Consider the following 66061-nt stretch of genomic DNA (forward strand, 5'->3'; position numbering starts at 1 on the left):
AAGGCTTCGTGGCTGTTGGAGCCACTGCTCAATGCAGGAGGGTGCCTCCGAGGGCGGGAGCCCCAGAGGCCAAGGTGCCCCCCCAGCCGGGTTAGGGGAGGTGTTGAGGTGGTCCTAGCTGTGGGAGGGAGCAGGGGAAGAGCCCGGGCATTAGAGCCGCAGGGCCCCTGATGAAGACGCCGTTGGGGAGAAGCTGGCAAGGACCCGGTGTCCTCGGAGCTCTTGCAGCCCTGGAATTAGGGCAGAATGGGAATTTCTTCTGCGGAGGAGAGGAGAGGCCCGGGCCAGCTTCCCTGCCGCAGTGGTGCCCCAGGTCTCCCCAGCTGGCCCCTTGCCATCTGGAGGAGCGATGTCCCTGTCGCCAGATCTGGAGCAAGTGGGGGGAGGGAGCCTTCTTCCTGCCTCTCCATCTCTGCTCAGACCAGGCTGTTCTGCAGTCGGGGAGTGGGGGGAGTGTCGATGTGGGGAGCCAGCCGGGGTCAAAGGTGAGACCTTTCCCCCCAGGAACCTTCACCCCTCCAGCTGGAGGTCGGGGGGTGTTGGCGGCACATTCTGCTGCTCTTGATCCAAAGTCTAGGGCTCTGGGCAGAGTCTGCCCGGGTCCAGGGCAAAGTGGGTGAAGTATTCCCTAGTTCTGTCTTCTCCTGGAATGGCTTCTGCGAACCATAGCCCCCTGGGGCTCCCTGACCCCAGCGGGCTGTGAGACTGGTGAGCTGTGGGCGCTCACTGGCTCAGAGCTGTCGGGCTCGGGCTGCAGCGCTGGCCCAGGACACCGGCCCCCAAGGAGACGCGTGGTGCTCTCCTCGGATACAGAGGGGCTGTGGGGCACTCCCCGTTCCCAGGGCCTTGGCCTTCTGAGCTGTAGTTTCAACATCTGTAAAACGGGGGCTGTCGGTGCTCATGCAAGCCCGAGTGGTCCTGGTGGTCAGGTGGGAGAAGGATGTGAGAGCCCCGTCAAGGTCAAATGCCCTTCTAGTGCGTTCTTGGCCTGAGGGGTTGGGGAGGTCAGTTCCAATCCAGTCTCTGCCCGGTGGCGGGGTGCCTCCTACACTCACCCCCCCCACCCCCCGGAGTGTCTCCCTGGCTGGGGCGGATGTGGATGTGGTAAATTTCCAGCATCAGAGTGACTCAACCCAAGATTAGCGGCTTTCGTCTGAAATTAGAGGCGGAGAAGTCGGGGAAGGCTGGGCCCCTGCTCGCACGTGTGCATGTGCCTGTGTGTGCGTGTATGTGTGTGTGTGTGTCGGGAAGCTGGGAGATGCGGGTACTAATCCTGGCTACCCATTATCTGGCTTCATGACCTTGAACAGGTTACTTCCTCTCTAAGAATCCGAATGTTTTCCTCTGCCAAAGAAGAGCTGGGCAAGTGACCTAAAGTGTATGTAAGTGTGTGTGCACATGTGTGTGTACACGTGACACTCGACAAAGGTAAAGGCAGTGCTGGGGGCTGTGATTCCAGCACGAGGGTCAGCAGGAAGAGGGAATGGAGTCCACCATCAACAGGGGCTTTGTAGGGGCCACTTGGGAAAGCCTTTGACCTTGAACCCACCTTGAACCCAGCTTTGGGATGGGGAGGAACTCCTGCTTCCAGCTGCTCAGTGGAGGTGGTAGGGGGAGCCCCAGAGTGGGGGACCTTGACACAGCCACTGTGGGTTGCCGCTCTCTCCCTGGCAACACGTCCATCCTGAGGGCACAGGCGATGAGTTGTGGGGAGGCTGTTGGGCTTTGGGGGATGGGTGGGTGCACACTGATCCCCGAGGAGGAGCTAAACGGCAGTGACTGTGGGAACAGAAGGGCCCGCGGGGGACACGTTTCCCAGCTCCATCAGAAGCTGTCATTTTTGCCCCACAGTGGCCAAGGTTCTGCGGGAGAAATGACCACACCCTACCTGCCCAGCCTTTGCTGAAGACACGGTGGCCCCGGGATGGCACACAGCGGGTTGGGGAAGGGCAGGGGCTTCGCAGCTGGGGTCACACCCAGCTTTGCCACTGACTCACTGCCTGCTGGTAGGCTTGGGGCTCCGCAGAGCCTTGGTTTAATCTGGCACGTGACGGAGACCAGCACGCGTGCTTTGTATCATTCCAACCTTCTGGAAACGCCTGTGAGACTTTAGCACAGGGTGAGGGGCTGGAGCAGCCTTCTCCCTTCACCAGATTTCCACAGCGGGCAGTTCCCAAAGCCTGCATTGGCAACTCAAGGACGCCAGGCGGACGGGTGGGGCGGTTCTGAGAACGAGCCTGCGCAGTGCCGTGCGGAGCACAGGTAAGTGGTGTCTTTGTGGTCAGACTTGCCAGAACTTTTGCTCAGCCCAGCCGCCTGCGGAAGCTCCAGGAGTGGGTGACCTGGGCCCTGTCTCCCCACGGGCAGAGCACAGGACTTGTTTTTGGGGGTAGTTGCTTTTGCCCCCCTCTTTTTCCCTTGGCTGCTCGGAAGCTCTGTCTTCCGCCCACGCCGAGTAACCCAGTCAGTGGTTTGGGTGCTGTGGGAAGCAGACAGGTTGGGATGGCATCTCCTGGAGGTCAAAAGCCCCCGCCAGAACCAAGGGCGGTGCCCAGCTCCTGGGGGCTGTGGGCAGGTGCCGGGTGTGGCTCACTGCTGCCTTTCCTGGCGGCCACCAGCCACTCACCCCTAGGGGACAACACTAAACCCAGCTCCTGGGGGATCCCTTCGAAGTCTGCTTGTGACTGTTTTGCCCCGGGCGATGGATGAAGCAAGGAGGGTGGGTGTCAGCATGTCATGAGAAAGTAGAAGTAACCTTGAACTGGTCACTGCTGACCTTGCACGTGAACGAGTGTCCACTGTGGTGGCATCCAGCTGTTGGAAGAAAGACGGAGGCAGTGGGGCCAAGGTCACTAGGGCCTGGATTTTGTTTCGTTGGCCTTAGGCGTGGGTGAGCCCATGGGAGCTAAGGCCCAGCTGTGCTGTGGCCATGCCGAGGGCCGCAGGCCAGCTGTGGCCACGACCTAGAGAGGCAGGGAGTGGCCAGGGCCACTGTCACCGGGAGGGGGGCTGTGTCCTGCCTCTGGAGTGGGGGTGCCAGTGCTACCACTTCTTTCTTTGACCCCTGACCCTCCCATGCATAGCTCCGCCCCTCCATCTGTCCTTCAATTGCCCCACGTGGGTAGGAGGGAGGAGAAATCGCCTGCATCTCCATTCCCTTCATTATAGTCTCTAGGTAGCAAATCATCGGGCTGCAGGGAACTGAATTTGCTCCTGAGCAACCTTTCACAGCAGGAAATAGAGAGGCAGATACCGAGCCCGGGTCCGTGAATGGTAGGTGGGTAGCCACATGAGGTGCAGGCTCAGATGGAGACAGAGTCGGGTGGAAACTGGGTTACTGTGGGTTGAACGCTATGAAGTGTGGGAGCCTTTGGCTCTCTGATGGGGGGCCGCTAATGCCAACAGACGGCGAGGATGCCCTCCCTGGTTCTGTCTCGGTCCCACAGAGACATCTCTCTGTTAATCAGGCCACTGAGCTAGGCACCCCCACTCCTGGCTGAAGTGGGGGCCGGGAGGCACTGGATCAAGAATCCCCAGTTCTGGCTCTGGTCCTAGTTCTGCCATTCACAACATAGCTGTGTGACTCAGGGCAGGTGGCTTGCCCTCTCTGGGCCTCTACACTCACCGGCAGGGGGTAGCAGAGACTCTGAGGGTGTCTGAGGTCTTGCTATCCTGCTCTGCTGCAGGTGGACTTTAAGTCAGTGTTGGCCATCAGGCTTGTCCCGAAGGCCCCAGCTGAAAAGATGCGAGTGCTTGGGGTGCCCGTAGACCCCAGGGGCACGGGAGAGTCTGGGTGCTCGCGGGTGGCGCCCAGGGCACGCGATGACAGAAGCAGCTGAAGCCCAAGCCTGGTCTCCAAGGACAGCATTTATTAGGCGCCATTCTCAGTGTGAAGACAGATAGGCAGGGGAGCTGAGGGCAGGCCGTGGCAGCCATAGCCTTGGGGGTCCCGGGGCTGCCCGGGTGTGGGTGTGGGGCGGGTCACCCACACATATTGCATATTCTGTGGCAGTGTGCCCAGGCATAAGGCATCGGGAAAGCAGAAAGGCTGCCTGCAATGGGACAGGGTGAGAAGGGGAGCAAGGTCGGCCTTCCAGGGCCCCGGGGAAGACCCAGCCGCAGACGGGCTGCCAGCCACACCCAGCCTGGGCCGTGCGTCCGCCTTCTCCCCACTCCCTCTCTCTCTCTGCAACTTTGGTCGTGGCTCCCTCGGGACTGACGGGACAGGACCCCTCGAGGGCAGGGTCACACACAGGACAGAGGCAGTCACACTGCCCACACCCCAACATAAACACAGAGGGGACCCCCAGAAGCTCCTGGGCACGTGGACATTCAGCTACTCCACAGTGAGACAAGACTCACACGCAGGCCGGACTGCTTCCCTCCATGGGGTCCCCCGGATGTGGCGGGGGCCGGGTTTGGGGCTGATCACCTGCGCGCCCCTCCCCCATCCTCCCTGACCGACAGGGAACAGTACTCGAAGCCATTCTTGTGGGAGGAGACGCCGTGTATCCCCCCAGGATGTTGTCCTGGTCACTACACCTGTTCCAGCTGCAGGTCCTGGACAGTGAGCACCCATCTGTGGGCTCCCTGGGGCTTCTGGGCTGCAGGGGCTGGGCAGAGGGCACCCAGGTTCAGCGTCAGCTTACCTCTACTCCCTTGGGATGTGGGTACCAGTGACAGCTGCGGGCCAGGGTGCTGTCTCTGTAGGCTGTGGCTGCCAGTGCTCTTGGCTGACCTGCCCAAGTCCCAGACTCAGTGGGCCCCAGCTCCTGGCCTCTGTGAGACCCAGCCCTGCTAACCTTGGTCCCAAGGCCCTCCCCCGCCTCCTCTAAGGGCAGCACAGGCTTGGCCTCAGCAGTGGCCCAGGTCTGGGAGAAACCCCAGCTGTTCTCACGATGCCAGGTACACAGGGTGGGAATTCTGCTTCCCGGAACAGGCCGAGCTGGAGGGAAAAACCGTTCTGGCTGGGAACAGGCAGGCTGGACCCCTGTTCCCCGTTGTCTTTTACTCTGCCCGCATTGCCTTGGGCAGGTCATTTTGCCTTCCTGGGCCTCAGTGTCCTTATCTGCAAAATGGGGTAATAACTCCCCCTCCCCGGAGACTCAGTTGGGTGGCTGTGAGCTCAAATGAGCAGGCAGTATGGGGGTTTCGGAGGCTCAAAGCCACTCCACAGATGTGGTGGTCATTATCAATAGATCGCAAGTTTTCCATTCCAGATTCCAAGGGCAGTGTCTGGAAGGCTGGGGTTCCCCTGCCCCCCAGGAGCATGTGGCTTGGGGCACCTGCCAATGCCTTCCCCCACTCCCCTCGTGCCCGTGCCCGGCTGCGGTCTGCCTGTCGCGCCTGCCTTCTGGTTGCCCTCTGGGGACCGGCTTCAGGGGCCACTGGGTTCCCACTGTCTCCATCACCGCAAAGCCATGCAAGCCCCACAGAAGGGAGCGGGAGGCTGGGGGCCACAGCTGGGGGCACGGGGGAGTGGGGCTCTGTTGGGGGGGGACCTGGACAAAGACACCCTGGCTTTTGGAGCCAAGGAGAGGTGGGAGACCTGGCAGGACAGAGGTATAAATAGAGATGCAAACAAACAGGGGGGCGAGGCCCCTGGGGAGCGGGGGAGGGGGATGTCTGGGTCCCAGGGGGGCCTCTGAGGACCCAGGAGCTTCTTAGATTTCCAAAGGGAGGGGCGGCTCCCAGCTTCTGCTTTTCCTCCCGACCCCCCACCCCCCTAACCACGTTTCACATTTCTCGGAATTTGCAGGGCTCCGATGGGGGCTCCTGGAGCCCTGAGCGCCCCGGCTTTCTGCTGGCTGGTGCGAGCAGGCACAGTCGGAGCTGAGGGCAGGGGGACAGTGGTGAGGGGGTCCTGGGGGCGCCCCACGGGGCCGAAGGCGGTTTGAGTGTGTGTGTGTGTGTGTCCCGCGGCGCCTGGCCCCCTCCTCCCGCCTGCGCTCCCCGGGGCGCTGCGGGCGCGCCCCCCGGCCCCCGCGCGCGTTCACACCGAGCTCCTGCGCTTCATGAGGCCGCGGAAGGTGGACAGGCTGTGCAGGCCGGTGGACACGGAGCTGATGGCCGAGCGCTGCGTGCCGCTGCACAGGCAGCGGTGCGAGGGCGTGTCGCTGCAGCGGCCGCCAGCTCCCGGCGACGAGTGGCTCTGCTCCACGCACGTGTCGGACGTGGAGAGGTCCCGCGGGATGATCATGGGGATGGAGTACTGCAGCTTCTCGCGGCTCTTGTACCACAGGCAGGAGCACATGGACTGGAAGTGCAGCACCTCGGCGTACACGTTGCGGAAGCCGCCGCCGCCCGCCGCCGCCGCCGCCGCCGCCACGGGGGATGAGGCGGTGTCAGTGGTGTGCGCGCTGCCGCTGCCGCCCCCGCTGCCCCCGCGGCCGCCCCCGCTGCCCCCACGGCCGCCGCCGCCGCCCAGACAGCCAGCGAGCCCGCCCACCTGCCCGTTGCGCGTGAGCAGCGCACGGTGCTCGGCGTCGCGCTTCTCGTCCTCGGCGTTCATGGTCATGAAACGCAGCACCACGAGGTTGAGGAAGGCGCCGATGACCGTGAGGCCCGTGAGGATGTAGACGAAGCTGAAGGCCACGTACTGCGGCTGCGTCTGCAGCGCTTGGTCCTTCTGCAGCGCCACGTAGTCGCCGAAGCCGATGGTGGTGAGCGTGATGAAGCAGTAGTAGTAGGCCTGGAAGAAGGTCCAGCGCTCGTAGTAGGAGAAGGCGGCGGCGCCGATGCACAGCGTGCTCATGCACGAGAAGAAGCCGATGAGTACCATGTTGGCCATGGACACGTCGGCGCGCCGCATGCCCAGCCCCTTCTTGGCGCGGTGCAGCAGGTGCCGCACGAAGGTGTTGATGCGCTCGCCCAGGCTCTGGAACATGACGAGCGTGAGCGGGATGCCCAGCAGCGCGTAGAACATGCAGAACACCTTGCCGCCGTCCGTGCTGGGGGCCGCGTGGCCGTAACCTGCGGGGAGCGGGCGCGAGAGAGAAGGGCTCGCGGCGGGGCTGCGACTGCAACACCGCCACCACCGCGACTGCAACACCCGCCCCACCTCCCGCACTGCGCAGGAGCCGCGCTGCTCCGACCAGTGCTGACCCGTGCTTCTGGCACCCTGGGGACGAACTCCTGAAGGTAGGAAGGAGGGTGTAGGGAGGGCTGAGGGCCGGGTTCGGGGCCACACTGTTTGCACTTGGAGCGAACCCTGCGTTTGAACTGGAGACTGAGGCTTCCTGCTGCGGGGAGCTTGGTCCGAGGCAGCAGGGAGCCGGGCAAGAGCCCCAGTCAGCCTGCAGACCCGGTTCCGTGTAGGCTCTGGGCCTCGGTTCCCTTGACTGTAAGGAGAGATGTTTGGACTGAAGGGATTCTGATCTCCTGTGACTCGGGGTGCAGGGAGGGAAACTGAGGCCCGGATACCATTCAGGACTTCTGGGGGTGACTGGAACTGGGGCTTTGCAGACTGCTTGGACTGCTCCTCAGCGGAATGAATGGATGTCCCCAGTCTGGGGTCCCCAGCTCCTGCTGTGGGTTTGGCCTCCAAGCAGGGTCTGTCCTCACGGAGGCGTGGGGTGACGCCTGGCGCAGCAGGAGCCCCTCTGGGTTCATTGCTGTCCCCAGATGTCTCTGCACCCCGCCCTCGCTGAGCCAGGAGCCAGCACAGGCCAACCTCCAGTGACCTTACATCAGGAGTTCTGCCGGCCACCTGGAGGGCAGAGGACCCGAGATGGGAACTGGGAAGCCCCTCGTGGGAGTGCTGCCCCCATCCCTGGTGGCCATGTGACCTTGGGCAAAGTAGTCCCTCGCTCTGGGCATGTTTCTTCATGTGTAAATGAGCTCTACCAGCCCTGGCTCTGCTTTCTTCACCGATCTGTTGAGATATTTATTACTTTTATTAACAGAATTAAGATAATAAAATAATGCTGGCAGCCTTTCCAATTTTTTCCTCCTTTCTAAGCCTTATCAAATCTTAACCAAATGCTGCTTCTTCCACGCAGTCTCCCTGGATTCCTTATTTGAGTGGCACTAAGGATGTTCAGCTTTGAGCACCGGGGCCAGTTTATCTCCACCCCCAACACTAGCTTGGGGGTTGCACTGCAGGGTTGTGTCACATTCCATTCCAGCTTCCCCTCCATGTTGCCAGCCTCTCCCGGGGGGACCCAAAGTATGCTTGATAACTAAATCGCAAGGCAGGCTACTGTGTGCTTTGGTGTCTGATCCGAGTTCAGACCCTGGCTTGCCACAATGGAAGCGTGCACGTGCGTGCACGTGTGTGTGTGTGTGTGTGACCTGTGTGGTGCCTGCATGGGTGTGTAGACCCTCTCTGAGCCAGTTTCCACAGCTGTCAGATGAGGCTGCTAGATGGCACCTGCTTCACGGCATTCGTGGGGAGGAATGAGTGAGGTAATGTGCGTGAAGCACTTAGCGTAGGGCCTGCTACATATCAAGTGCTCAATAATGGCTCGCTGTGATTAATAATGGATGGAGTGCCAGGCTACTGTCACGTTTCCAAGAGAGCACCCGGGCTTGGGGGCAGCTCGGTTCCAGTAAAGTTGGCATCTCTGCTGGCCCCGGGGCCATTTGGATCTTGGAGCTTGGGGGACTCTGGGGACAGCTGTTCAGGGCCTGGGAGGCCGTGGGCTGCCCCGAGCCTGGGCTCCCTTGCCCGTTGCCAAGGCATCAAGCCAATGGCCACACCACCCTTTACCAGGGGCCTAACAGCTGAGCTGTTGAGCCCCCGTGCCCGAGCTGTCCGTGCCCCAGCAGGGTGAGAACAGATTGTGCCCGCCAGCTTGGCCCCACCAGCCAGGCCACAACTCACCTCGACAGCTGGGCAGGCCCTGAGCCAGAGCCACTTCTCACCCCGTCCTTCCCTGTCCCCCAGGCTGGCACCATAACGCATGGGTTGGGAGAGGTGTCGCACTGTGGATGGGGCTTGGCAGGGCTTGGTGGGGCAGGTCCCGGCCCCAGCGGTGCCGCGTGCTGACTGTGTGACCTTGGGCAGATCCCTTCCCCTCTCTGGGTCTTTGCCTTGTCTACACTCTGGGGACTGAGCTGTGTTAATCTCCACCCTGGCTGCCCGCCACGGCTGCCCTCCGGGGGAAGAAGACAGACTGGATGGAGAGCACGAGGAACCTGTGGCGTGGGCTGTCCTTGGGGAAGCCAGCCTGGGGGTCCAGGCTGTGGGGTGGGGGGTGCCTGACCTCCGTGGGGTCAGGCAATCAAGTCCACCATCAGGGGATGGGACCGCTCTCTACCACCATCACTACCTTGCCCGGGGTTCCTCACAGGCTGAGACTTCTCCGAGCCCCACCACCTGGTTGGAAAGCCCAGGGCCTGTCTGCCTGGCAGCCCCATGCCCGCCGTGTGCTGCCCACAAAGATCCCAGCTTCTGGGAGCCATGCACAGTGTCTGTGGCACCCCCACCCCTTGATCTGGTGGCAGCTCACCTTCCTGACTCTGCCCCGCTGGAACACCCTGTAGCCACCCTGGGTCCCACCGCACGCCCAGACGCACCCACCACTTTCTCCGCACTGTGCGTTCCTTGCTGCCCTCGTCCTGCCTCTCCTGCCCCGGTCTGGGCACCCTCAGGTCCCAGCCTCAGCCGCAGTGACAGCTCCTTCCCCTGCCCGCCTCCTGCTGAATTTTCCAAGCAAGTGACATGTCCAGGCCTTACCAGAGGCCCTTAGCAGGGCCACCGGCCTCTTCGCGGCAGCTCCAGGGGAGACACCCCTCCTGAGGTCAGCTGTCCCCCACGACTTGTCCGCTCTTCCCCCACGGGCAGAGGCTTAAGGATGATAAGCCTTTGGCCTTCAGAGACGCGTTGACGTCATCCCAAGGCCATTGTTATGACTATCTCCACTTCATAGTTGGTGCCACGCAGCCTGGGGCGGGGGGAGGGGTGTGTGAGGTGGCCAGGGCCATCAGGCCTGAGTCAGAGCCCATGTGTCCGCTCAGAAGGGGCCAGCCCAGGCCTGGGGCCCTAGCCTCGGGCACTGTGGCAGAAGCAGAAACAGGAAGGCTGTGCCCGGGGAAGCACCTGCTCCTCGGAGAAGCACCCCCGCTCCCTCCCCCCACCCCCTTAGCCTGTATTGTCACTGGGCAAAAAACGGCACAGAGCTGGGAGGACCTGCTGACGTGGGCACCCAGCTTGGAGGGGTGCCCGTCCGGGTGGAGCTGGTCCCAGGAGGCCCAGCAGCTTCTGGGAAGTGATTGGCAATCTGGCAAGAGCTGCCTGCCCGGCCCATGCCTCACCGTGCTGGCGTTTGGAGCAAGAGGACCAGAAGACGGCCGTCTAACCTGTGCCCAGCCCTGTGGGGGCGCCCCACAGGCTGTGCTGGGGGCGGGTTCTCTGGGGAGCCCCTCCCACCGCATCTGCGGATGAATCCGCCAGGGTGCCGGCTCCTAGTGCGATGCTGGCCCCGCCCCTCGGAGCACCCAGCCACCAGGCTACCCTGCCCTCCTCTTCCCCACCTCTGCTCTCTGAATCCGCCACACACTTCCTGGTTCGTGGCCCCAGAAAGGTCCTCAGTGGTCACGTGGTCCCGACAGATGAGGAAACCAGAGGAGGAAGCAACCTGCTGGAGGCCCCAGAGCCGGCGAGTGGCAGAACCAGGGCGGTCGTCCCGGATCCTTGTTTCCAGACCCAGCGTGCTGTCCGGGGCCCAGTGGCTCAGGTGCACCCGGAGCTGCACCTGTTCATTCAGCCAGGGCTGGCGGCTGCTCCTCAGGAGCTACCCAGCCAAGAGACGAACCTGGCTGGAGACACAGAATTCACCTGAGCCGGCCAGGTGGAGGGACATCAATATTAATCATTTCGAATACTTAATTCATAATTATTATGAATATTTCAGGGCAGCAAGAAAATGGAGAGATGGGATGGGGGCCCCTGGACCTTGGTTCTTTTTTCCTCCTGGCCTCGCCAAGGAGCCCTGACACTGCCTGCCAGGGAGACGCAAGGCAGGGAGGCGGAGTGGGCTCCAACCTTCCTGCTTACCTGCTCAAGGCACAACTTAACCATTCTGAGGCTTTGGTAATGGCCTTGGCTGGCCTGGGCTGGACGGTCTTTTCCCCACTGGCCTCCTGTGCCCACTAGCCTTCCTGCCTTGCCCTCCTACCCCTGGCCTAGCTGGCCACAAGGCCAGGCTGCTGGCCACAGGCCTGGGCAGAGGAAAGAGCCTTGTGGGAGGCAGGCGCAGGTGCCCTGGGGAGCTGACCTGATCCTGGCCGTGAGTGGCTGTGCATCTTAGCCAGTCCCTTCCCCTTCCAGGGCTCAGTGGTTTGCCAGACAGGAGGGTCCTACCTCTTCTCACTGCTACCCAGGCCTCCCCCGCCCCTGCACCAGCAGAGTCAGCATGTTCAAAGGTTTTCATTATGAAACACGATGGGTGGATGGGTACAGTGTGGACACTACATACAGCAGGCACTGAACTGATCGTTGCTGAAGCCAGATTCATTGATATCCTTATGAGAATTAAGACCACATCTGCTGATCGGAACTCCTGATTAGCGCAGGACAGCTGATTCGACCAGGGAATGAAGTTACTGTTGTATGTCTGCTACACTGGAAACAGGAAGGGGAACTCTGCAGGTTAGGGGCGTAGGTAAAGACGGCAAGCTCTTAAACGGCTTTTACCCTTGGCAGAGTTCCTTGATCCTCTGTGCCTCAGCTTCCCCATCTGTTGAATGGGAACAATGATACACTCCCCTCATCAAGTCGATGTGGGATTTGAGGAGTTGGTAGACTTAAAAGGCTTTGAGGGGCTGGCGCTGGAGTGCAGTGGGTTAAGCAGCCGACGCAACGCCAGCACTCCACTTCTGATCCAGCTCCCTGCTCCTGGCCTGGGAAAAGTAGCAGAAGATGGCCCAGGTGCTTGGGCCTCTGCACCCACGTGGGACTCGGGATGAAGCTCCTGGCTCCTCGCTTCTGCCTGGTCTAGCTTGCAGTCATTGTAGCCATTTGGGGAATGAACCAGCAGATGGAAGATCTTTCTCTCTCTCCCTCTCCCTCTCTTTATAACTCTGCCTTTCAAAGAAATAAAGTAAATCTTTTTTTTAAAGGATAAGCTTCTGTGTTTAAAAAAAGGCTTCGGGCATTGGGATCAATAAATATTCATTATTAACGTGACTGTTTTGGGGAGCATCCAGTTGAGATATTCTTTGAAGTCCTTTCAGCAGCAACTGTGCCATCAGTGTCTCCCAAACCCAGTGGCCGGGAGTTCCCGCGAGCGAGCTGCGTGGGCCGCGGGTTGCTGGGTTAAACTCCGTGGGAGAACTGCTCCCTTCAGCAGGACCGGCCGTTGGCTTGGGGTGTAGGGTTTCTCCGAGCCGGCCGCGTGCAAGGCCGCTCAAGGCTGGGAGACTGCTGCTTCCCCTGGTTTGTCTATCAGTCCCTTTTCTCAAGAGTGCATGGCCGGGCAGGTGCCCAGGGAGCGCAGCACCCTCCAGGCCCCTCGGGTCTCTCTCTCAGGTGTCAGGTTTGATTCCCCCCTCCCCTCCTGCAAACCAAAACCCCCAGCTGCTGGCCCTGCCGCCTGCCTGCCCGGTCTCCCCAGCAGACCAGTTATCTAGTGTAAATACGGCCTGGCCCGGCTGATGTTTCTCCTGGGGGAAGATGGATGAGGCGACCATAGCCTCGGGGTGCTGCCTGGATCTGGGGTACAGCTAGCGAGCCAGCCAGAGCCAGCCAGAGCCAGCCAGAGCCAGAGTGCGGGCTCCAGGGAGAAGGTGCAAGACACAGGCCTGAGGCGTACACAGGAGCCGTGGCCTCAGGAAGTGAGGCCCAAGACTCCAGGGAGCCCACGGGAGTGGAGAAGGCCGAGAGGCAGAGGGCCCCCAGAGTGGGGTGCTGCCAGCCTGGTGGAGGTGGGACAGCACAGGTCCTCCCCTTCTGTCCTGGGAGGGCCACTCAGACCCCACCTGCTCCAAGAACCTTCTGGAACCATCTCTCCCTTAAGCTTGCTCTCTCACACATCTCTCCAGGCCTCCTGCTGGGCCCTGAGCTCCTGCAGGGCCGGGACGACCCCTCCGTGTCCTGCACTGGGCCTGGGGGGAGGTGACTGTGATGGAGATGAGGGAAACGTCCCCTTAGACGTCACCACGGGCAGGGGGGCCTTTGGTGACCGACGGCTCCTGCCCTCCTGGGGGCCCCATGGCTGCTTCAAAATGAGGTCAGCTCCAAGGCCCCAGAAGGAATCCCCCTGCCCCGGGCCTGGCCAAGCCCAGAGCTGGGCCTGGGAAACCATGGGCTGGTGGAGCCGGGTGGGGGTGGGGCTGGTGTGCAGAACCGAGTCTGGAGTTTGTCCCTTGCAGGCCAGAGCTCTGGGAAGGACAGCTCTGAAGCAGGGGGCCCATCCCCCTCCACCGTGCCCCTTTCCAAGCGTCTCTTCCTGCCTCTCCCTCCCCCTATCCCACCAGCCGGCCCTCACCCTAGCCTCCCTGCCCTCTGGGCTGCCCACTCACACCCTCCCCCACCCCTCCGGAGCAGCCTCCCACCCACAGGTGCCCCTGGTGTAGGACAGCCCCCGACACCCCCATCCCCCACCCTCCCCAGGCCCACGTGGGATGGGAGCTGGAGGGAGGGTGCTGGTGTCATGGAAAATCCCTGCGGCAGCCAAGGTCAGTGTTTGCAGACGGGGCCTGGCCTGGAGCCAGGCCTGCCTCCCTGGCCAGCTCCTTCCAGCCCGTCTCAGAGGCCAGCTTTGTGCAGGGGCCCTTGGGGTACCCTGGGGCTGCTCTGGGTGCCTGGGAGCTGGGGCCTTCTGGAATCTGGGGGACTGTAGCATTCACATTCCCATCACTCACTGTACGCATGGGTAGACCAAGGCCCAGAGAGGGGCAGGGACGAGGCCCGGGTCAGGGTACGTCAGTGACGGAGCCAGGGCTGGAATCCGGGGCCTCCTGTCCTCTCATTGCCCCGGCTGTGGATGGGAGCAGCCTGAACTCTGGTCAGATAGGCCAAGGGATAGTGGCGGCTGGGTTAGCGGCTTCCATTCAGTCAAGGGCTAGCCTGAGGCTGGGCTGGGCTTGAACTTGAAGTAGACCCCAGTGATCCACCCAAGGGCCCTGACCTCAAAATCTTTTCTTCTTGGAAGTAAACCAGATGGACCTTATGAGCAGAAGCTTCCTGAGGTTCGGAAACTTCAATGGCCCACCCAAAGAAGAGGTTGTTTTCACCCAGATTATTGAAACGCACGGCAAAGGTGGTAAGTGCGTTAGGGCGAGGGTTGAGAAAGAGGGCTGCGGTATCAGGGAAGACTTCATGGAGGAGGTGACATCTGCCCTGGGCGCCGAAGAATGCACAGGAGTTCAGGGAGCTGCTGCAGCAGGGCCACTACGCGAGGAAGATGCTGGGAGGCCAGGGGCGTCGGAACCAGGCCCGAGCAGGGCTGGCGGGCGTTCTTACACACGGGGCCCGGCAGACGGGCCGGGAGCACCTCAGAACCTCTGAGACGCGTCTACCCCCTGACCCTGCAGTGCCACTTCTAGGAATCTCTGCTGGGAAAATAACCAGGGATCGGAATAAAGATTTATGGACAAGGATGTTTATAGCAGCATTTTCATTGTGAAAAATTGTAAGCGGTCCAAATGGTCGCCAGCAGGGCTCGGCTAAACATATTAAGGTATATTTATGTGGTGGAGTGCCGGGCGGCCATTAGAGCCCTGTTCTAAGGAGCCCCTCAATTGCATGGAAAGCCAACCACGCGGTGTTAAATAAAGGAGCCGGCGCTGCACTCTGTGTTCCGTGGGGTCCCACGCCAGATAGGTGCCTATTACAGACGTGTACACACACACACACACACACACACACGGACGGAGAAGCCAGAGGGAACGGGCTGCAAAGCGTCCCGAGTTAATTCCTGAACAGCGGGCTCACGAGGGCGTTTAGTTTTCTCTTCATGCAATCCACGCGCTCAACAAAAGAACCTACTGCTAAGAACCTTTCTACTAAGTAGAAAATGATGACTATTACAGACCTCAGAGCCACAAAAACCCCTCGGTGTTCTTGGAGCAGGGAGCTGGCTGAACTGACGCGGGAGGCTGTTGCAATGGACAAGGCTACAGTTTGAGGAGCTTTGAAGGGTGAGTTTAGGAAGTTGGAAGGCAGTGGGGAGCCATCGGCAGCTCAGAGCAGGGCGGGGAGGCAAGCTCAGAGAGGCGCCAAGGTGTGCTGGCGGCCCTGGGCGGCGGGGTGGCGCTGGGCGGTGGAAGGCAGGTTGGGGCGGGGGGGGGGGGTCCGGGTGTCAACTGCTCAGGCCTGAACCAGGAGGAAGCCGAGCATACAAGAGCTCCAGAGGGAGGGTGGGTGGGTGCGCGATGTATGAAATGCACTCGCCTTTGTGGGTGACGCTGTAGGCTACCTGGGGGGAGGGCTTTTGTCTCTTCTCTAATACGTCCCCCGGGGCTAGAAGCGCGCTGGGCACACAACAGGTGCTCAGGAAACCTCTGCTGAATGAGTGAATTAAGACGAGGGAGGCATGAACGGAGCCTGAGGTTTGCATGGAGTGGAGGCAGGGAGGTGGCCACCGGCAGGATGGAAGGTGAGACCTGAGTGGGGCAGTGTCTCGCCCAGGGCAGAACCCCGCCCCGGGGAGGGCGCCGACGTGAATCGGGTGCTGTGCCCCAAGCCTGCGGCTCTCAGCATCCTTAGGGCGTCTGTGGGGGGGGGGTGAGGGCCAGCAGATTGACTTTGGTGGAGTTTTAATTAAGTGAATCCCCCAGGGACAGCCTGGCCTTGAGAAGGAATTCTACCACTCGACTGGAGGTGCACTTGGCCCTTCCGGCAGGCACCTGGGGTGCCAGTCCTCCCCACACACGTCTTAGAGGGCTGTGACGGTAACTCCGGCCTCGGGCTGGTCCCGCTCGCACATGCACACCCCCTGGCTCCTCCCGTGCTGGCCGTGGAGGAAAAGCAGGGCCGTGCTGGCGTCTCCCTGCCAGACTCCCCAGAATGGGACCGACCGCTCTCTGCTGGGCGCTCGGTTGGGTCTCTGTGGCCGGCCCAGGTGTGGCCCGCAGCCTGGCTGCTCAGAATCCCACCTTGCAGGCAATGTTACCAGGACGGGGTGGGGCCCAGGGGGCTGCAGGTGCATAGGAGTGCCTGACCTGGAGTCCAGAGGCCTGGCTCCCGTTCTAGCCACAGAACCAGGGTCAACAAAAATGTATGAAGGGCCAGGGAGTGAATATTTCAGACTTCCCAGGTCCTACAGCTCTGCCACCGAACCAAGAAAGCAGCCACAGACTCCTCGCAAATGAACAAACATGGCTGTGTTCCAATAAAGCTTTATTGACAGAAACAGCTGGGGGGCCGGATGGAGCCCATGGGCTGGCTTGGGGAGCCTGCTCCAGGGCCTTTCTTAAGCCATGTCTGTTTCTTGAGACTCGGCTTTCTTGTCCATCAGGTGGGACATTAGAAGTTCCCTAGATCTGTCCTCTCTGAAAAGTTGTTTTCCTAATAACTCGCCAGCTCCCCCTCCTGTTGCCTGCTCCATGCCCAGGCCTGGGTGAGTTGGGAGCAGGGCCATGTCCTCACCTCCCTGTGGAATTGGAATCCACAGCTCCTGGGAGGGCCCATTTCCATGTTTCTGGACACCGCTCATGCTCTTTCTTTCTTTTTTTTTTTTTCCCCACCCAACAAGCTTCTGCTTCTCCATCAAAGCCCATCTCCAAAGTCACCTCTTCTCTGAAGCCTTCCTGGATTTCACCACCTAGACAAAGCCAGTGTTCCTGGGGCCCTTCGTTCATTTCTCATCAACTTTTAGACCCTCATCTATGCAAGCAGCAGTGGTGTGAGTCCTTCCTGTGTACTTTGCCCTGAGTTCTAGAATAATAATAATAATCCTGGGTATTTTACAGGCTCAGGTCTTCATCATTTAGACAAGGACTCCCATGCGTTCTATTGTTGGAGCGTGCACAGCAATCCTATAGAGGAAGGGTCGCTATCATCCCGATTGTACAGATGTGGAAACTGAGGCTCATAAAGTGTTTTATCTCAGGCCGCAGATGCTAGAATCAAACCTGAAACCCAAAGGCAGTTCTCTTTCCACCGTACCCGGCTGCCCCAGGACGCTCACACAGGGGTGGCCGTCAGGGGACCACTGTGTGACCACAGGCGAGAGCGCCCCCTCTGGGAAAGAAGGCAGCAGGAGGAGGTTGTTGGGGGCCATGCATCAGCACCCTAGGTGCCGGGCCTTCAGGGACTAGAGCAGGATTCTCGGTGGGGAGCCCGGAGACGGGGCCACAGGGACTGCTGGCTGCCCAAGACAACACACTGGGCCTCCCGCTGCTCACGAGGCCTTAGTCCCGGCCCGCACCGAGCAGATTCGGCGCACAGGGTGAGGACCCCCGGGCTGGCCTGGTCAGCCCAGCCCTGAGTAGTAATAAGCTCCCAGCTGAAGCACTGGGGCGCTCAGAGCCGATGCCAGACAGGCAGAATCCCGGCTCTGCCCTCTCTCCCTGGAGGCGGCCCTCCCTGCACCCAGGGCTACGTGGAGTCGGGGAGGAGGAAGCCGCCTGTCCCCGGCTGAGTCTCCCGGAGCCTCCGGGAACCTTGTTCGTCCTTGGGATCTCCCTACTGACTGCTGAGTGCCGAGGAGCCCCCAACACCCCTCCTCCACGCAGTCCTGGGGGCCCGGCTTCCTTTTGCGGCCTTGGCTGCTGCTTTCTCATTTCGGCCCCGTTTGTCCACTCCATCTCCCTGTGCACACCGAGGCTCCTGAGGACACGGGTGGCGGCTCAGGGCCTGGCGTGAGGTAGCTAACCGCGAGGCTGCCGCCGCCGCCACTGGCAGCGAGGGCACAGAGTGTTTGCATGCCAGATGCCATCCTAAAGCCTCTGCACCTGCGATTTTATTTAACCGCCACAAACATTTCAGGAGATGAGTCTCATCTCCATTTTAGAGATGGAAAAACTGAGGCATAGCAAGTTCCCGTGACTCATCCAGGCCACACAGTTGGTAATGGCTGAGTCAGGGTTCAAGTTCAAGCCTATTACCTCATAAAGCCTAGTCAATGTTAGAGGAGTGGATGCTGAATTCCGGCGGGCAGGTGCACGGGGAGGCTGAGCCGAGAGGTTGGGGGACTTGGCCCGGGCCACCCTGGCCTGCAGCAGAGCCAGGCCTTCTGAACTCATTTCCTGTTCTCTTTCTTCCTCAACTCGGTGGCCGCCAGGTTCTCTGGACTGGGGACAGGGACTCAGGTCCCTGACCCTTCTGCGTGGGACCTTCGTGAGTTGTTCCTCTGCAGGTTGTTGTGGGCAGTGGGTAGGCTGGTGCTCACCCCTGCCAGAGGTCCCCCTTCTCCCAGCCGGGCCTAACTGTGCACTGGATCTCCGTGGGGACCCTCCACTTGCCGGAGCCAGAGGCAGGAGATGGCAGCCTCAGTCTGGCCGCAGGTCCCGGTGGAGCTCCTGGAGAGACACCTGCCCCAGCGGAGGGGACCCGCTGCCTGGGGAGGCTGAGTCAGAGACGGGGGCCCCTGGAGACTGTCGCACTTGGCAGTTCTCAAGAATATCAGCTGGAAAATCAGGAGGCGAAGAGGGCTTCGTTCCCTCTTAGCTTGTCTTCATTAATTAATTAACTGAGTCAACATTGCTTAAGCATCTACTCCTCCATGCCAGCTCCGGGGCCAAGCGCTGGGAGCGGATGCAGAGCTGCGGTGGCTGGGCCTTGTCTGCTGGGGACAGAGAGCCACCGGCAGGCAGGTGGACAAGAGCCTCGGTCATGCCAGGGGCCGTCCACTGGAGGGGGGACTGCGGGACCCCCCGAAGCAGGACAGGGAGTTGGAAAGCAGCAAGCACGCCAACCTCCCTGCTGTGAACTGGACATTTGCTGCCCCTGGCAGCCTCCAAAGGGGCCCCTGGACATGGGGACGTGGAGTTCAGGGTTGGTGTGAGCACCCAGCTGGTGTGCAGAGCCACTGGACCCTGCGGCTCACTACGGATGGGATCAAGATCCATGCCCAAGGCCACGCTCTCTTTTCCCCTCCCTCCTTCCTTGCTTTGGCACGTGTTTATTTTGCCCTTTGCTAGTTTAAAAAATCTGCTTCATTTTAGAACGCTTTCATACGTCCAGAATTATTGCAGGGAGCTCCCTTGTTTGAACTCGGCACCTCTTCCACAAGGATGCCGTGCCAGCTGCGGTGCTGTCTCCCTGTCCCCCCAACTGCCTTCTCCCACAGAGCCTGCCTCCTGCTCTGGGCCCATGAGCGTGCCCAGCTGCAGCCACTACCTGAGACTACCACAGGCCCCGCAGGGCAGGATCTGACCTTGAATGGCCATGCCCTGCATGCTGTTGGGACTCAAACTACATGAGGATGGAGGGGTTGTCCCAGCCAAAGACCCTCTCTCTCGAGCCGACCATTGCTTCCAGCCAGGGGTTGGCAGGTGGCCCTGCAGGTTCTCAGCTGGGACTCCTGAGCCAGGGAGTATCGGGGGGCTGGGACACAGGGCACAGGGCCCGGGAGGCCATCAGGCTGGGGTGCCCACCCCCTCTCTACCTCTTTGAAACCATCCCCCCTCAAGGCTGGGCCTGGGCCGAGACACTGTGGTTTTCTCTGCTAGGAATTGGGCCGATGAGCTGAGGGCAGGATCAGCTCTGGGGAGCTGAGTAACAAGGTTGCAAAGACTTGGGTCCTGGCTGGGACCCAGGGGAGTCAAAGCCACGTTCACGTCCATGTTCCAAGGAAGAGATGCAGAGGGTGATGGGAGCAACACAGAGATAAGACTAACGGGGAGGGGAGGCCCGGGCTTCTGACCGCTGGCTGCGTGGGGCTGTTCCCTTTCTGAGGTCCAGTCCGAAGGGGCACCATGCCTTGGATAAGCCCCGTGCCTTGCACCCCATGGGAAGCTGGCCCCTGCTTGGTTGCACAGCACTCTGCAGAGTTAAGGAGATTCCTGCTGCATCCTCGCGGCAGCCCCATGCAGTGCCCGGGACGGGCGGGGGCCTTGGGAGCTGGGGTTGATGACACCTGCCAAGGCCGGGCTACACCTGGGTCCCAGGCCTGCTGCTTCTCCCACCTCCATACTGCCCCTCTGGTCCCCTCTCTTACGAGGTAGCGGGGTGACCGTGTGGTCAGAATAGTGGCAAAGTATCTCCTATAGGCCTGGTACATGGAGGCCCTCAGGAAGCAGGAGCTCTTATATTGTCATATTCTCTCTCTCTCTCTCTCTCTCTCTCTCTCTCTCTCTCTCTCTTTCTCTCTCTCTCTCTCCCTCCCCCCCACCCCTCAACACACACACACACAGTGCAAAAGCAGCTTTGAAATCCATGCATAGTATTTTTCATGATACACATTTTCCATAAACGTTTTGAAGACCTCTTGTAGGCGTGGATTTCAACATTTTTTTTTGTTTTTGGTAACAAAATAAACTCAGTTTTTAATTCCATTTTCCATGAACTTTTTGCCGCACTCTCCTATTTTAAGCACGGCTCTGAGCTGCTGCTCACCACCCAGGACCCTCCGCTATAGTCTGCGGACTTCCTGGCCCAGCACTCGGGCTGCTCATCCACAATCCGACACCCGCTCCCTGGCCTGCTCTCTCCTCGCTCCCCCACTCCGGGCCCCCCGTGTGCCGAGGCTCCTCTGCACCTGCACTGTGCACCCCTGTGAGCACCTCCTCTGGGGCGGTGGCTGTCTGCAGTTCCCTCCCTCGTCTCTTCTGCCTGCCAAGGGCGGCTCGTTTGCTTCCCCGGGAAAGTTTCCCCAGCCCCGGCTGGGAGGCTGTCCCTTCTTCTGGGCCTGGCATCTCCTCTTCCCACTGGCCACTCTGCCCACTGCCCGCCCAGCAGACACCGAAGCCGGCCTCGAGGGGTGGCGCGGCCCGGTGGTGCTGGCTCATCACCTGCTCCCTGCACTCCTTCCCGGTCACAGCTAGTGGCCCAGCCAGCTCCGGGCTGCAGGGAATTCGGAGGCAGCTGCCAGGAGGTGTGACAGGAGGCTTTTCTTAGGCACAGCAGCCTCCCCAGGGCACGGGGGCTCAGATGGTGGTGCTTGGCCCAGTGCCCAGGAGAAAAAGGACTCGAGGGAACAGGGACCTCATCCTGGGGACAGCTGTCGGGACCTCCCCTCCCTCTGAACCAGCCTGGGGACGTGGGGTCCTCCCCCCAACACCCACACAGGTGCGCAGGCTCATGCACGCACACACACTCGGACCAGCACCTGGCCTGTCCCCCACAGCGGCCTTTTGGCAGGACCCCATCACACAAGGCTGACAATACCAGGTCAGATGGGCTGCAGGTGGACAGACCAGGGAAGCTAGGGGGTCGCTGCCTCAGTGAAGGAGGTGGTCCCCCGTTGTTCCCACACGTCCCGGCCCTTAGGGATTTAAAGAAGCCACAGCCCCTGCATCCTCTCTCCCTCCGGCAGGATGGACACAGACTCCTGCTAGAAGCTGAGATTCCGTACTCTCCATGGAAACCCACTTCGCTGGACCCACACTCTGCTGGAAACAACCTTGTGCAGGGGGAAGCGACTCACACCTCTGCCTTCTCCCAGCCTGTCCTTGGGGAGGGCAGCACACAGCTGCTCCCACCCTCAGGGACACTGCCCTTCCCCTGAGCAGGGAGGCCGGCGCCTCGCCCCAGCCTGACCTCTGACCTCTGCCAGCCGCCCGCCATCCCAGCCTTCCATCCGCATCGCTGTGACACTGGCCAGGCCGGGGTCTAGTCAGAGTGACTTGTTGGCTCCCGTGGCCTACACAGGGCGCCTCGTTATGCATTGGTGTCCAGAACTTGCTTTTTATGGTGCCAAGAGCTGCAGGCTGGGCGGCGTCCCCAGGACCCAGGCGGTCTCCCGGGGCCCAGCTCTCTCCAGCTGCTGCCTGGAGTGCTGTTGTACCCCCTCTCCCCATCCCCACGCGGCTCTGGGCAAGCTGGCTTTCTCTGCACTTGACTTTATTCAAATGATTGAATGCCCCTGTCACCCTCCTCCTCCCCAGTTCCAAACAATACTGGCTAACATTTATACAGCGCTTACTACGTGCCAGGCACTGCTCCGAGCAAGCTAATATATATACCACGTTTAATCCTCAAACAGCCCTATTCAGGGCTGACTATTATTATCCCCATTTGAAGATGCAGGAACCGAGCCACAGAGAGGTCAAGTACTTGCTCAAGGTCACACAGCCAAGTACGTGCAGGGCTGGGCTCTTCCCTGCTCCGTCCCCAGCTGTCTCTGGGCAAGCAGGGAGCAGCGCGGGAGCTGACCACACAGCTCTCCATATGTGTGTGTGCTGCTTTCCTTTCTTGGTCACCCTGAGTGTCCTGACAGCAGGAGGGGCAGGTCACCATGGCTCACCCCAGTGAGAAATGAGGGGGCCCAGCTCGGAGCAGGTGAGGTGACACAGGGAAGGTCACGTGGTCATGCATGCGAGGCCAGGCAGAGAAGTGGGGATTTCCTGGAGGTCTTCCTGGCCCACCTGCTAGCTCCAGGCTGGACCCCGGCTTCCAGTGCAGCAGGGCCCCCCACCTTCAGCCGTCCAGTGAGGGGGCTGGTGAACTTGGGCTCTCAATGGGGGACCCTGGGGCAGGGGCCTCGCTTGCTCCACTCCGTTCCCGGTCCACGTTGGCACGGGCACCTGGACAGGGCAGCCAGCCAGCCACGTGCCAGTGTTACTTTAAAAATAAACCAGGGAAGAAGGAGGCATAAAAATATCCCCGGGGATGTGTGAGGAGCTAATTACTACCGGCCCCTATCCGGGCCTCGGCGGTGTCTGGGTGTTGGGTCTCCTTTGCTCCACGCTGCCTGTTGGGAGCTGAGTACCAGATCTTGCCTCTGGGGGCAGAGAGGCCTTCGGAACCCCAGGGGCCAGGGATGGAGGTAGCTGTGGGCGCGCTGGGCCCCAGGATGGGCAGGCCGGACAGGAAGGGAGCACCCAGGCTGGGCAGCCCAGGGGTCAGCCCCGGCAGTGAGCTCAGGTCTCCGGGCTCCTGCTGTGGTCGCTCTCTTGACCCTGCCTCGTCTCTGCACCCTGCTTGTGACTTCCCACTGGGATCATCCTGGCTCCCGAAGGGTCTTTGAGATCCTGAGCCCCTCCCTTTCCTCCCAAGTGTGCGAGGTGGCGGCGGCAGCCAGGTGGCTGCTTTTGCCACTTACAACTTCCTGTCCATCACGTCTTCTCCACGTCCCTCTCTTGAGAAGAAAGAAGTTGGAGGCGCTTCTCAACCCGTCAGGGGTCCTCCTGGCCACCACTCCCGGCTGCCTCCGGGGCCTCCCTGGTACTGAGCTGGGCAGCTGGGGGGGGCGGGGCCACACCCTCGCCAGCACGTGCCCCAGGGCTCTTGGCAACTCTTGCACCCCCCACCTTAGGCAGGAGGTGTGGGAATATCCTGGGGTGACCGGGAGGGAGGGACATGGGCCCAGCCAAGGACAGAGCTGAGGACGGAGGAGCAGGGATCAAAGAGAAAAAGCAGAGCTTTCCAGAGCTTTCCCAGAGGAAGGAGGCAGAGGCCAAGAGTGCTAGGAGCTGACAGAGATGAGATCAAAGGACAAGGGTGGACGGGAGGTGGGGGGCGGGCAACAGAGCGCAGGAGCTGGTGGCCCAGGGTCGGGGAGCTGCTGTAGGAAGGGCAGGGGCTTGGGACTCTGGCTCCTGGCGGGGTGCCCTGGCCGTGGGCCTTGTGTGTGTGGAGTCGGTATAGGGAACACTACCCCCCGGGCTTTGCAGGTGGCCGTGGAAAGACCTAGAAACAGGGGGCCAGTGCTGTGGCGTAGTGGGTAAAGCCGCCACCTGCAGTGCTGGCATCCCATATGGGCACTGGTTCGAGTCCCAGCTGCTCTACTTCCAATCCAGCTTTCTGCTGTGGCCTGGGAAAGCAGTGGAGGATGGCCCGAGTCCTTGGGCCCCTGCACCCGCGTGAGAGACCTGGAAGAAGCTCCTGGCTCCTGGCTTCAGATGGGCACAGCTCTGGCCATTGCAGCCAACTGGGGAGTGAACCAGTGGATGGAAGTCCTCTCTCTCTCTCTCTCTCTCTCTCTCTCTCTCTCTGCCTTTCCTTCTCTCTCTGTGTAACTCTTTCAAATAAATAAATAAATCTTTTTTTTTTTTTTAAGAGACCTAGAGAGAGAAGGAGCTGTGGTATTGCTGTCCCATCCCCTGCTTCCCCTGGAATCTGATCCTTCTGCCCCACCCCCACCCCCTGCAGGCCCAACAAGTACAAAAGATGCCCCCAACCCCCCTCCTGGCATGAGCTGCTGACTGGGGCGGTGCTCAGGGTAACACCTCCAATGGCCACCGTGTTGCCAGATGCAGAGGTGGTTTCCCTGTGGTCGGTGGACTTGACCCCCTGGCCGCTGCGGGTACACTGACTACAGCTGCTCCTGGCCCCGGCTTCCTTCCCAGCTCCTTCCTTGCTGGGCACCCCTGTGTCAGGGTAGGGTCCTCCACACCAGCGCCCTCTTGTCCAGCACATGACTCGGCATCATTTCTATCCGGTGACTCCTGAGCTTAAACCCCGGCCTTGACTTCTGCCCCCCGCCACAGGCTTGTCTGTCTAGCCGCCTTCAGGGGTGCGTAACGAGCACCTCGCATTTCACCTGGATGTCTACTGCACAAGTCTTGGATCCCTTCACCAAACCCACTCCTGGGCAGGTTCCCCTTTCCACGCACTGAGTCTTCACTGTCCACGCACTGCTCAGCGCAAAGCCCCGGGACCTCCTTGACTATTCTGTTCCCCTGATTTCTGCAGGTCTCTCCCTCCTCTCCCCGGCACACACATCCACCACCTGCAAGCCCGCCCACTCCACCTCTCCAACACAGCCTCACTCCACTGGCCCCCTCCACCTCCCTGGCCCCCACCTGGCCCAATTCCCTGCCATTCTCTCTGTGAGTTACTAACTTGGCCTGGCTGGTCTCCCCGCTTTCCCGCTTCTGCTATAACCATCTGGCCTCCACAGAGCAGCCAGAGCGATCGGGTACAAATTTAAGGCATAGCAAGTCACAGTCCTGTGAAAACCCTCCAGTGATACCATGGTCTGAATGTGTCCCCCCAAGATTCCCAATCATTAGTGCAATGGTGTTTGGAGGTCGAGGCTTCGGGGGCATGGAGAGCGCTCACGGTGGGGGGATGAGTGCCCTTTTCCAAGGGGCTCCAGGGAGCTGCTTCGCCCCTTCCGCTGTCTGGAGACACAGCCAGAGGCACCACCCCTGCTCCAGGAAGTGGGCCTCCCGGGAGACACCTTGATCTTGAACTTGTCCGTTTTGCTGCAGAAGCCTGAGCAGACTAACGCGAGTGACAGAACCAGCAAGGGCCCTGCAGGCACCAGCCCTCCCATGTCCCAGACTCTCGCCACCTCTGCCCCCGCTCCTCACGCGGGCCGGAAACTCTGCACTTGCGGCTCCCCTGCCTGGAAGTCTCCCATCTCCCGCCCCCCCTCCGTCTCTGCACTGCAGGCCCCGTCCTGGCCCTGCGGCCCTGGCTGCCGCCTCTCCTCCCCACCACTCCCCGCCGCTTCCCCTCGCTGCCCTGTCTTTCAGGCATTCATTCCATTGAGATGGCACTGCTTATTTGTGATCACAGAATTTAATTTACTGCCCGTCTACTTCCTCTGAAGTGTAGCCCCCAGGGAGAGCAGTGGCTGCCTTTCTTCCCTGCTAAGTCCCTGGGGCCCAGCCCAGTGCTTGACACACAGAGACGCTTAGAACCACCGAGCCGGTGGAGGGAGGAGTGTGAGAGCGAGTCGGGGGCTCCGAGGCCTGGCCTTGTCAGTGAGCTGCTCTGTGGCTCACCCCCAGCCCCTGCGGCTCATCTCTCGTGGAGGAGAAAAGGGTCTCCCTGCCTCAGTGGCTCTCACAGGACCCGAAGGACCCCAGGGATCACCATGAAGCTGTTCACTGCCCCCTGAGCCCTAGTCCTGTAGCAGGGGTCGATGGCAGCCCCTGAACACGCTCTGATGCAGCCACAGACAGATCAGAGGCACTAGAGGCAACAGGCACCTGCTCCGTGTCCCATAGACACGCTCAGACACCACACCCCGCTAACCTCCCTGGGGGAGGGCGAGCGGGGCCCAGGCTGGTCCGTGAGCAGGGTGTCAGCTGCTGGGGCCCTGGCAGAATGGCTCAGGTCCAAGATGGCTCCCTCTGCAGCTTCGCCCCCCCCCCCCCCCACGTTGGAAGACGCCAGCTGGGGTCAGCCTGCTCTGGGCACTGCTGTGGGAGCTGCCGCGGGAGCAGGCTGCGTTTCCGGCTGGGCGGCTCCTGCATTCCGGCCGTCCCAGGGGCTGGGGCATTGGACTCGCTCTGCTGATAAGCCAGACCTCGGCCACAGGCAGAAATGCTGTCTTTCCAGAAAGGGGTGACTGGGAGGTCCTGGACGAGCTCTATTCTTGGGAATGGTCACAGAGGAAGTCCTTCCAGGGCTCGGCCAGCGTGGGGTGAAGCGGGGACAGGAGCAGAATTGCGGACAGTGTGTGTCTCGGAGGGGAAGGCCAGGGGAGGTCGGGCAGGCAAGTTCTGAACTCTACGGGGCTTTGGCACCCCCAGCGCGATCCCTCACAGATAAGGCCAGGGGTGCCCGGGCCCAGGGCCTGCTGTCAGGTGGGAGCAGAGGACCAGTGGAGTGGCCCGGACACCCCATGTGTCTTAGCTCAGCTGCACTAAGCCAGATCATCCGTCAGCCACAGCAAGGACCCTGGGGACCTGCGGCCACAGGCCGGGGACAACAGGAAGATGAGCACTCAGGACTGGGGGCACCAAGCTGGACACAGCAGCCCCGAGGACTAGGCCACTACTGGGCCTGGGTCTAAGTTTCCTCTCTCTCTCTCTCTCTCTCTCTCTCTCTCTCTCTGGCTTTGCCTGGAGGTGAACCAAGGACAAGAAGGGCTCCCGCGCCAGAGACCCGGGGCCCCCGGAAGGCTTACTCTGACCCCCTCCATGGAAAATCCGTGACCCAGAGCCAGGCTGGAGTGAGGCTGTGCTGGCTCAGCCTGGCCAAGGTCCTCGGGTTGGTTCCTGGTTGAAGGGGTCTCCTCCTCCTCTGAGCCCCTCCTGAGGACGTGCGGGAGAGCAGGCTGAGAGCTGGACCCACGTTGGGGGGGCAGCCTGAGCCCATTCAGCCCCCTTCTCCGGGGGCTGCCTTCTCTCTGCCTCTGCTTTCTCCGCCACCTGGCTCACCCCAAGAGCACTGGCTTGGGGGTTAGCAAAAGCGTTTTCCCCAGCCTCCCTTTCCGTGTTTCTGAGACGCCAAAGAAACCCAGAAAGAACATGCTAGCAGCTGGCGAGTGGCCCAGGCTCCCCAGTGCAGACTGCTGATCCTAACAGGCTCTCTTCTCCTCTGTGGGGCCCAAACCTGGCTGCAGAGCCCCACCACCTGAGGAGTCTCTAAGCCGCAAAGCCTCCTGGGCTTGCCCCAGCCCTCATGAATGAACTCCTGGAGGCGGGGCCCTAACACCCACTGCTCTCCCACTCCACACAACTGCTGCTGCTCTGACGGCCAGCACAGCAGGGCCACCACTGGGGAGCAGGTGAGTCGCCCAAGTCACCCCCAAAAGGCCCCTCTTAGGAACTGTCCTGCTGTTCCCATTTCTTTTTCTTTTTCTTTTTTTCTTTCTTTCTTTCTTTTTTTTTTTTTTTTTTTTTTTTTTGACAGGCAGAGTGGACAGTGAGAGAGAGAGAGAGAGAGAGAGAGAGAGAAAGGTCTTCCTTTGCCGTTGGTTCACCCTCCAATGGCCGCTGCGGCCGGCGCACTGCACTGATCTGAAGCCAGGAGCCAGGTGCTTCTCCTGGTCTCCCATGCGGGTGCAGGACCCAAGGACCTGGGCCATCCTCCACTGCCTTCCCGGGCCACAGCAGAGAGCTGGACAGTTCCCATTTCTAGCTCAGGTTCCCACCCTGTGCAGTGGGATGGTGCTGGCAAATGCGTGGAACCAAGGCCAATCCCAAGACAACCACCGTCCCCTCCTTATGGCCAACACTGCCCTTTCTGCCGTGCCCCTATCATCCGCACTGTGGGGAAGACCCAGCTTCAGCCATGTTCAAGGGTGAGGGCAGTTGGGTTGCTGGGAGAGGAGCTGGGTTCAAGGCTGGAAGGTATGGATTTGACTCTAGCCCCCACCCTTGCTCTGGGTTGCAGGAAGTGACCTCATTGTCCAAGTTCACTTCCTTCTTTGGCGCAGTAGGAATAATGACAACACCTACACCTTGGGGTCAATGTGAGGGTCAGAAGAGATACCAGATGACTTTGGGCACAGTCCCTGATCCCCTGGGGCCTCAGGGTGCTCGTCTGTAGAATGGAATTATTATAGCACCTCACCTCTCGCCCAGAGTACAAGGGCTGAATGAGGAAATGCATACCAAGAGCTCAGTCCAGAGTCACCTCCCAGTGGATGGCAGCCTTGGTTTAAGACCGTGGGAGCTGAGGGAGGCCCTGGAAGGAGTGGCAGCTTCACACCGGGTCTCAGATCTGCAAGGAACAACCGTGGCAGAGCCACTTGTCCCACTGATCCACCTGCACTCTGTGGGCCCAGGTCCCAGGGAGCTCACTTGCCTGGGCAGGGCTAGGCCTGTTCTGGAGGGGAGGGTCGGCCCTGAGAAGCCCCCCGAGATGGCCCTGAGATGGTTATTTCTGAGTCAGAACCGGGGTCAGGAGAGAATGTTCCTGAAGAGGGTCACCGCGTTCCCACTGAGCTCTGGAGCCTCGAGTGGAGATCAGGCAAACGGGCCACTCGTGATCCTGAATGTGCACCGGGGTGGGTGTGGGGGTGAGAGCAGAAGCGGGAGGCTGCCCCCGCAGGAAACATCACATCCCTGCCCCCACCCTGTGTTGGTTGAGGACAAGTCACCTCCCACAGCTCTGCACCTCCCCAGGGGCTCCTGTGCACCCCCAGAAGGCTTTGCTGCTACATCGAACTCCGGCAGGGACCTTTGGCCCCAAGACGGAAATGGGCAGGGGAGGGAGTGGAACCACTCTCTGGGGACCAGCTGTGGGCTCCGGGTGACCAGGGTAAGGGTGAACTGAGGCAACCAGGGCTCAGGTGGCCACTGCCCTTGGCGTCAGCTCAGGTCACGAGGCACCCATGGTTCAACTGGGGTCACCAGGCACCCACTGGCTCAACCGGGGCTGGGGACACCCCCTGGTCAGGATCCGGAGAGGCTGGGTCTGTCACTTCCCTCCTCCCGTGCTCATCAACTCAAGGCCACCCTGAATAGTCCAGACCCCTCTAGGGTCTGCTCCCGGCCACCTCTTCTCCAGCACACTCACGCCCCTCAGCCTGCCGTGCTGACCCTTGCCCCGGAAGCTCTTTTGGCCAACTACCGCCTCCTGAAGTCCTCACTCACCCCTGCAGCCTGCCTCAAGTGCTACCTGCCCAGCGCCCTTGGACTTGGCATGGATACCACTCAGCCAACGCTTCTCAGGAGCACCAGACCCACGGCTGCTTGGGAAGGGCCCGGGCTCCATTTCCCGTTCTCCTGGTGCCTCGGGCAGTGCCTGGCCCACGGGCGATCCAGACAGCTCTGTGATTTTTGGTAAACTGAACTGAAACGAAGGCGCAGCAGGTAAAGCCCCCACCTGCAGTGCCGGTATCCCATATGGGCGCCAGTTCAAGTCCCAGCTGCTCCACTTCCCATCCAGCTCTCTGTTATGGCCTGGGAAAGCAGTAGAAGATTGCCCAAGTCCTTGAGCCCCTGCACCCACATGGGAGACCCAGAAGAAGCTCCTGGCTCCTGGCTCCAGGTTGGCTCAGCTCTGGCTATTGTTGCCAATTGGGGAGTGAACCAGCAGATGGAAGACCTCTCTCTCTTGCTCTCTCTGCCTCTCTTCTCTGTGAAACTCTGACCTTCAAATAAATAAATAAATCTTTTAAAAAAATGGCTAAACCCAGTTCTCTTTGGAAGATGTCCCAGAGGAGGGGGTGGGGGGACCCCAGGACACTCCTGAGTTCCACACTGAGTACTGCTGCCTCCTTAAAGATCAAGAAATCAAAGCACCCTAAAGCTGAGAAGAATCTAAAAAGCCGTTCACTGCACCGCCGCCGGCTACCCGGTCAGAGCAGGGGTCTTTTCGATGTGTCCACCTGGCTAGGCCAGACCCCCAGGTAGTCAATGAAACACTAATCTAGGGATCGTGATTAAAGTCCACGATCAGTTGGCTGTCAGTAAGGGAGCACAGCCTGGGAGAATCTGCGACATTCGACTGGGATCGTCCTAGGGAACCTGGCTGAGCTTGGTTCAATCAGTGGAGCCACCTTCAGAGCCGAGCTGGAGAAATTCTGTCTGCAGGCAGCGGCTCTGCCAGGCCGCGGAGGGAGCTCCAGGCTGCCCTGCCTGACGGCCAGCCCTGTGGATTCCAGATTTGCCGCCCCAGCCTGTGCCATCCTATCAGCCAGTTCCCTGTGATGTATTTCCTGATACAGGTCTCCTCCTGGTTTTGCTTCTCTAGTTGAACCCAGATTGCTACAGGTGGCTTCTGCAGCATGCCTGTCCAGTGTCTGCTTGTATGCCTCCTGTGACGGGGAGCTCACCACCTTCTGAGCCAGCACGGTACATCTTTGGTCGGTGTCAACTAGAACAATTCTGCCTTCTATTGGACTGAATCTTTCCGTGGATCCTATTGGCTCAACCGTGCGGGCTGAGAACAAGGCTGTCCTCTCACCTCCCAGTAGCCCAGTGGACCTCTGCTATGGCGTTCGGGCTCTCTGTGCTCGCCAAGTGTCCCGCCTTTGACACGCGGCTTCTCACCCTGACTGTCTTCCTCTTAACATTTGCAAACACACACGGCCTGACGGGTCCAAAGGAAAACAGGCCCCTGCTGCTCCCTGCGCCCCCACTGCCAGCTGTCACGGGAGAGTCTTTCTGGCAGCCATGGGGCCCCACAGGGGCCTGTGCTGTCTGCATCCTTGCCCGTGGGAAGCCACGCTCTCGTTCTGAGAGAAGAAATGAGCCTGAGCTGTTGCTTCTAGTGGGAGCTGGAAACTCCTGCCCTTGGGCCCCCGGGCAGTGCTGGGGACTGCATGACGGGGGGTCCCCAAGATTCACAGGCTGGAGTGGAACTAGGTCCCCGTGCGGAGTGCTCGGAATGGGATCAGTGCCCTCGGGAAGAGGAGACAGGAGCTCGTTCCCCTGTCCCTGCCCACTCTCCGAGGCCACAGCAGGAAGATGGCGCCCTGGAAACCAGGGAGTCCCCACCGGGCCCTGGGCTGCTGCACCCTGATCTGGTCTTCTTAGCCTTGAGGACCATGGGGAAGAAATGCGTGCTGCCTAAGCCGCCCTTTGCGGTCACTCGTGCAGTTAGGGCAGCCCGAGGCCACTGAGCCAGGCAGGGGCCCGGGGCCCCGCTCCGGGCACCCGTTCTCCACAGATGGAGGAGCTTTGCTGGCAGACGGGGAGGTGGGGTGTGTGGGGGGGGAGGACAGCGTCTGAGGACCAGTGGCCTCCTGCTCACCAGCTTCCCCAGGGGCCAGCCCATCCCTGCCCCTCTCCTTTCCCCCACCCCACTGCCGGCTCCACAGCTCCCAGGGCAAGGCAGCCTCCGCGAAGGGTGCGCAGCTCTGATGTCTCCACCACCACATCTCTGAGGCTGTGCCCGGCGCCGAGTGGTCTTTGCCGCACATCTCTTGGCTACTCCAGGTTCTTTGAAATGCTTGCCACCTGATGTGCAGCATCAACAGCCTCAGCGTCCCTAGGGCTATGGGTGGGGGCTTGTGTGGGGATGCAGATTCCCAGGCCCGGCCCCAGACCTAGGAGTCAGAATTTGTATGCAAATGCGATCACATCGCAGACTGAGACGCTTTCCTTTGGAGAATTCCATGCTACCGAGCAGGCTTCGTCAGCTTCCGCTCCTGGAACGCTTCCTCTGTGTGGGTGGGGAGGTGACCACTCTCTGCCTCTGCCAGGGCCACAGGGCTGAGAGGTGGGGTGGAGAGTGCGCCACTCAGGCAGACAAAGAGCCCAGCCCCAGCACAAGGACAGACTCCCCCGACCCCCACGTGCCCCCTCCCCAAAGGGGAACCAGCCTTTGTGAAGGGTGAGGGTGGGAGGGAAACCCCAGCCTGGCAGGGGCCTCAGGGTCCCAGCCACCCAGAGGCCATCTTTCTCTCAGGGACCTCTCCTGCCTCCGGCCACAGCTCTAGCACGTGGCAAAGTGGAGGTGTGAGTTGGGGCAGTAGCTTGGGGTGGGGCATCTCCAGGTGAAAGACAGGTCCCCGGGAGCCATCTGGGGGCCGCAGGAGCTGGGCGTTTCTGCACAGCAAGGGAGCGGGCAGGGACCAGGAGGTGGCCACAGGAGCTGGGCAGTTGACCACTCTCTGTGCTGCCATAAGAGGCGTCCATCACGGGGCTCTCGGAGGACCAGAGGATAGTGAGGGAGGCGGGGGGTGGAGGGAGGGAGCGCAGGGAACAGGGCTCAGCCGCTGCAGCCATCAGCCATTGAAGCGCCCACACGGAAAACACAAGGACGGGGGCTACAGTTCCTCCTGGGCCCCATGCTCCACCCATCATTCTGTGCGTGAGACCCTGAAGTCCGGCCTCAGCGGAGCGCCCTACGGACACCCTGCTACCTACACCCTGCACCATTTGCTGCATCGGCACAGAAAGAAATGCGGGGCTCTATGGGAACACGCACCCTCCACACCTGCGTGGATGTCCTGGGCTGACTCCCAGCCCTGCTGAGTTTCCCTTCCCTTGACTTCCGGGTGACGGCGCTGGCCCCCAGGGCAGCGAGGACAGGCTGATGGCCGAGAGCGCCCCGCCTGGGCGACAGCTGAGATCGGTCTCCGTTCGAGCTCGGCCTGGTCCCTGGCTGCTGCCTGGTTGCAGGGAAATGTTTTTACATTTTGTAGAATTACAAAATCCACTCACAGGCTCACCGTTTGCGCTGCCAGCTGAAAGCTGTTTTTAGTGGTGATTTGCGCTACATGCATCTGTGATTGTTTATGTTTTCTTTGGAAATACTTATTGTGTTTGTCCTGTCCCCCTGCGGCCAGGCGTGTGTCTTCTATTTCTGTCCTGTTCTGGCTCCCACTCCCTCCGGGCCTCCGGCCCTGGCCCCCGCCGGTGCTGCCTGGGACCTGGACATGAAGGCGGGAGGATGCAGTGAGGAGGACTTTGGGCGGGCCACACCCACTCAGCAGAGGAGGCGCCCGAGGGGTGGTCTTGGAAGTTACTGCCTCCACTTCCTGGACAGGAGCTGGGCTCACTGTGGTCACAGCAATGCTTGGGGACACAGCAGCTCCCTTCCAGCACGCGAGAGCAACACGTACAGGGTTACGACTGCAAGCCCCTTTTGGCATCATGGTCCCATTTAACCCTGGGTGGGAGGGAGCAGATACTACTCTCCCCATTTTGTAGATGACAACGCAAGCTCATGGAGGCGCCCTAACTCGTTCAAGGTCACAGGGCGGGTGTCAGCAGGGTGCGGGGTGTGACCAGTGGGCTCTGACGTGCGTGTCAGTGCCCGCATCCTACACCACCCTTGAGGAAAGGCTGTGGGGTCGGTGCTGAGGGGCTTGCCACTGGGGACTGGGGAGGGAGGCATTGCTGGCTGAGGGTGGGCGCTGGGACCCTGCAAGTTAACCTTCCCAGGAGACAGCCGGAGGAGACTCGGACCAGCAGAGTGAGAAGCTGCCAGAGGTCTCAGTGCACGGTGGGGGGGGGGGGGGAGCAGGCTGGCGTGGTGCAGGGAATGCCAGTGCGGGGGGCCAGAGGCCTGGCTTCTGCCGCGGCCGTGTGCGCCCCTTGCTGTGTGACCCTGTGTAAGCTCCTCATCTCTCTGGGCATCGGATGACGATTGATGTCACCTGTCACTTTTTTATTTGAGGGCTCTGGGATTTTGGGGGTGCACCTCCCCCTTCTTGAAAAGATGGCAAAGTGACAGCTTGGACCCCTAGTCTAAGGGTTTCCATGCCGCGTGGGGAGGGAGCCCTGCAGGCTGTGCTCGGCGGGGGCAGGGCAGCTGGCGAGGGAAGAGCAGAACAGGGGGCCCCCTGCCCCGGCTGCGGCAGCTCTCCTGTTGCCTCAGAGCCGCAGGACTCACAGGACCTGCACCTGCCATGGGAGAGGAACCGGCAGCTGAAGCCTGCGGCTGGCCCGGGGAGCACGTGGTCTGGACAGGCCAGGAGAGCGGCAGGTGGCTGTCACGGGTGGGAGCCAGGGGTCCCCTCCTTTGCGGGAGGGGAGGCTTTGCCAGGGCAAAGCCTTGGCTCCTTGGTGCCCTGAGGTGCAAGCCGAGCCCTGGGCTGGAGTCTTGCAGTGGAGGAAGAACTGGCGAGGAGTGCAGGGTGGGGGCAGGTACCACACCCGCTAGGTGAGAGACTTCACCTCAGAGCCCAGGTCTGTCCGCTGAGGAACCGGGGTAAGGAGGCCCCTCCTGAAGGGTGGTCAGGGCAGCAAACGAGGGGCAATGATGCAGCCTGCCAAGGAGTAGACGGTAGGGGCCGGTGGGCTTAACCCTGCTGTGATTCCAGCATCCTCTATGGGTGCTGACTTGAGTCCCGGCTGCTCCACTTCATACCCAGCCCCCTGCTAATTCAAAAGCAGCAGAAGATGGAGTTTCAGGCTCCTGGCTTTGGCCCAGCCCAGCTCTGGCCGTTGAATGGCCACTTGGGAAGTGTTTCTCTCTCTCTCTCTCTCTCTCTCTCTCTCTCTCTCTCTCTGCTTCCACCTTTCAAATAAATAAATAAATCTTAAAAAGAGTAGACAATAGATTGTACCTGCTGCCATTATCACTGTTGCTGCTGCTGTTAATAAAAATGATAAATAAGGAGGCACCTGGAAGAAGGGGGTGGTGGTGAGGTTTTGCTGCCGTCCAACCGTGTGGCTCCGGTCTCCGTGAGAGGAGGAGGTTGTGCCAGCTCATCTCCAAGCCCCTCCCGCTCGACAGCCCCTGAGCTATGAATAGGTGGGGCCCCGGGCCCTGGAGGAGTCTGGTGACTCAACAGCTAGAGGGGTTAGGTTTCCCCGAGAAAGAGTTTGTGTTTGGGGACTTGGTGCACAACAAAGGGAAGCCAGGGACAGGGCTGGAGGAAGCCGCACAGCCAGCGGAGAGGAGACCGTGACTAACAGGTGAATGACTAAGTCCGACCCCCTGACCTTCAACCAATCAGGGCTGCCCGTGTGCACCCCGCAAGCTGGCATCCCCAGCACATCTCGGCTCTGCCAGGCCCGGCTGAGCCTGGACTTAACGACATATGGAAGCAAAGGAAGCGGCCAAGAGACCAGCAGGGAGCGAGCCCCGGGGCTTGGAGTCAGAGGACCCAGCTCTCCGCTCTGACCCTGCTGCCTCCCAGCTGGGAGATGCTGGGGGAGTCTCTGGCCCCGCCCCAAGCCTCCCCACCTTCATCTGGATAACGGCGCTAACATTGCCTGCCTGGCAGCTTCCCTGAGACTTGGGACTGGGGATGAGAGCACGGGGGCCATTCACTAGCTGCTGAACCAACGGGACGTTCGGTCATTATTCCATCCCAACAGGACTCCAGGGTCTCAGAAGGAGGCTCCCAAAGGGGTCAAGTGGGCAGGAGCTGTGGCTGTTGGCTTTGGGGTCAGGATCAACATAACATCAGTGGAACACAAGGCCCCTTCCAACCATCTGATCACAGCCCTGACCAATTTTTCTTAGAGCAGAGCCCTTGTGGACAGCTTCCAGCTAGGTGGTATGGCTGGACTGGGAGGTGACGAAAGGCCAGGGCTGGTTGGGTGTCCAGTCCTGCCTTTTACCCTCTTGATGCCTGTTGACTCCCAGGGCATGGGCAGTGCCAGCCAGGTGCAAACCTTCCCCCCCCAACAAGGGGTGAGCTGCTGCTGGTTTTCCTTCTGCTCTGCGCTTTGAGAAGGAGTAGCTACCAGAAGGGTGCTCTGCTGCCTCCAGCCCCAGCTCTTAGCATCACGTTTGCTGGGAACCCCAGCACTTCAGGAAACAGCAGGGGTGGAGGGAAAGGGCAATGCCCTCGCATTTCTGGCCCCCTTCAACCCATCGGTAGCATTCTCTGAGTGCTCATGGCCAGCCAGTGGGTACTGCGCCAAAGAAGGCAGCCCCGGGGCCCTGCCCACATGGAGGTTAATTATCGGGTGATTAAAGAGACAGAACACACCCCTGCTAATGTAAATAATCATTCAAAAGTGCTTGAACTGTTCCACCCAGGTTGTCCTGACACCGAGGCTTCTACAACTGCCTGGAGCAGTGGCCTAGGATGTTCTGAGCCGAGGGAGGGTTTGCCAGGCACCTAGAAGGTTAGTTTGAATGAGATAAATAGCAGACCGAGGACAAGGTGCGCCCGACAGGCACATGTGAGGTGCGCTCAGGGGACAGTCTGGCTGCAGAAGAGAGGGCGTGTGAGGAAGAACAGAGAACTGAAGTCAAGAGACAGAGCTTGGAGCCAGGGAGGCAGGTGCTTACAATCTGGGATGTGTGTGGACCAGATTCCACAGGCAACCAGGAGCCACTGGGGGCTTCTGAGAAGAGGACCGGTCTGGTGGGACCCGTGCTTTGGGAGAGTCTTTCCAGCAGCATTGTCAGGGAAGCCGGCCTTGCTGGGGGGAATGAGGCAGGTGCTGAAGAGGTTACTATGGAGCTGGGGACAATGGGATGGAGAAGGAAAGGGCAAGAAGCGAGAGGGAGATGGAAGGTATACCGATGCTCGCTCTGATTCTCCAAACAGTTGGGCAGCTACCGAAACCTTGGCCGGTGGCAGTGGGGTGCCAGACGGGAGAAGACCCAGGGACAAATGGGGCCTGGTCCTTCTCAAGGAAGCAGCTACCTCTCTGGGAAGACCTGGGTCTGAGCATCCTCCCCTAACTCTCAGGGTCAGCAGGACCCAGAGGTGCCCCATCCCCACTGCAAGGCCCCTTCCCTCTCTCTTCCAAGAGGTGATCCAGACACCACACAGCATAGCTTCCCGTGTTCCCCAGAGAGCAGCGGAGCCTTGGAACAGAGCCCTGCGGTGGACAGACTACAGGGACAGTGTCCAGTCCTGCCTTTTACCCTCTTGATGCCTGTTGACTCCCAGGAAAACACTGCCATCTTGTCATGGGCCATGCCAAATGGCAAGGAGCCCCTGGCAGCTCAGCCAAGACAGGAAGGGGAGAAGGAACGGGAAAGAGGGCGGACAGAGCTCCTGGAGGCGTCCCAAAGGGCTTTGGGGGAAGGTGGGTTTCCAATCTCGGAATCCAAGCACGTCAGGGCTGGGAGGTGCCCTTGAGACCATGTTGGCCAACCTCCCCTGTCTGAGACCCAGGCAGGGGAAGGGACCTGCCCAAGGTCACAAAGCGACACAGTAATGGACCTGGGAGGGGAGCGTGGGGTCTTTGGAGCAGGTGCAGTGTCTACTCATCTCTAGACATGCTGGGTGGCACCCTCAAGAGTCTGGCTGGGGACCCCCTTGTGGGACACCCATTTGTGCGCTGTGCCTGTGGCTATGTTGTCATAGGATCTGGGTGAGTATGTGGCCTCTTGCACGGTGATCTGCCTTGGTTTGGAACAGAGAACCAGGGCCATTCCTGTGAGGTGACTGTTTTGCAGACAAGGGAGAAGGCTGGCAAGGCTGGATCTGGCTTCCGGCACCAGCTCAGCTGCTCTCAGAAATTACAGGCACTGCCTGCTGGTGACTAAAGTCCTCCCGGACCTGGGCACACGCGCACACACAACCCGGGCAACACGCACAGGCAGAGACACACAGCACACACACCCCGAGCAGCTCTCACGGCTGGGGATAGAGGGTGTTCCCAGCACCCAGAGCGCCGCGGAGAGCCGCGTAGGGCGTCCTCCTGCCTCCCTGGGGCCCGCAGGTGTGGACGCGCCAGGGTGCGGAGCCCACGCCGAGGGACGCGGAGCAGAGGCGCGCGCCCCGCCGCTCACGCCCAGCGCCAGGCTCCAGGGCCGGCGCGGCCACACCCCTCCTCCCCGAGCCTCGGTCGGCCGGGCCTGCCGGTCTCACACACTCCGGAGTCCCCTGGGGACCTCGAGCCGCCTGGCAGGGCCAAGTTAGGGCTGGCCCGGCCGGAGGGGCCGGTCCCGAGCCAGGCATCGCCGCCTCCTCCTCAGATCTCCAGCCCGCGGAGAAGACCCGCCGGGCTGAGCCCCGGATCCTAAGGGCGCGGGGATGGGCGCCCAGCCCCTCTCCGGGGATCCTAGCCCCCCTCGGCGCCCAGCAGGGGTCCGCGCCCCCCGCCCCCGCCCAGCGAGTAGTTACCGATGGTAGTGATGACGGTGATGGCGAAGTAGAAGGAGCCGGCGAAGCGCCACTGCACGCCGGCCTTGTGCGGCTTGAGGCGCAGCACGACGCGCTCGAGCTCCTCGTAGCCGCCCAGGCTGAGGTTGTAGCGCGCCCGCAGCTCCTGCTGCCGCCGCTCCAGCCGCCGCCGCTCCACCATCTCGGGCTCGGACTCCAGCGCGTCGAAGACCGCGGCGCCCACCAGCAGGTAGGTGAAGGTGCACACGATGAGCGCCAGCGTGCGCACGTTCTGCCGCTTCATCGTCGCGCCCGGGCCGCCGCCGGCCCCCCGGCGCCCCCGGCCCGCGCCCCGGCCGCCGCTGCTGCTGCCCCGCAGGCGGCCTGGGGCATGGCTGCGCTCCGCTCCCGGCGCCCGGCACCCGCTCCGCGCCCGCGGCCGCCGCAGCCGCCGCTGCCGCCGCGGAGCTGTCCCTTCAGCACCACCCACCGCCCTCCTCCGCCGGCCCCGCGCCCGCCCCCGCCCCGCGCCCGCAGGCTGCCTCCTCCCGCCAGCCCTCCCGCCCAGCCAAATAAGGACTGGGGAGACGGCCGGCCGAGGGAGTGAGGGCGGGGCGGCGAGCGGGAGAACCCAGGCAGGACAGCGGAGGTGGGGGGGGGGGGGAAGGAGAGGGAGGGAAGGAGAAAGAGACGGAGAGAGAGGGAGGGAGGGATAGACAGGGGGAGAGAAGTGGAGGGAGAGACAGGGAGAGAGGGAGGGAGGAGAGAGAGAGAGAGAGAGAGAGAGAGAGAGAGAGAGAGAGAGAGAGAGAGAGAGAGAGAGGACCTGAGGCACAGAAAACTAGCCAGAGAAAGGCAGATCTAGGGGGAGGGAGGCGTGATTCAGGAGAGAGCCCCCGAGGTAGATGGGCAGACACAGAAGTGGAAGAGAGAGGCAGGCAGAAATCTACAGAGGGGAAGTTGAAGCACAAAGAAGAGAGAGAGAGAGAGAGAGAGAGAGAGAGAGAGAGAGAGAGAGACTCCGAGAGCTGGAGATAAACGGATGCCACAGAAAAAGATGCAAAAGCAAAGAAGGGAAAGGAGCAGAGGGGTCCCCCCCCCCCCCGCCCCGCACCAAACCACAGCTGTTAGGGCTGGAAGGGACCATGGCCTGGCTGTCCTCCACCTCACTATACAGATGGGAAACCAAGGCACAGAGAGGCCAAGCCACAGGCAAGGGCAGGCAGCATGTCAGTGACAGCCCTGGGACTCCGCCAAGCTTTCCTAGGCCGTACTCCCTGCACTGTGCCAGGCCCCGGCTGTCTTAGGAACAGGCAGGCCCAGCTGTGGCCCTGGGCACACATGAGCGACAGCCCGGGGGAGAACCCGGCTCTGGGGAATTGTGTGCCTCCCCAGTCAGCACAGCTCTTGGACTGGGCTGCGGGAGCACAGCCTAGGAGCCGGGGCCGCCTGTGCTGCCCCCCAAGGCCCTCCAGGCTGTCCCGACATCCACAGCTCCTGTGCTGCTCTAGTGTGCCAGATTGGGCTGGGACTGGGCTGCCAGAGACAGCCCTGGACGCTGGCTTGGAGGTGTCCCCACAGAACTGGGATCTGACTGAGATGACCCAGAGCCTGTGTCTCTGTTTCTCCATGTGCCAATGTGGCGGCTGTGGTGATGATGTGAGAAGGGCAGTGGGACCTCGGACGAGGTGTCGCTGCCCCCACCCCCAGAGCCTCCCGCCCTTACCCTAACTTCGAGGAGGCCATGCAGATGCTCCCGCAGGCTTTGCTCAGCTCCAGGCAGCTCCAGGCTTGGATGTGCTGGGTGAGCAGAATGTTTGGAATGTGAGTCCCAGTGCCAAGGAGGACCAAAAAGTCCTGCACGGGCCCCTAGCAAGGGCCACACAGAGAGACATGGAAGAGGCCCCAAAGTCCCCGAACGAGGAGGCGGTCAGCCAGAAGGGGGAGCACCACCTGCCCACATCCTGGGCTGACCTGTCACCGCCGGTGGCTTCACTCCCTCAGCCTGCTCATGCCTTCAACCATTCACTCAGCGCAAGTACTTATCAAGCGTCTGCTGTGTGTCCGGTTAGGCACATGAATCATTTCTGGTCCTTACCACAATCCTGAAAGGTAGGCATGGCTGTGCCCATTTTGCAGATGGGGAAACTGAGGCTGAGGGTACTGCAGAATATCCCCCAGGTACTCAGCTGGGAAGAAGCTTCTGTTCGTCTGTCTCAAGCCTGTGCTCATCTCTGTGACTCCTCAAGACTCAGTTTTTGGTCAACTGTGAAGTGGGAGTGAACGTGAGCTCTACAGCCCCTCCTGAGCTGTCTCGCAGGAGACTGCATGTGTGCAGACCTGATGCGGTGGGGCTCTCCAGTGGCTTCCATTCCCCTCGGGCTCCGATCTCTGGACCAGAGCCTGATGGAAGAGCCATGACCTCCTAGCACCTTGTTCCTCCTCCTCCTTTGCGCCTTTGCAGACACAGCTTCCTGGTCTTGCCCTCTGACCATGAACTTGGCCTATTGCAAGCTATTCCCCTTGGTATCCCCTGGCTCCCTGGAAGAAAATCAGTGCCTTTTGCAGCTTAGATAATGTGGACTTTTGATGTAGTGGCTCCTGGCCCCAGTGTCCCCAAGACTCAGTTTCCCCAAAGCTTGTGTAGATGAACAAGTGGCTTGCCCGAGCTGATCTTCAGCATGAAAAGGCATGAGGACAAGGCCTGCTTGCTTCTGTGCACACTCGGGGCTACTGCATGTGGTGGAGCTTTGGAAAAGAGGAAGCAAAGCTCTCTTTAGGGGCAGGTCATTAATTATGGATGGTGATGAAGCTTGTCCTCCCAGCACTTGGGACCTGCAAGGACCTTCAGACGTCACCAGCCCGCCTGTCTCATGTTACAGATGAGAAAACCAAGGCTCAGTGGGTAGGGGCAGGGTTGCCCCAGGGTCCCACAGGGAGTGAGAGGAGACCAGGACTCATTCTCTTGGCTGGGGGCTTTCCTGTAGCACCATTATGTGTGGGACAAGAGCACCTGGCAGTGGGGGGCCCGTGACACATCCACAGTAGCCTTGGTGCCCAGGGGGCGGCCTGGGTCTCCTGCCCGCCTTTCTCAGGTGGAGGGAAATGGGGTGGTGGAGCCGTGCTGGTGCCCGTGGAGGTTTCTGAGAAGCACCTGGGGGCTTGCAGGTGGTGCCACAGACCCAGCGCCACCCTACTTCCATCCAGGACCCCCTGGCTGTGCCTGCACCTGCCCGAGGTCACACAGTCTGCTTTGCTTGCTGTACCACTCACACTAGGCCCTCCTCCCTGGGCCTTGTTTTGCACAGCCGCAGGTGGAGGGGTTTGGACCAGGAACTGTCCGTGCTCCCATCGCCTTCCTGGCCTGCTTATGCCTCTGTTTTCCCAGTTCTCCCAGGAATCAGGCAAAAAGAGGGACTAGGCACTGCTTTTACGACTCTAGTTTGCAAGGAAGGGGACACATACAGAATTAGGACCAATCATACAGAATGTCTATCATTAGTTCCTATGTTTTATTATAACCTAGATGTCACATAATTCTTTTCCAGCTTTGTCTTCCACTTCCTTCTCCCCCTAAGCTCCAAACACTTCCAAGCACTTTCATGCTTTACATGGTTATGTGGCTCCCATAGCCCAGCGACGCCAGCATCCCTTATGAGATCCAGTTGCTCTGCTTCTGATCCAGCTAGCTTCCTGGGAAAGTAGCAAAAGATAGCCTAATGCTTTGGTCCCCGCCACCCACATGGAAGACCCAGATGGAGTTCCAGGCTCCTGGCTTTGGCCTGGTGCAGCTGCGGCTGGTGCAGCCATTTGGGGAATATACTAGTGGCTGGAAGATCTCCTTCTCCCCCACCCCCCAACACCTCTGTAACTCTGCCTTTCAAATAAATAAAGAAGTCGTTAAAAAAGTAGTTGTGAGTGTCTGAAAGGCTGAGACAGCGTGTAGTGCAGCAGAGAGAGAGCAGAACTGGGAACCCAGAGGCCTGGAATTTGGTGCCAGCGCTGCCCCCAGCTGTCAACTAGCAGGGTGGACTTGGGAGAGCCACGTGGCCACTCTGTGCCTGTTTCCTTTTCTGCAGGCTGACAGCCTGAGTTCATTCCCTTCTGGCCTTCTGGGATGTTCTTGGGAGGTTGGCCCTCTGACCAGCTGTGCTCATTCTAGCTCGTTCTACAACGGCCAAGAAGGTTGTCTGAGGATGAGGGGCCCAGGGACCTGTCTGCTCATTGATCCAAGTCCCCCTGCATGGGCAATTAGGCTGGAAGGTAAGGGGCAGGCCGCTGTGGTGGGGGTGAAGGATCTGCCGCCAAACTGGGCCAGAGCACCTGTGAAATTCTGGTCCGCTCTGCCTTGGCCTGACCATGAGCTCCTGCAGGTAGGGCTGAGGTCTTACTCGTCTCGGTCCCCTGTAGCCCCTGGCACGTAGCTGGCACAGAGGAAGGGCCCTAAAGACTGTGTGTCCATGCCAGTCGGCCTGGCTACGCGGGAGGGAGGCTGGGCCGGGGCCCTGGTTCCAGAGCCGTCTCAACGCCAGACAAAGAGGCCTGAGGAGGGGGAGCAGGGCCCAGGAACTACTGCAGGAAGATGGGCCATGGCTGGCACCCAGCCCTGTGCCGGGGGCCGCAGCCTCGGGCTGCTGCGTGCTGAGATTGTGGGTGCCCCTGGCTGCGCTGTGGCGTGTCCTGGTGTGTGTCCGTGGGGAGAGAAGCTGGGATCAGCCGGCTTCACAGAGCATCGCGGGCCCCAGGGCAGCTAGCTTGCATTTGTCAAGAAAGGCTATTTGTTGAACGTCTCAAGCCCACATCAAACATGGAAGGCAACTGTTAACAAGGAGAAGCTGTGTGGGCTGCCAGGGGCTGGGAGGCCAGAGGCCTGGCCCCAGACTGTGTCCTGCCCTACTTGAGCTGTGTGACCTGGGAACCAACTGCCTCTCTCTGGGCCACATGAGGGGCAAACTCAAATCTGATGGAAGGACTTGTGTTTGGTTCTCCTATACGTACAGCAAGGGAGAAAGTGGGCTCCACGGGGCGTGGGCTCAGACTGGCTCTGTGCACGGCTCCATCACAGCAGGAAGTCCCACCCCCACGCCTGCCCCTGATGTCCAACTCCTGCCACGATGCCTCCCTCTTGCTGAGGCTGATGGTGACCCTGGATGAGCACCTCGTCCATGCGTGCATAGGGACCGTGCCCGCTGCGGGTCACCAAGTGCAGCCGCCGCTTGTCCTCAGCGGGGGGGGGGGGGGTGTCTCAGTTTTCATTCTCCTAGTGGCACGTGAGACACCCGCTCCATCCTCAGGTTTTCCCGGGCCCTGGTACCACTCACGATGCTGATGTGCTGCGCGCTTGTCTGGCTCCCACCCGCCCCTCCTTCCCTGTCCTCCCCCCTCAATACTTCCCCCCCCACAAGGGGGCAGGAGATGAGAGAGGGAGGCCTGGGACCAGAGCAGCTTCTGATCTCCAGCCTGGCATGTGTGCGCTCACGCGTGTATGTGTGTGCATGCGTGTGTGTGTGTGCGTGGTAGGCTGTGAGCCTGATACTTCTGCTTCAGTCCTGGTCTCCTCTGTCCCCTTCCCAAAGATCATTGGATAACTAAAGCTAAGGACATCTTCGACCACCCAATGATGGTGAGGAAAGAGAGGCTGGCGAGGGCGGAGAGCACCTGCAGGGTCCCCACCGTGCAGGGCTGCGCTGGGGCTGGAGCCTGTCTCCCCTGACTGCCCAGCCCGTGATTACAAGGTAAGCTCCTTAAAGTCAGCCCGTGCCCATTGCGAGAGCTGAGCCCCCGTAGGCTCGGCCTCTGCAGACTGTGGAGTGGCCGCAGCCGGGGTTTCCTGATGCGCATGTTGCTGCTCAGGGGAAAAGTGAGCGTGAAGATCCAGTGCACAGTCTCACACATCTCGCCATCCTTCTCTGCAGCTTTGCGGCCCCTGAGAAGCAAGCAGAGGCAGCCTGCGCTTAGCACCGAGCACAATAATTACAATCGCACTTGCAGTGATTAATCAGCTGGCGAGAATTGAGTGGTGCCCGCGGGCGTGCGCGGCAGTGTGTGTGTGTGTGTGAGAGAGAGAGACAGAGAGAGAGAGAGAGAGAGAGAGAGAGAGAGAAGGCAGAGGAGTGGGCAAGAGCGGCGACTCTGCTTTTGGGGAGTGGGTTGTGGTGTCTTTCCCTTGACGGACGGGCTCGGTGGCCTCCGTAGTGTCCCTCGGCTCATGTCATGTTCTGCCCAGGACTGGGCTGGTTTCTGTGATCTCGGCCCAGAAGCGGGTCCCTGGCCTGTCACCTGATTACCAAACACCCCTGCTGGCCCGATGTACGTGGGACAACTTAGAGAACCTGGGAGGCTTGTCCTGGAGAAAAGACGTGGTGGACACGCGATGCCAGCCGTCACGTGAGGGTGGATTAGCTCTGCTCCGTGAGCCGACGAGGGCACCAGGGAGGCAGCAGGAAAGGCGCTCAGCTTAACCCGTGGCGGGGCATTCCCCTTGGCCGTGGAGAAGGACAGCTACCCAGGGTGGCACTGAGCCCCTACTCAGTGATGGTAGGCAAGCAATGCCTGCTTGATCCTTTGGGTTGAGGCCACTTTCAAAGGCTCCCAGGAGCGCGTGCAGTGCCGGGCACATAGTAGGTCTGCAAGCACCGTCTTCTGGCTTGACTGCTGAGTGTCCTGCACCAGGGGCGGGTCCAAATGCCCTCTGTGGCTCTCCTGGGCTCGGTCCAGCACTTATGGAGCAGGCTGTCTTTGCCAGGCTCTTTGTCCCTCCAACCTGGGAATGCTGCCATTGGCTGGCCCCGGGCCACAGAGAGGGCTGCATCTGGAGCTGAAGCCCCACAGCGCTGCTTTCTCCCGGCTCCCCCCACCCATGCCAGGTCCAGAGCCCACTCTCCACCGCCTGCCCCCTGCTGTCTGCAGCAGCCCGGCAGGCACAGGTGTCGGGCAAAGGCCTGGCGGTCCCGGGACTCCAGCAGGGGGAAATGCGGCTCTGGCAGGCTAATTACTGGGAGCTGATTCTATTAAGCAGATAGCTCGCTCCCGGCAAAGCAATTACATCTAATCAGCCCCTTGCAGCCGTCCAAGGGGACAGCCGTTTGAGCCAGACACATGCGTGAGTAGGAGCATCAAAGCGGCCTGGGGTCCAGGCCTGCGGGCTGGTCTGGGGCCAGGCGCTGCTCAGAAAGTGGTCCCCTGGGCCATCTGCAGGCTGCCCAGGTACCAGGCCCAGCCTTGAGAGGGGCTGCCAAGCCCTGGTGGGGACTCGGCTCTGCCACTGAGGAGCCGAACTTCACCAGGAGAGTACTTCAAAGATCCGTGCCTCAGTTTCCCCGCCTGTCAAACAAATGGGGTGGACTAGAGGGCCCATTCCAAGTGTGAGTCTCCCTGGTTTGCATTCTCATCCGTGTTAAAGGGAGCTGAGCAGCCAATGAGAAAGCTGTCTGAAGTCTAAACACAGAGATGCAGCGCATGTGATCTGATTATTCAGATTATGGTTTAAAAAAAAAAATGTGAAATCATACATTAAAGATACGGATGCCCCGTTGCTGTTCTTTTTCTCTTTCTCTAGAAATTTTATGAAACCTACGTTCCCTGCCCCCCACCCCACCCCAAACCAGTCATGGCGACTGCCATTCAGGGCCTTCTGAGTCTCACTGAGAAAGCTGGGGCGCATTGGAGTTTTAACGCATGGGGAGGGGGTGGTCCCTGGGCCTGAGGGCGTGATGGGCAAGACGAGACGAGGGCAATGCCGGGCCACGGCCGCGTCCGTGTCTTCCACGCTGCTTCCCAGGGCAGCTTCCCTTTCCAGAGGAAGAAGTCCCTGAAAAATGGCTTTGACGTGGTCTGGACACGGAGGAGATGCTCTAAACGTCAGTGCCTCCCCGCGCTGAAGTCTGAGACTGGGCCGGGGCCAAGGAGCTGGTGGGACCCGAAGTCAGCAGGGGAAGGCTCCGCAGGAGAGGAGACCTGTGCAGTGCGCAGCTGTGAGGCCTCGGGAAGGCCCCGGCCCTCCTGGAGCCCCCGTTCCCTTCTCCGTGAGCCGGCGGGAAGCTAGGAGAGCAGCCCCAGGGCCTCGGTCACACAGTACCGGGCAGACGCCGAGGGCAGCGGTGCATGTCAAAGGAAGACCCTCTCCTGTCTCAAGGTGAGCGCTCCCGGCAGCCGGGCCCAGGCCCCTCTCCAGTCCAACCCTTCTCTCCATTTCCGTGTTCACAGTGGACACTTTGAGAGCAGACGGCGGGGGCTCGTGCTGCCCTCATTGCTCTCGGAGGGCTACTGCCCATGGGCCCGGCCCCCAAGGGGAGCCCTGATTGCCAACCAGTGGCCTTGCTACGCCATGCACTGCATTTGGGCATCCATGGAGGGGGCGAGAAGCAACCTGGACTCCGAGACGGGGTGAGGGGAACTGGTTCTCCTGGATGAGGCTCAGTGGGGAGGAGAAGGGGGCGGCAGCACGTGGGCACCGGAGCACCGAGGCGGGCCAGCATCCTCCTGCTCCTGGGCACCCGGCACTAACAGCTTGCCAAGAGAGGGGCTGGGAAGAAGCCGCTTTGTTCCCCCTTCTCTTCCAGGAGGGAGGACAGAGCAGGCGCACTCGGAAAGCCGCCGTGCAGCGGTAGAAACCTGTGCTGCTACTCGGAGGCAAGAGGCACACAGGTGCTGAGCTTGGGTGGGGACACAGTCAGATGGTGGCCTCGCCGGCCCTGCCCTCGTCGCCGCTCTCCCTGGGGCTCCTGCACCTGCTGTTCTGTGCTTTTTGCAGTTCCTCCCGATGCTTTTCCTTGTCCTTGTGCCAGAACACACACTATGCCAGGTCCATCGGCGAATGTGCTCAGTGCTCCCAATAACTCTAGCGGTGGCCTCGTTCTGAGTTTGCAGATGAGGAAACGGAGGTTCATAGCAAAGCAGTTTGTGGGTTCTCGTTAGGTCTAAGCGCCGGCAGATCCGAGATTCAAACCCGGGCCGTCTGCTATGCTTTCCCTGCTCTGTCACAATGATTGAGGGCAGAGCTGGGTAACAACAGGGAAGCAAAACAGAAGATGCTATCAACACGGGCCCTGGCACAGGGCTAGAGCCGAGAAAAACACCAGTGTCATGAATGGCCGAGGAGCTCAGAGAGGGAAACAAGGCCTGGAAAGGGCCTGGACCCATCACCCGGGTAAACCCTGCAGGCACAGGAGCTCGACTCAGAGACAGGCAAGGGCAGAGCTGTGGGTGACACCTGCTGCCTGTGGCTGGCAGAGGCCGGGCAAGAGGGCTGTCAGTGAGCACGCTGGGCACCCATCCACAGAGGAGACGGGGTAGGGGGAGGCCGAGCTCACCCTGGCCTGGCCCCTGCTTGGTGCTTAGGCACCCGGTGCAGGCAGCAACTCACAAAGGCCTCCACACCTGCACACAAAGGGAAGAGGCCTTAGGAGCTTGGAGCTGGGAGCCTGGGAGAACGGAACAGCAGGGTCTCCAGCGGCCCCAGGGATCTGAAGGTAGCAGGCGGTGCACGGACCAACCACAAGGACAAGGGCTGGTCATGGCTCTGGGCCGCCGTGGAGGGGCCCAGGGGCACCATGGCTCCGGGCAGCGCAGGTCTCGGATGCTCCAGAGGTGGTGCAGGCAGTGGTGCGTGCAACCCGCAGCTTGTCAGGGAGCGGGGGCCTGCGGGGAGACAGAAGGGCCCGGGGCCGCGGAGAGGCGGAGAAAGGGACGTGGCTCAGGACCAGTGTGAGCAGCAGGAACGAGCTGCAGCCTGCCGGACCCGAAGGACAGAAGAGCAAACAGCTCCCAGGGGCTCGGGGCTGTCTGCTGACGGCCTGGCGCTGCCCTGGGCAGGGAAAGGATCGCCCCGCTGGCTCGCTGCTCTTTTCCTGTCGCCTAATGCCACGCCACACAAACCTGGTCTATTAATAAACGCTTGATGAATCGAGTCGCCACAGGCCTCCTGGCCAGAGAAGTGGTCCTCCAGACCAGGCCTAGGAGGCGGCAGGAGCTGGCCCTGCCCCTCCCCCACGTGCCAGCATCTTCTAGGACGGATCCTGGCCCCGCTGAGCTAGCTAGGGGGGTTTGGGAGGACCAATGAGGCAAGTGCCGCGGGAGTCCTGAGTCGGGATTCCTGGATCAGGGCTGCCCAGAGCAGCCCTGCGTTATGGGCATTACGGCCCTGGGAGGAAGGCAGCCTGGGGCTGAGGTGGTCTGGCTGGGGAAGGGGCTCCCTGGGCCTGGCCTGGGGGGATGGGCTGCGAAAGGATTCGGCTGATCAGAGGCAGGCGAGAGGCTCAGCGGTGACTCAGAGGTTGAGTTGCAATGGGTGCCCAAGGAGCAGACACCTGGTCCACTTAGGCAATGACAAAGACCCAGAGAAGGGGAAGGGCCCGGGGCTGACCGAGGACGGCATTCAGCTGGATTGAGCTCACACCCATTGCTGAGTTTCCTAGACTATCCTAGAGTTGTCTGAGTTTCCAGAAACTTCTCTGCCTAGGAAAGTGTTGCTGGGGTCTCAGGCAAGGTGAGGGCAGCAGACTGGAGCAGGTACAGGTTGGTGTCGGCCCTGGGAATCTGGAGGCATGCTGGGAACCTGACTGCCCCTCCCGTGGGAGCCCCAGTTTCCGCGGGCAGCCCAGTGGGGGCCCCAGTTCCCATGTACAGCCCAGTGGGGGCCCCAGTTCCCACGTACAGCCCAGTGGGGGCCCCAGTTCCCACATGCAGCCCAGTGGGGGCCCCAGTTCCCACATGCAGCCCAGTGGGGGCCCCAGTTCCCGCGGGCAGCCCAGTGGGGGCCCCAGTTCCCGCGGGCAGCCCAGTGGGGGCCCCAGTTCCCGCGGGCAGCCCAGTGGGGGCCCAGGTTCCCGTGGGCAGCCCTGTGGGGGCCCCAGTTTCCGCGGGCAGCCCAGTGGGGGCCCCAGTTTCCATGGGCAGCCCTGTGGGAGCAGCCTTCTGTGCTGCAGGTTCTCCCCTGGGGATGTCGGGCCAGGAGCTGCTGGTTCTAATGCGGGACCTTGGGAGGGGGCTGATTCACAGTGGTTGGACTGGGGAATAGGAAGGCCCCACCATCTGCCTCTGGTAACCCCAGAAATATGCTCTCATGTTTGCCCCAAACTCGGGTTTGAGAGCACATTCAGGACGTGCGCAGTCCCGTGGTTCCCCCCCCATTTTCCCAAGGAGGCAAGGAGGCTCCCCGTTTCACCAAACAGTCGGTGCGGGGGGCGAGACCCAGGCTGACTCGCCACCACACAGGACGGGCTGTGCATCTTCTCCGCTCTGCGCTCGCCCCTGGAACCCGCTCCCAGTCTCAGCTGCCTGGAGGCTCCCTGAGCGACTTCCGCCGGAAGTCCTGCTTCACCATCTAACTCTCCGGCTGTCGGGCTGGAGCAACCCAGTCCCCGAGAGTGGGGAGAGGGACAGAGAGGGAAGGTCCGGGCCTGCGGCGCAGAGCCGCCTGGAGCTGAGGCTGGGTTCTGGCATCCCTGACCGCAGGTGTGGCGGGCGAGGCCCGGCACTGCGAGGACGGGCAGCAGGCCGAGAGCTCTGTTCCCTTCGCCTAAGCTCCCAGCTGGGACCGAGAACACCAAATCCTCTTTGAATAAAACAGAAAAGGGCTTAAAAAAAAAAAAATCAAGACATTAACCTTCTGAAATGGGACACCCCCGCGCAGAGATTAACTTCTTCCCTAAGCACTTTTTTTTTTCATTTCTATAAACATCTTAATTCTTGCTGACATCATGGCCAGCCTGGATTAGAGATGAGTGGAAAGATCGATGGCTCCGTCTCAGCTGTACACGCACATGTGCGCTGGGCACACACACACGGGGGCACACACACACACACACACACACACACCGCCGCTGGGGCATACACACACACACACACCGCCGCTGGGGCACATACACACACAGCCGCTGGGGCATACACACACACACACACACCGCCGCTGGGGCACACACACACATACTGCCGCTGGGGCATACACACACACACACACCGCCGCTGGGGCACACACACACACTGCCACTGGGGCACACACACACACACACACACACACACCTGGAGCTGCAGCAAGCAAAATGTAGAGCTGGATTTTATTTCCAGCTCTGCCGCTGAACCCTGGCCTCGGCTTCCTCATCTGTCAAGTGGGCGGTGGTCAGCTGATTCCCCGCCCACTCTTGGGGGCTGCCGGGGTTGCATGGGGCCATTGCCCATTTGCTGATTTCCCTCTTGCCCACCCCTTGGCTTCTCAAACACCCCACCTGCTCCTTCCAGAACCCCTCTGACAGCCTCCAGGCTGGGAAAGGAAGCAGGCACGTGGCCACAGCTGCTCTGACGGTCCTGGCCACTCTGCCGTGGGGGCACCTGCCCGCTGCTGGGCACACTGGAGCTGCTTCCCCAGGTCTATTCTGTTCCTTTCGCCTCCCACTGTCCAGCTCAGCTGGACCCCAAGCCATGTCTGAGGCCAGGCTCGCTTTGCTGCTGGGCCACTGAGGAAGCCACAAAGAGTTTCTGGGTTTCGGGGTCCTCTGAAATGGCTCCCTGGGCTTTCAGGATGAAGATCCGGGTCCTCCGGGGTGGGGCAGGGGGTGGTGGTGCCTGAGGACTGGCCCCGCCCACTTCTCCAGGCTGACTGGCCGGGAGGAGCACCTGCCCTGCTCACGTCCCCAAGCCTGCCACCATGCTTCTGGCACAGCTCCGCCCCACGTGAACCTGACTTGCCGCTCCCTTGCCAGTCTCTTTCCCAAGAAGCCTTTCATGTCCCCAGAGAGGGAAGCCCCCACAGTGCTCCTCCAGCTCCCTCCCGCCTGCCCTGACAGCAGTGAGCATGGTTCCAGCTGAGACCAGTTCCATCCTGGTGCTCTGTGTCTGTCGCCGCTCCTGCTGTTCTGTTCTCCCAGGCTCCTAACTCCGGGCTCAGGCTCCAGGAGGGCAGGGACACGTGGGGAGGGCTGTTTATGTTTGTTGTTCAATAAAGATTTATTTATTTGAAAGGCAGAGCAACAGAGGGGCGGGGGGATGCTGGTTCATTCCCCAAACGGCTGCAACAGCCAGATTTGTGCCAAACTGGGGCTCCCACATGGGTGGCAGGGGCCCAAGCACTTGGGCCACCTTCTGCTGCCTTTCAGGTGCATTAGCAGGAAGCTGGATGGGAAGTGGAGCAGCCGAGACTCCAAGTGGCACTCCAGTATGGGACGCCCACACTGCAAGCTGCAGTTTAACCAACTGTGCCACAGCACCAGCCCTGGGAGGTGTGTTTCCTTCCAGTCCCTCCACCCACCCCAGCACCTGCTAATGTCTGATGCTCCATAAGCAGTTGCTGAGTAAATGAATGAGTGATGTTGAAATCTGCTCTCTTCAAGCACACATGAGACCAGGCTCAGCACCTTCTGTGAAATCGGGACACAGAATTCCCCAGCATAGCTTTTTCCTTCTCTGGGTGGGTCCCTGACCTTCCCCAAAAGCCGCCCCCTTTCCTTTTCCTTCTGACCCCATAAAATCGCAAAACCTCGGCTTCTTTTTATTTTATTTATTTATTTATTTATTTATTTATTTATTTATTTAGACAGGCAGAGTGGACAGTGAGAGAGAGAGACAGAGAGAAAGGTCTTCCTTTGCCGTTGGTTCACCCTCCAATGGCCGCCGCGGCCGGCGCGCTGCGGCCGGCGCACCGCGCTGATCCGATGGCAGGAGCCAGAGCCAGGAGCCAGGTGCTTTTCCTGGTCTCCCATGGGGTGCAGGGCCCAAGCACCTGGGCCATCCTCCACTGCACTCCCTGGCCACAGCAGAGGGCTGGCCTGGAAGAGGGGCAACCGGGACAGAATCCGGCGCCCCGACCGGGACTAGAACCTGGTGTGCCGGCGCCGCTAGGCGGAGGATTAGCCTATTGAGCCGCGGCGCCGGCCTCGGCTTCTTTTTAAACCTGCACTTGACCGGCTGGCAGCACCAGTCCGGTCAGCAGCAGCAACAGCCGCGCCTGCCGCCAATCATTTCACACCGTGACTGCCACCAGCTATGGTCTTGCAGCTCCTACGGGCACTGGAGGGGAGGGCTGCTGTGGGGTGGTCCTGGCTCAGCGACAATCAGGAGAGGGGTGCTAGGTACCCTCAGTGGGTCTGGTCCTTGGGTAGAGTCTGGTTCCAGAGTCTGCTTCCAGCTGGAGCAGGGGTTATGGAAATCTTTCTTGGTTCTCGTTTTGGTCTTGTCTCTCTAGGCGCTCAAAGAACCACGACAGCTCGACATGTTCTGCAGAAGACAGGATCCCATGCTCGAATGCACTGGGCAATTCAACACCCTTCAGAGTTAGTTATTGCTTTCAAGCAAGAGAATAATTCTTATCATTTAAACTTGAAAGGGGACAATTCTAAGGACCTTGGGGAGTTCACAAAATCTGCCGTGGGATCGTGGGGTCGGAGGCAGAGAAGTGAGGGACAACACCCAAAGCCACAGGAAGATCCCTCTGTTGCATAAACTCTGGCTTAGGCCACCAGCTCCACCACCCTGGATGCTGGCCCTGGAACTATGGCTCCCATCACAGCCTCTGGGAACAGATTGTTGTCCCCACTGCTGCCGCCGCCCTCACTGGCATGCAAGGGGCCCCGCCCAGTCCCTGCTTCTTCACCTCACTGATTTGGGATTCAAGGCCTGGGAAAACGCATCAGATTGGGGGAGGGAGGTCACGCACCTATGCCCTAGCGGCAAGAGGCTGGAGCGAAGTGGAGGGGCCACTTTCACCTTCTGTCCTGGGAGGCAGCCTCTGCCTCCAAACACAAGGGACATCTTCAGACACCGAAAGGGACAGCAGATGCTGAGTGGCCCAACAGAACGGCAAGTGTTCTGTCCACTGTGGGCCCTGGACACCTCCCCTGGGAGCCCACAGTGCAGTAGGACAGGGCCTTCTGACTCAGTTCTGCTGACGTCTTTGTTGTGGGGGTGTCCGGTGTGTTGCAGGATGAGGGGGCAGCATCTGGGTCTCTGCCCTCTAGATGCCCCCAGCATCTTCCCCGCAGTGACAACTAAGAATTTCTGATGTCCTCTGGGCGGCAAATTTCACTCCGGATTGAGAACTGTCTAGGGGCTCCGCAGGACATCTGGAACATGTTTGAGGGACGGGATTGATCCTACTTCCTTTTCCAAGCCTATTTGACCATTTCTCCTCTCTAACATCCTTTGACTTTTTTAAACAAAACTTTGGGAAACGCTGGGCTGCTGCCTGCAGACCCGGCTCTAGGGGGAGGTTTCTATGGGAGGAGGCTGCACAGGTGGAATGGCACCCAGGGCTTCCTGTCAGCACCCTCGCCACCTGCCTACCTTCCTGGCTGGGCTGGAGTCTCCCTGGGGCCTGGCTTTGTGAAACCTCAGGCTCTGAGGAGTTGGACCTGACCCTGGGAACAGGGTCCAGGGAGGAGCCTGCAGAATTCCATTCAGTGTGAAGAGCTGGGCTTTTCCTCTTGGCTGTGAACTTGCCCTCACCACCAGGAACACAGGCTTGGGAGCAAGCCTCACGCAGGTGGCTGCCCACAGCTGGTCTCTCACGTACTGGCACAGGCTCCCTGTCCATACCCGACACATGCTCACCAGGTCGAGATCTTGATAACCGCTCCAGGAATGCTTTGAACGCAGGGTCAATGCATCGGTCCAAACCCAGCAAACGTCCCCACCGCTGTGGCCAGGATGAGGGGTCATAGGTCGCTGAAGGTCGGGCCCTCCCCACTGGCCTTCCCCAAAGAGGGAGCTGCTGGAGCCGCTGCTGTTAGGCCAGAACTGGAGCAGGGGGAGCTCCGTTCGGGGACTCGTCCTGCAGCCCAGCAGTGTCCCCACATGCAGGGCTCGGCTCTCACTTGCTTCTTCCTTAGACCTCCCTCCTGCGGCTTGGGGTGTGACCGAGTGACCTTGACTGTTAAACTCGAGAAAGCAGCACAGGGAAACTAGAACAAGGCCAAGGTTAGACAAGCCTGTGTTTGATCCACCTTGGGCTCGTCACCCTTCTCTCGGAATTTCAAGTTTATTGCCTCCGTCGATTTTTTTTAAATGCTTTTCCTCCCCTGCTTTCTAGGGTTCTGTATTCTAGGTACTGACAGATGGCTCCTGGGTGGTAGAAGGGGGGGCTCCCTGAGGCCTCTGTGAAGATTTGGGGACCCCCAGGTTCTGGACCTCAGGGTGCATTTCCACAGGGCAGGGGAGACAATAGGAATGGGGGAAAAAGGCTCGAAAATGCCTTGGATCCCGACCAGCCAGAGGATGCTCCAGTGGAAAATTCCTGCTGTGTGTCAGAGGCCCACCTGGCGCGGGTGACGCCAGCCAGACACGCAGGCCTCACGGCGTGTTTAGACAGCACTTTCCTGCCCCGGTCAGAATTCCCCGCGGCCCTCGCCACTGTTCCTTCTGGAAAAGTGGGGTGGGGTCCTCGCCTGGGCTCCGGAAGCTGCAGCAAGGATTGGGAGTGGCGCAGTGGGCTTTGATGGGGAGAGCGGGCGGCAGGAGGCCCTGACCTGGCTCTAGGTCTTCCCCGAGCCCAGATCTGGGGCCCAGGGGTGGTTACGTCCCCGCTCTGGGCCCTAGGCTCCCCATCTGTGCCCCACTAAAGGTGGGCCTGGACATCGGCCTGCTGGGGCACGTTGGCAGCGTCTGGAGACACCAAGGCCGCTTCATGTACAGAAGCCGGGGGCAGCCGTGAGCAGCTGCGCTCGGACTCCTGGGCTCCCCACCGACAAAGGCGGCTAAGAGACCCTGAAACCTGACCCTGGAACCAAGGACTGACAGCATCTTGGTGCCTGTGGAGGTTTGCAGGGGTGGAGCTGATGGACCTGGGAGTAGCTGAGGGGAGCCCCAGGCCTCACACTACTGGGGGTCGTCCTTGCATTCAGAACTCTCTCAGGACCAGGCCGCGTGCTTCCTGGGGGCAGCATACGTCGCTGAGGCTGTCATGGCCAGGGCGGAGTGGCCCTCAGACTTTGCACAGATCCCAGACTCGTAGCCTCAGCTGCCCGGGAGTCCAGGGCGTGGGCCTTGGGAGGCCTGCTTAGGGCTGAGCACGCTGGCCAAGACAGACCCGTGGGTGCCCATGGGTTGGACGTTGGATGGGTGCTCACAGCGCCTGGGCTGGGATAGAGGCCATTGCCTGGGCGGTCCTTGGTTCCATGCTCCCTGCCCGGCTGGACCCCTCACCCTGCCCTGCTGACCACCTCATCTAAGATCTCAGGGTCCCACAGACAGCATCTCACCCAGTTCCCCTTACCTCCCCATTTGATGCCAGGAGGACATGCCCAGTCTCCCAGGGTCGCCCTGTGCCCTGCCCACCTAGGGGCTGGGCTCCCATCCCCAGCCTGTGTCTCTGCAGACCCCTCTGCAGGTGCACACTTCCAGGAGGGCTCTGAGTGACCTGAGGACCAGGGTCACTGTCATCCATGCATGACCGGCAGACAGCAGCACCTGCAGGTGCGTGTGTATGTGCACACGTGTGAGTGTGTGTGTGCACTCGTGTGAATTCACAGGATCCCACCCTGGCCATGGTCAGGCCCAGTGCCCCCCCCCTTATTTTTTCTTAAGATTTATTTATTTTGCTTGAAAGTCAGAGTTACACAGAGAGAGGAGAGGCAGAGAGAGAGAGAGAGAGAGAGAGAGAGAGAGAGGTCTTCCACCCACTGGTTCACTCCCCAGATGGCCACAACGGCCGGAGCTGCGCTGATCCAAAGCCAGGAGCTTCTTCCGGGTCTCCCACGTGGGTACAGGGGCCCAAGGACTTGGGCCATCTTCTACTGCTTTCTCAGGCCACAGCAGAGAGCTGGCTTGGAAGTGGAGCAGTTGGGTCTCAAACCGGTACCCATATGGGATGCCAGCACCGCAGGCGGTAGCTTTACCCGCAACACCACAGCACTGGCCCCTCCCTTTTTCTTTTTTCAAAATTTATTTTATTTATTTGAAAGACAGAGTTACACAGAGAGAGGTATAGACAGAGAGAGAGAGAGACAGGTCTTCTATCTGCTGATTCACTCCCCGAATGTCTGCAACTGCTGGAGCTGAGCCAATTTGAAGCCAGGAGCCAGGAGCTACTTCCAGATCTCCATGTAGGCACAGGGGCCCAAGAACCTGGGCCATCTTCTGCTGCTTTCTCAGGCGCATCAACAGGGAGTTGGATCAGAAGCGGAGCAACCAAGACTTGAACCATATGGGATGCCGGTGCTGCAGGGCGGGGCCTTAACCTGCTGTGCCACATCACCGGCCCCCAATATGCCTCCCTCTTTCAAAGACCCTCAAGGACCCTCTGTCTCTTGGTCAAAGTGATCCCCAGGCCAGGTGAGCGCAGGTTCTAAGAGGGTAGCTGAGTGCCTCTGGGTCCTGCCGTGGAGTAGGGCACGGTTTCCAGGAGCCCTGGGCCCCGCTGCAGGGTCCCTCCCACCCCAAGCTGCCTGGGTGTCAGGACAGGGAGGCTGAGTTCTAAAAACATCCTCACTGGGGCAGTGGAGGGGGGAGCTTGATCTCTTGGACAGGTCTGAGCCCAGTGGAATGACATTGGAAAACAATCAGCAGGTGACCTGACTTAGTTTTCCAGAGTGTTCCTTTGGTCTCAGAGCTCAGGACACATCCTGATTAATAGGGCACAGGCTTCCAGCAGTTCTGGGAAGCCTTCTGCTTTCTGCTGGCCTTGGGGCGAGGTGGGGGGGGGCCTCGGGCTGGGATATTAGCAGTGCAGAGGCTGAGGCAGAGGCCAGCGGCTGGACTGCACAGGGGCCTGGAGATACTGCCACCTGCTTCTGCCTGCAGACCCCTGAGATTCTATTTGAATCTCAAGTTCAAGTCCTAAGGGCCCGGCTGCTGCCTTTCCTCTCTGTTGCCTGGCAGCCACCCGGTTCAAGTGCCCTGTGTCTCCCAGGCTGCTCCTCCTTGAACGAGCTTCCTGCCTAAGGAATCGCCGTGCCTCTCCTCTCTAGGGTCGAATCAGCCTCGTGGTGCCGCACACGAGGCTCCTGCTGACTGCGTAGTGAGGAGAAGACAGGTGGCCCTTGGGGCCCGATTCCCTGGGCTTGAGTCCTCCGCCCACTACTGTCTAGCCACATGGCTTTCAGATGATTGCTTTGCCTCTCTTCAACTGCATCATCTCACCTGTAGAGCAGGTAGTTACCTGATTGGGATGTCGTAAAGGTTCCGTGAGCTACTGCTTAGGAGAGTGCGTGGCACACATGTTGGCTGCCGATCAGCCTGCACCTCCTGGTCTCCCCCTGCCCCTGTACGCAGGGGTATCTAGGCCAACCTGGAGCACCCCAGATGCTCCCCCGTCTTCTCATGCCCGGGTACCTTCGCCCAAGCCACCCCTCCTGCGAATCTACTCTCCCCACCGTTCTTCCTGGGAAAATCTTAGTCATCCGTCAAGTCTCAGCTCAGATGCTGCCTCTGTGTCTGCGAAGAACTTGAACTCTCCCAGGACCTGCTGGGGGCTCCCCCGGAGCCTCTCACTCGGGTCCTGAGGCCAGAGTCTCGTGTTGCGGGAATCGCCTGTCCCTGGGCCTTCGTGCCTCCAGGGCCTGCGCCTGCTCCCAAGCAGTTTGAACAACGCCCACCACCACCAGTGGGTCCTGGGGAACAACCAGCATGTTACAGACGTAAGTTCTCCCCAAATTACTCTGTAACTTCAGTGAAATCCCAGTAAAAACTTAATAAGAGTTCTAAAAATGTAGCTTTATGAGCTAATTCTAAAAGTCATAGGGAAGAAGCGAGACGCACAAGAATAGCCGAGTGAATTGACACAGTTTGAGGAATGAGGAGAACAGCCCTTCCACTCCGGACATTTACAATAAAGTGGGAGACACAGTGAGGTCGCTGTGCGGACGGGTAATCCAATCAGCAGGACGGAACCCCAGAAGGCCAGCGCACGCTGACGGGGAGCTTTCTGGCAATGGGAAAAGACTACTGTACCAGAATGGTTTGGGGGCCGTGGGTTGGGGACAACGAGTTTCCTACCTGGGAGAAAAGTGAGACTAGGAATTGTGTTCGTGTTGATCTGCTTCCTGAGAATGTCATTTATCCCGGGTGTTTTCATCCGTGGAAGGTGGGGGCTGGGGTTTGAATGTGGGCTGCGCCCTCTGAATTTGGCAGCAGGAGGTACCTGGAGGCAGACTTCAGCAGGGACGACGCCCTTCTCCGTCTGGAGGCCCCGGTTAGTTCCTGTAGGAGGAGGCTCTGTCAAGCGAGCCTGCCCCGCGTGCGTCCCCTCCTGAGTCCCCCGACCCTGGCTTCTGAAGCAGCACCAGGAGGTGCTGGTCCACACTCCCGCACTGCCACGCCTCTCTCCTTTATAAGTGGCCCAGTCTCGGGCGTCCTGTTTCGGGCCAGGCCAGTGTGTACAGAGGCCAGAATTGCAAGGGGGTGGCGAAGGGAGAGGCTCTAGGTTGAGCTTACCAGGCCAGCTTCCAAAGCCGCCGAGCAGAACGGAGCCACCACGGGACACGATGGCTCTGCTGGCTCTGGCTCTGACGGGTGCTGAGGTGTTAGAACAGCCGGCGTTTCTCCCAGGGCCTCCTGCGCGTTGTGTCTGCTCAGGTCCTCTAGGGAGCAGGCACGAGGTGGAATTCCGAGGTCAAGGCATTGTTTGGGAGGGTGCCTAGGAAAGAGACAGGGAAGAGGGCCCGGGGACAGTGGGGAAGCTCCTGGCTGCGAGGTAGAGCTGACAGTAGTGGGAGGAATGGGAGAAGGAAGACCGGCTAGAACGAGATTCAGGGAAAGGTCTTGACCTTGACAAAGATTGCTCACAGGGGAGTCCCAAGGTGGGAGTGGACTCCGTGTTCTAGTCCCCCACCCCTTTGTCAGTCATTGGCTCCAGGCTGGGGTGGCCGGCCCTGGAGGCATCCACCTGGGGTAATCGCCATTACACCTGGAACCCCAGCTTCGAGAGAATCTCTGCGTTTCAGGAAGACACACCAGGACAACACTGATACGAATATGGAGCCAGCCAATACCTGACACCCATCTTCCACGGACCCCTGCCCCACACCACGTGCAAGGTATAGTTCAGGTGCATTAGAGTGCAGGTAAAATAAAACCTTGTGCAATTATTAGAAGAAAATACAGGGACCTATTCCTATAACCTTGGAACAGGAAAGCTCTTTCAAGAAATGTATACAATCTAGAAAATATAGAAAGATTTTAAATTAGTTTTTACTGATTTCTACGATGTGTTAAGAAAGTAATTAGTGCTGACACACTCAATGGTAAGAAACTGAGTGTTTCCCCTTAGGGTGAGAAGCTACACAAACACGTTGCCTTTCACCAGTTCTGCTGAACTGTCCTGAGAGACCCAGCTAGTGCAATAGAAGAAGAGAGAAATAAAAGGTATACAGAATTTGGGCCGGCGCCACGGCTCAATAGGCTAATCCTCCGCCTGTGGTGCCCACTGGCACACTGGGTTCTAGCCCCGGTCGGGGCGCCTGATTCTGTCCCGGTTGCCCCTCTTCCAGTCTAGCTCTCTGCTGTGGCCCAGGAGTGCAGTGGAGGATGGCCCAAGTGCTTGGGCCCTGCACCCCATGGGAGACCAGGAGAAGCACCTGGCTCCCGGCTTCAGATCAGTGTGATGCGCTGGCCGCAGTGCGCCAGCCGCAGCGGCCATTGCAGGGTGAACCAATGGCAAAGGAAGACCTTTCTCTCTCTCTCTCTCTCTCTCTCTCACTGTCCACTCTGCCTGTCCAAAAAAAAAAAAAAAAAAAAAAAAAAAAAAAAAAAAAAAAAAAAAAAGGTATACAGTATTGGAGGGAAGAAGTAAAATTACCTTTGTAGAGAACATATAGAAACTTCCAAAGGACCAAAAAAATGTCAGAACCAATAAATCTGAGCAGGCTGCAAGATATAAGGTTAATATACAAAAGTCAGTTGCTGGGCCGGCGCTGCGGCATGGCAGATAAAGCTGCTGCCTGCAATGCCAGCATCCCCTCTGGGCGCTGGTTCGAGTCCCAGCTGTTCCACTTCTGATCCAGCTCTCTGCCGTGGCCTGGGAAAGCAGTAGAAGATGGCCCAAGTCCTTGGGCCCTTGCACCCATGTGGGAGGCTCAGAAGAAGCTCCTGGTGCCTGGCTTCAGATTGGCACAGCTCCAGCTGTTGCAGCCAATTGGGCAGTGAGCCAGTGGATGGAAGACCTCTCTCTCTCTCCACCTCTCCTTCTTTATGTAACTCTGACAATCAAATAAATAATAATAATAATAAAGTCAATTGCTTTTCTGTATTCCAGCAACAAATAATTGGAATTTGACATTAAAAATATCATTCACATGAGCCCAAGAAAGAAAGCAAGGCAGGATGCTTTAGGTGTAAATCAAATAACATATATACAGGATATAGACGAGGAAAACTACAAAATGCTGATGGATAAAAGAAAACTGATACTAGAGAAATAGTCCATGTTCATGGATAGAAAAAAAGCTCCGTGTTGCAAAGAGGTCATCCCTTCCCAACATGATCTATGGATTCAACACTCTCCCGATTAAAATCCTAGCGAGATAGTTTGTGGAGTTCAAAACACTTAAAGTTTATACAGAGAGACAAAGGACCCAGAATAGCCGACACGATACTGAAAAAGAGCAAAGTTGGACGATCGGCGCCGCCTGACCCCAAGGCTTGCCGCACAGCCACAGGGGCCACAGGCATCAGGACAAGGTGGCGCTGGTCAAGGAACGCACGGGTCAGCGGGGGGCTCGCTGCTGTGTAGAATACAGAGCCCAGAAGCAGAGCCGCGTGGATCCAGACACCACAAATCTAGGGCAGCAGTGTTTGGCAGAGGGGCCAAGGTAATGCAGCAGAGAATTTTAAAATCCTGATTTATTTATTTTCTTTTTTTTTATTTGAAGAGCAGAGATACCAGAGATAGAGACAAAGAGCATCCACTCACTGGCTTATTCTCTAAATGCCTGCAAACAGCTAGGGCTGGGCCGTACCAAAACCAGGAGCCAAAACTCAGTCTTGCAGGAAGCCAAGTCCTGAGCTTCCACCTGCTGCCTCCCAGGAGGCAGATTAGCAGGAGGCTGGAACGAGAAGTGGAGCCAGGACTTGAACTCAGGCACTCCTGTGTGGATGCAGACATCTCAAGTGATGCCTTGACCCATTCCAAAGATAGTTTTTTCTTTTCTTTCTTTTTTTTTTTTAACAAAGGTGCTGGAACATTTGGATGTAGGCATAGAAAAAAAATCAATGAATCTAGACACCACTTTTATATCCTTTGCAAAAATTAGCTCAAAATAGGCCACAGGCCTAGTTATAAAATGCAAACTCTGTAAAATGTCTAGAAGGTAACGGGGGAGAAAGCCCAGGTAATGTAGTGATGACACCTTCAATACAACACCGAAGGTGTGATCCAGGCAAGTAAAACATCGCTAACTGGAGTTTCACTAAAATTCAATTTCTTTTGCTGGGTAGGCATTTGGGGAGCCAGGAACTCCATCTGGGTCTCCCACAAGAGTGACAGGGACTCAACCACTTTTTTCTTTTTAAACATTTGTTTATTTATTTGAAAGGCTGAGTTACAGAACGAGAGGGAGAGATGGCGGGGTGGGGGGCGATCTTCTGTCCACTGGTTCACTCCCCAGATGGCTGTGACAGCCAGGGCTGGGCCAGGCCTAAGCCAGAAGCCAGGAGCTTCTTCCAGGTCTCCCACATGTGTGGGCCCAAGCACTTGGGCCATCCTCCAGTGCTTTCCCAGGCACATTAGCAGGGAGCTGGCTCAGAAGTGGAGCAGCCGGGACTAGAAACCAGTGCCCATGTGGGATGCAGGCAGTGGCTTAACCTGCTATGCCACAAAGTAAGCCCTAGGACTCAACTACTTGAGCTGTTATTCCTGCCACCCTGGGTGCAGGTATCTGGGGAGCAGGCCAGAAGAGGAGACATTTCTGTCTCCCTTTCAAATGGGTGAATATAAATAAATAAAAAGTTAAAATATTGAAATGTTTTGCTCCTAGAAGGACACAGTTAAGAGAATTAAGACGAACCTCAGACTGGGAGAAAATCCTTGCAAAACACAAGTCTGATGAGATTTGTATCCAAAATATAGAAAAGACTGTTAAAACCCAATTTACAAATGGGCCAAAGATCTGAATAAACACCTAACGAAGACACAGAGATGGGAAGCAAAACACATGAGAAAATGCTTCTATCTCGTACGTCTCTAAGGAATCTCAAATCAAAACGCTGGGATGGCATTGCGCTTCCGAAATGACGAAAGCCCCCAACACTGGCAACACCACAGGCCGGCGAGGATGTGGGGTGCCGTGAACGTTCATCCACTGCTGGTGGCAATGCCAAGAGTCGTGGTCTTACCACACAGTCCAACAACTGTGAACTGGGCATTTGCCAAAATGACTCAGAAATTCTGTTCACCCAAAAACCAGCACACAAATGCTTATAGCCGCTTTGCCGTAGTTGCCAGTCGTTGGAAGCAATTAAGATACTCTTCAGTAGGCTGAGTGAATAAACACACTGTGGTGCACGGGTGCGATAACACATTATTTGTCGATGAAAAGAAAGGCGTATCAAGCCACGAAAAGGCGCGGCGGAAACGTAAGTGCACATTACTGAGTGAGGAGAGCAGCGTGCAATGGCTACCTGTGGCTGATTCCAGCTAGGTGACGTTCTGCTAAGGGCAAATCTGTAGCGACAGGAAAGGGATGGGTGGTGGTTGGAGGTTCCGGGAGAGTGGGAGGGCGGGAGGGCGTGTGACTGGGTGACGGGGTGTCTGTGTGCTACTGTGACGGTGGCTGCCTGACACTGTGCGTTTGTCACTGCCCACGGAAGTATGCAGCACAGAGAAAGAACCCTAGAGTGGACTATGGACTTTAGTTAATATTAATGGATCAGTGGTGGCTCATCAATTGTAACAACTGGACCGTACTAATGCAAGATGTTAATAAGAGGGGAAACTGGGTGGGGGAGGAACCGTGCTAAAGCAAGATGTTAATAAGAAGGGAAACTGGGGGGGCGGGAGGGAGAGGGGAGTTTGGGGCCAGGTGGTGTATAGGGACTGTCCGCTGAAATTGTCTGTAAAGCTAATACTGTCCTAATAACGTCTGTTAAAATTTGTTACAAAATTGATACACGTGGAGAGCAGAGGGCAGTAAAGCAGCCACACTGCTGGTTTTCTCAGATACCTCCAGGCGTGCAGGCGTCCCACGCAGTTGAGGGTTTGTCCCTCTCAAAAGGGTCTTGGCTTGAGCGACAATTTCCCTGATCACCGCAGGCGAAAGGTTGCTCATACAAACGTACACAGAACCCCCATAAAGCAAGAAGGGCGAGGTAACCAGGAGAAAAACGGGCCGGAATAAGGGACGAGCAGGGACATTCGCTAGCTAAGGCTCCGGGACGGAGACGGAGCGTTGGGCGGCTCAGCAGCCGAGGTCTATTTTCACATGGTTTTGGGCACTGCAAGTCCAGGATCCAGATGCTGGTGGGGCTGGGGTCTCCGGCGTCCTCTGTGTTTGGCTCGCGATGGCCACCTCTGCCCGGTGCCCTCCAGTGGCCTTTCCTCTGTGTGCGCAGCCCCGGGTGGACACGCCCCCTGTCAAGGACACTGGACACAGCGCTGCGTTGGCCTCATTCTTGCTTCCTGCATCTCGAAGAGTCCCTGACTCCACAGGCAGCCACATGCTGAGATTCCTGGGCAACGTCTGACTTCCGTCTGACACTCAGCCACAACCATCGGCCATTCACAGGAGTCCAAATGGTGACTGCATGCGTGCCGATATGGTGAGCATCCCAGACCCCAGCAATGCGCAAGGCAAGGCAGAAATGACGTCCCCTCCCCCTACCTGGGTGGCAGAAATGACGTCCCCTCCCCCCACCTGGGTGGCAGAAATGAAAGATGAAAGGGCCGGCACTATGTTGTAGTGGGCAAAGCTGCCACCTGCAGTGCCGGCATCCCATATGGGCACCGGTTCTAGTCCCGCTGCTCCGCTTCCGATCCAGCTGTCTGCGGTGGCCTGGGAGAGCGGTGGAAGATGGCCCAAGTCCTTGGGCCCCTGAACCCTTGTGGGAGACCTGGAAGAAGCTCCTGGCTCCTGGCTTCAATCGGCGCAGCACCTGCCGTTGCAGCCAACTGGAGAGTGAACCAGCGGATGGAAGACCTCTCTCTCTCTCTGTGTAACTCTAACTTTCAAATAAATAAATAATTCTTTAAAAAAAAAAAAAGGAAAGAAGAGGGATTGCACCCAGGATTGGTGGGGATTTAGGGAAATGCTGATGTCGGGACCAATCGAAGCAGCTTTTTGGGAGAACTCCACTAAAATGAAAATCTTCTCCTTGGATCCAGCAGTCCCACCTTCCTGACTTGATCCTGACAGATCATTTCCTAACGCGCTATTATCTTTATGTGGGAACTTTCTCGATTCCTTTAGACTCTGAATCCAGTCGGGGGCCCTTTGTGAGATCGGTCCTTCGTCTCCGGTTCCTCAGTCAGCAGAACGTCTCTGCTGGCATTTGACTCCCTCCCCCAGCTGCTGCGTCATTTCTGTCTGTGAGCTCATCCTCAGCATGACTTGGTCTTTAAGACTCCCAAGGGTCATTCACTCTGCCCCCTCCTCCTCCTCCCGGGGGATTACCCCTTCTGATCCTCTGTGGTCAGAGCTTTCTGCCCCATTTCTGGTACCTACAAGTTTTCTTTTTCTGGAGTTTGGTCTTTGTTGTGTTTCAAAATGAACTTTAAACCATGCTGTAACATTTTGCTATTGGGGACGGGTTTGGGAAAGTCCCACATCTGATTAGATTTTGGTTTGGATTAGATGTCTTAATAGATCTCCCATGGCAGACAAACTCTTGAAGTCAACCTTCAACACCTCCCCCCCTCCTTGTTTTTCTTTGTCTGGAATGATCAAGTTACTTTGGAAGACGCTGGACTCTTGTAGACTGAGAAAAAAGTGGCATTTGAGGGTTGCAAGCTGTGCCTGCCTTTTTGGAAGGAGAGCCGAGCTCGCTTTGTGCAAGGTGATCTTTGGCTTTGGAAGGTGCCGCCTCTGTCGGCCCCGTGAGCCACTCGACGACAGAGCAAGGGCCTCCTGTGCTTCTTGGCGAGTGTGGAAAAGCAGGGACGGTGCCCGCCAGGAGATGGCTTCGTCAAAGATGTTCCCACCGAGGCTCACGCCGTCTCCAACACTCAGCGTCTTTGCTGAATTTGTCTCTGGGGGATTTTGTTCAGCGCAACGCCCCTCTCCTAGTTTGGAACCCGTCCAGGCCGTGTCAGGGATTGCAAAGCTGTGTGTGTCCCCCGGAATCAGTGGTTTGCACGAGACAAGGGGCTGGGCTGGAGAGTGTGGGAGACAAGGGCTCACTCACTTCCTCCTCTTGGATGGGCGACCACAGCTACGCAGATGGCCCAGGCCATACCTGGACCTGGGAGATGCTGTCCCCATGAGGGGCTGCTGTAACCTGGCCTCCCAGCTTCCTGGCGATAGGTGCTTGTATCAGCCTGCCAGGAAGAGGCCAGTGCTGGGGCAGGAAGGGAGAGCTGGGGATGCAGATCTCCCGTGTGCGTGGGAGGGAAGTGACTTCCTGGGGCTGTGCGGTCGGGTGTGTGAGTGTTGGTGTGTGTGGGAGTGAGAGAGTGGGTGTGGGTGTGCAAATGTCAGTGTGCATGCATGTGACGGTGAGCATATGTGAGCACGCGAGTGTGTGAACATGCGTGAGTTTGTGTGTCTATGAGTATGCTAGCATGTGAGTGCGTAGGTAGGTATTGTGTGTGTGAGTGTGTGTGTGTGAGGGGATGAGTCTGTGTCAGTGTGTGGCTGGGTATGAGTGTGTAAGAGTGTGTGTGTGTGAGGGGATGAGTCTGTGTGTCTGTGTGTGGCTGGGTGTGAGTGTGTAAGTGTGTGTGTGTGAGGGATGAGTTTGTGTGTCTGTGTGTGGCTGGGTGTGAGTGTGTAAGAGTGTGTGTGAGGGGATGAGTCTGTGTCAGTGTGTGGCTGGGTGTGAGTGTGTAAGAGTGTGTGTATGTGAGAGAGAGAGAGAGAGAGAGAGAGACTTAGGCCTGGGACTCTAAGAAAGTG

At 59.3% G+C, this 66061-nt stretch overlaps 1 protein-coding gene across 1 annotated transcript; it reads right to left on the bottom strand.

Moving 5' to 3' along the window:
• Nucleotides 1-3848: 3848 nt before the first annotated feature.
• KCNK3 (potassium two pore domain channel subfamily K member 3) lies at nucleotides 3849-38632 on the bottom strand. Its single transcript, XM_051843127.2, has 2 exons — nucleotides 38115-38632; nucleotides 3849-6972 (listed from the first exon to the last, which is right to left on the bottom strand). Exons 1-2 carry the CDS (start codon nucleotides 38395-38397, stop codon nucleotides 5993-5995), a joined length of 1263 nt encoding a protein of 420 aa, XP_051699087.1. The 5' UTR covers nucleotides 38398-38632; the 3' UTR covers nucleotides 3849-5992.
• Between the last annotated feature and the right edge of the window lie 27429 nt (nucleotides 38633-66061).

The sequence above is a fragment of the Oryctolagus cuniculus genome, chromosome 2 (genome assembly GCF_964237555.1).
Source record: "Oryctolagus cuniculus chromosome 2, mOryCun1.1, whole genome shotgun sequence".
In the NCBI taxonomy this organism is placed as follows: domain Eukaryota; kingdom Metazoa; phylum Chordata; class Mammalia; order Lagomorpha; family Leporidae; genus Oryctolagus; species Oryctolagus cuniculus.

Coding starts and splice junctions, on each gene's coding strand:
- KCNK3 (XM_051843127.2), bottom strand. CDS start 38,397: ATGAAGCGGCAGAACGTGCGCACGCTGGCGCTCATCGTGTGCACCTTC. Junction 6,973..38,114: donor CACCGTCATCACTACCATCG/GTAACTACTCGC, acceptor CGCTCCCCGCAG/GTTACGGCCACGCGGCCCCC.